This window comes from Spea bombifrons, chromosome 5, assembly GCF_027358695.1.
Source record: "Spea bombifrons isolate aSpeBom1 chromosome 5, aSpeBom1.2.pri, whole genome shotgun sequence".
Classification (NCBI taxonomy): Eukaryota; Metazoa; Chordata; class Amphibia; order Anura; family Pelobatidae; genus Spea; species Spea bombifrons.
In genome coordinates, this window is record NC_071091.1 from 76,434,009 (window position 1) to 76,506,097 (window position 72,089).

At 37.5% G+C, this 72,089-nt stretch overlaps 3 protein-coding genes across 3 annotated transcripts in view; 2 read left to right on the plus strand and 1 right to left on the minus strand.

The window, feature by feature from the left end:
* Positions 1-360: 360 nt before the first annotated feature.
* LOC128497701 (laminin subunit alpha-1-like) lies at positions 361-49,700 on the plus strand. The gene is given in 48 exon segments (XM_053467861.1): positions 361-370; positions 2,155-2,325; positions 3,253-3,365; positions 8,097-8,339; positions 9,016-9,118; positions 10,008-10,114; positions 10,360-10,540; positions 11,682-11,818; positions 11,959-12,195; positions 12,934-13,081; positions 13,462-13,814; positions 14,187-14,308; positions 14,445-14,565; positions 14,656-14,793; positions 16,379-16,500; positions 17,279-17,365; positions 17,809-18,002; positions 18,756-18,898; positions 20,297-20,395; positions 21,098-21,209; positions 22,999-23,158; positions 23,563-23,773; positions 24,005-24,121; positions 24,203-24,366; positions 24,712-24,850; positions 26,112-26,214; positions 26,798-26,914; positions 28,717-28,899; positions 29,967-30,121; positions 30,696-30,839; positions 31,442-31,575; positions 32,030-32,180; positions 33,568-33,692; positions 35,501-35,651; positions 35,978-36,122; positions 36,287-36,428; positions 36,775-36,889; positions 37,270-37,440; positions 40,546-40,697; positions 41,004-41,192; positions 41,550-41,730; positions 42,322-42,437; positions 43,410-43,599; positions 44,245-44,403; positions 44,681-44,834; positions 45,430-45,563; positions 48,245-48,467; positions 49,540-49,700. Coding segments are annotated over 48 exon segments (7,227 nt in total).
* A 5,615-nt stretch (positions 49,701-55,315) lies between these two features.
* LOC128497986 (rho GTPase-activating protein 28-like) lies at positions 55,316-56,773 on the minus strand. Its single transcript, XM_053468248.1, has 3 exons — positions 56,577-56,773; positions 56,059-56,123; positions 55,316-55,531 (listed from the first exon to the last, which is right to left on the minus strand). The coding sequence occupies exons 1-3, from the start codon at positions 56,642-56,644 to the stop codon at positions 55,440-55,442; spliced, it is 225 nt and encodes a 74-aa protein (XP_053324223.1). The 5' UTR covers positions 56,645-56,773; the 3' UTR covers positions 55,316-55,439.
* A 12,788-nt stretch (positions 56,774-69,561) lies between these two features.
* Positions 69,562-72,089, plus strand: part of LOC128497702 (laminin subunit alpha-1-like) — a 59,635-nt gene continuing 57,107 nt past the window's right edge. Inside the window, 2 exon segments of the mRNA XM_053467862.1 lie at positions 69,562-69,760; positions 70,687-70,799. Coding sequence (XP_053323837.1) covers positions 69,562-69,760; positions 70,687-70,799 — 312 coding nt within the window.

Sequence of the window (72,089 nt, forward strand, 5' to 3'; positions counted from 1 at the left end):
AAAGCCAGACGCCTGAAGACATGCTTGGAATTCTACATCTAAAGCTATATAAATATTCAAATAAATTAAAATATATACATAGCGATATCAAGATAATAAACCACAGGAGGAAGACTCCAAAAAAAAATAAAACACACAATACTACAGTGTTTCTAACAACTGGTGAGGCCATTCATTCCATGTTAAGAAAATCATGTCTGAGAATAATCGTTGTTAACTCTTGCTTAAAGTATCAAACATTCTAAATGTTTAAAATGTACTATTTCTCAAGGCCCTTAGTGTATTGGAAGGAGGTGATTCTCTATGACCTACAAAGTTCTACGGGTTTCTATTTTTATTATAGCTGGGTTTCAACGCTCAATGGCTGCATGTGAGTGGGGTCAAGTCAGGTAGGTAGGGTTGGCTGCATACACGGGTTTGGGCTAGCGTACAGTGGACTATCGAAGGGGTGAGAGTGGAAGGAGCTGAGTCAAAGAAGGGAGAATCTGGAGAATAATGTAGGAAGGGTAGCCCATACAGCCAAGCCCCATAAAGAACACGGACTGCTGAGTAATATGATGTGACTTCTGTTCTGAACCCACATATTACTGTTGCTTACCTCACCTCAAACTACGCATCACCTTCGTTCTCTTTAAAGGATGTTTATTGTACTCAACAATCAAAGAACAAAAGGCTGTGGGGGGAAAGCAAGTGGTAACATCCACACAGCGGGTTATCTTCAATTTTTCTTTTGCTTTTCTTACTACCTATGGTTTTAATTGCTTAGAAGAAGGACACAAACTGAAAAGTATCTTTGAATATTCCATATAGGTCCTAACTTTGTTAAAAATATGGATAACTAAAATGTAGCTGTTATTTATTGATTTATGTCGTATCATCATATTCTGTAAAGCTTTACAATGGGTGACAAGTAGTGTCGCACATAACAAGTAGGACATACAGAACAATGCTTAGGTAATTGTTCATAAAGATCCTTTGCTTTTATCATTCTTTCAAATGATAAAAGGTTAAAACTTGACATATATTAAAAGAAAATATGTATTGATGAATGAGCAAAGCTCCCAATAAAAGGAATGTGGTATGAAGATAAGTTATCAGAACTTAAAAGGTCAGAGGCATACATAAGCTAAAGCCAGTCAAAATAATGGAAGGAATGTGCAGATTTGCAGTTTCATGGCTCTAGGAACATGAACACAGATAACAAAACCCTACAGTTTTTTTGGCAATTGAACTGCATGATTGCTTCATAAAGTAGAGCACTAACCAGACAGGCAAGCATGAGGGTAGCAAGAAAGTAAACCGGAAAACACTGTGATCCCCGGTCAGGAAGAATGCCCGAGCGAGCCCTTTGTTTGCCTTAATGTATTATATCTTTATCTAGAGCATCGAAATTGAATTTTAAACATAATTGTATTCAAAGGCACTGTGTCACTTAGACAAAATGTTAATTACAAGCTCTTGCATGTTAAGTAAATTAACCTTTTACAGATCTGTCATTTTATTATTTCATTTGAAGGTTTAATTGCGTAAAAAGGAATGTCTTATCAGTTCATGTTTTTTTTGTGTCACTTGACAAGTGTTTCCCCCAAAAATGAAAATTAGGCAACTTGCATGAATATATAATTATTTCTGAGAAGAGTTTGCACTTTTGACAGCGCTAGAAATGATGTTTCCATGTTTCATTAAATTACAAAAGTGTGACATTTAGCAGTGTATGGAGAACAAGACATTTAAGTTATATTATTAACATGTTCTTTTTAAGATTGGTCCATCAGGCATGGCAGATTATCTTTATCTTGTTTGGATATATATATAACTTTAAAACATGACATTTTATCAACATTTCTTGGGAGGTTTTTAGGACAATTCTTCTCTAATAAACGTACTATAATACATTGCTTCATAATATTGTTCTAAAGCAAGAACTGTTCACGGACGATACCAAAAATCACTAACATTGTGCTAATATATAGTGGTTACAGCAAAGTAACCAGGGAAAAAGAGTTAATGCTTGATTAAATACACATACATATTGTGTTTTAAATCATCAACTGGAATACTTTAAAACTGAAAACACATTATTCCCCTAACACATAAATGAATTTGTGTTCTGAATGTTATTCTACATGGTAAATCTTGTTGTGTTCTGTTTAGGTTTGTTTCCCGCTATACTGAATCTTGCCAGTAATGCCGTTATTACCACTAATGCCACATGTGGTGAAATGGGACCAGAAATGTTTTGTAAACTTGTAGAACATGTGCCAGGAAGGCCAATACGCAACCCTCAATGTAGCATCTGTGATGAGAACAGTTCCAATCCCAAAGGTAAGTTACCCATCTTCTGATATACTGTTGAGTCTATTCACCAACAAATAGTTAAATGGTTTAGTCACATGTCATTACATGCAAGCAATTCATATAGTCACTCAAATACAAAATGTAAAAGTTAAAAAGGCTGAACCCTGTAGGTGCAAAGGGGTGGACAGTGAAGTACCTCATTCACTCCTAGTTCACCGACTTGGATTTTTTGGGGGGAGGGGGGTAAATAGGGTGTTTAATATAAGGTTTATTTTTTTGTACTCAATAACCTTTCCCCCCAGTATATTTTAAACTTCATCCCAGTAAACACTAAATTATGTAGAGCATGGTGGGCTTTATACCCCAATATAGTCTATTATTACCCCCTACCCCACCACATACAGGGTAGGGGATAAAGGTGGATGGGTTGTTGACCCCCTTGCTTAATGTGGGGATCCCTGTTTCATTTCTATTATTATTTTTGTAATTAATCTTTTTTTGGTGTCTGTGTGTGTGGGAGGTTACATGTCACCCCCCTGAGGCTACAAAGAGAAATTTGCAAGCTTCAGCTTATATTTACAAATCACAAGCAATCTGGGGGTTGAATTATTCTGCATATTGCTTGCTTTTTTCAAGCAATCAATGTGCAGAATAAGTTGTGTGTGTTTGAGTATGTGAGTTAGTAATAGTGCATATATGAATGAGCTGCTACAAATTAAGATTTTTTTGCCAACTTTCATGTACTCACGTTGTAGTTAAAAGACCTCATTATGTGTTGTACATCTTGCTGGTTAACTGCAAACAGGCATCGTTATTTCTGTAGTATTTTGTTTACTCACCGGAACCCAATAATCCTCTCACCAAAATATATAGAAATAAAATACTTTCTTACTCCATTTTCTATTCTCTTTCACTTGCAAGCTGGTATATGTTTTTTTATTTGTTTATTTACAGAACGGCACCCGATAACCAATGCAATCGATGGCACTAATGATTGGTGGCAAAGTCCCAGTATTCAGAATGGCAGAATATATCACTGGGTCACCATAACACTGGATTTAAGACAAGTAATTATGACACTTTCTTGTTTTAATGTTTTTTCTAGCTAAAATCTTTTTTTCCTGATTTAAAATAGCACCTTTCTGCATAGTCCTACACATTTGCAGTTCTTTATGGCATCTATGTAGTATTTGTGGGAGAATAGTCAACTAAGGGTATGGTGTGACACCAGGGTTATTTTATCTTTTAGTTAGCACAGTTAGAACCAGATTGCCTATACCTTCACATTTTAAAATGTATGGATCAAGTACTGCACAACCCCTACTGTATTAGAAAGACCTTCATTACTCTTTAATTACAAGCATCCTGAATTGGAAATACCACACATATACCAAATGTGTAAGATATCACATTTCCAGTTCCTTTGAACAATCTAAATTACAAGCTAACCAAATAACGTCTGGATCCTTATAAATCTCACATGTACAGTCTTTGTTCCACTTGGAAGTACTCATTATACGGTCCTCTGTTTCTCTATAAATAACCTGTAAACTGCATAATATATGGACTGCTTATCTGTAGTGTTTATGTCTTTTATCTGTGAACTTTCTAAATAGTGCATGTAATACTGTGTAGAAAAAATAGCGGCACACAATGCTTTACATTTAGTTGATAAAGTCAAAATCTCATGGGAAAAAAATATGTTTCTCTTTGAGGATTAAATATAATGATTTATGCATTTCATTAATCAGAGTGTCCTGCTGGGTGATTAAGACTGAGCCATTCAATTATTTGAAAGGAGTAAGGGTGTTTGCCTAGTAGGTTGGGCTCAGATAACAGAGCTACCTCACAGATATGAACGTCTGCCTGAAAATATTATATTTTGCTAAAACTACAACTATTAAATAAGGAAACCATATTTGTAACCTGGTACTAAGTAAAATAAATAGTCACAATTCCCTTTTAATAGTGTGGTTGATCACAATCCAAGAATTTGAAAGGTAACAAAGTAAATGACATTCAAAATAATAAGTATTATTATTATTATTGTATTAGTAATACTAAATTGTTCTGTTACGTGCATGAAATGGACATAGCAGGTCAAAGATATCACTAGGATCAATACTAGAATCAATTCTCGCCAATTCTTTCCCCACCACTGTATCATAAATGCCCCAAATCCTCTTGTGTGTAAAAAATTTACTTTATTTAGGGCATAAGGACAGCTTTAGCATTTGCGACTAGGAATAATTAATTAAACCCTGTATTAGTGCTTCTCATTTTCAGTGTTGGTTAATGCATGATAAGGGGTTTACATTTTAATTCAGTTTACTTTAACCGGGGGATCCATTTGTCTGCTTATTAACCATGCCTAACCACCTTAATGAGAAAGCTAGGGTCACATCTCTACATTATCTCATTATATTAAAAAATAGATTAAATTAAGCTATATGAAAATGTATTGTTTTTTTCAAATTTGGTACGTTTTTGAAACCTCTGAGATTCCAAAGATTTATGTTATTCTACGGCTTTAGCCCAATTAAATATATCAACTTTAATGTAGGACCTCTTGAACAAACATGGCTATAGCCATTTTCCTTATTTAAGGGACACTCCAGCCATCATATGCACTTCAATTCATGTGGTTCCTTTAAATGTTCCTGTTGTCTGCTTTGTGAATACATGAGGCTAGGGTTTAGGGTTCTGTAGAATCCCCCACCCCATATGTGTTTGCCCCTTTTCCAAGTCGGGTTTTTTCTTTCCAACCCTGAACTCAGTCCCTACTCAGAAAGGCTAATGTGCCACTATATTTGCTACATTTATGCAGAAAAAAATGACATGTTATTTGTTTCAAAACAGTTGTGGTTTTCATATAATACAATGTTTTGACATTAGATACAATACAGTTCAGAAGTTTGGGGTCATGGAAATTTGTAACTGTGCTAATATAGTTGCAAAACGGGTTTTCTAATGATCAATTAGCCTTTTAAATGTAAACTTGGATTAGCAAACATAACGTGCCATTGGAACACAGGAGTGATGGGAGTGATAGTACGCCAATGAAGATATTCCATACAAAATCAGCTCTTTCCATCTGCAATAGTCATTTAACAACATTAACGACGTCTGCACGGTATTTCTCATCCATTCCATGTTATTCTAATAGACAAAAATGTATTTTCTTTCGAAAACAAGCAAGTTGGTAAGTGACCCCAAACTTTTGAACGGTTGCGTGTATCCATATTAGATATATGTTTTATCTCTGTTATCTCAGTCCAATCATCTAGACGACAAACTAGGTCCTCATCATGCTACCTTGCTGTTAAACGCAGAATGTCTAGTCTAATTAATGGCGTGGACACTCTGACTACTGACTCGAGGAGATTATTTCATTAGATAAACAATACTTTATATCATCGCAATGTCCCATTTAAAATAATGCATCCTAAATTTGCATACGTGTTTGCATGTTATCCCTACAAGCTTTAAGGTATTCATGCATAAATCTACTTATTTGCTCTTTGTGTCAAATATTGTGCAGCAAAAAGAGACATCACTGATCTGGTAAATTTATCCTGAGAGAATCATCAGTCACGTTGCTCATCCATTATGTTGTAAAGAGACAGTTTTACAGCATGTTGCTTGACTGCCTATTATTTTCCATGGGTTTTTTCCCAGGCCACTGTCATACAGCCATTTATTTGGTGTCAAGGGTTACTTTCATGCCTTATATTCTTAGCAGTTTTATTATATATTTTTCAGCACACTGGGTGAACTTTTTTTTTCTTTAAATACTCTTAAACACTTCCACTGTATTTTCTGGGGACACATTGCATACAATATAAATATATAAGTTTGTGAAAGAAACAAAACACTCTAATAGAATTTGGATTTTAGAAGCCATTTTCCTCCTAGTGGTTGTTGCAATAAATGGGATTATAGTAAGTGGGTGGTGATGTCATTATTTAGATCCTAAAATACATGCAGAATGAGCTGTTCTCTCTTAAGTTCAGAAAGTGTTTTTTATGATGTTAAGCTATTTGTCAACACACTGCTTGTTAGCAGTTTACACTAATCCTCCTAAATGCCTAAGAATTTTATGTGCCTTTTTACTCTGCCACCTAGTTTATTCTATGGTGTCCTGCAAGGTACAGACCAGTGAAATGTCCCATCTGTGCAACCTCTATATACATCTCTAAGGGTACCAACTGTTAAACTAAGGAAAATAATTAAGTCTGCAACCCAAAATATGTATGCCTCAGTCTGAAGACAAATATAAATCTGATCTTTGTGCTTACAGAATTTCACTCCGCTTACCTCTTCCCGTCGCACACTGTCCCACCCTATCTCGCAACGTTCACACCAGATTAATATCAGTTAGCACACATCAAGCTATGAAAGACAAAAAGTCAATCTTTTATGATAAAATAATGTACACAGAATATTTTAAATAACTTATAAGTTATTAAGCAGGTTTAAAAATAATCACCTAAAATATCTCTTATCATGTAAGTACATAAGGTACATGTTATTAGCAGCAACGGAGGGTATTAATATGCATCCCAGGATTGGTTGGAGAACTTGCGTAAATATAATTACCTTGATAGCTTGCCAATTAATTCATTGCTGTTCCATTGTGTTGTTATGGTATGCACAATTGTATGGATTTCAGGTGTAGAAAGACAACTTTCAGACCAAGGTCATGTTTGACCAATTATACCATTTAGATAACAACATGGTGCCACATCTAGAACATCTAAAATCCTTTTCAGGTCGGGAACTGTTGGTCACGCAGCACTGGGCTTAAAACGAAGGTCCCATCATAGTGCAGATGGGATGTTAGCCCACGGACAACTGGAGGAAATCGGTCCATCAGCCTTAAGTGGCTCCTGTAATCACACTGGACACTCCTTTTCTTGCCCATATGTTACAGAGAGCGATAGTGGGATGTTGTTTGGATGGCAAATTAAAATGTATAATTCATATTGGCTCGTAAGCGGTATAGCTTTAAATTGGTGCTTCTGCATGTTCTCTAAATTGAAGAATGAAACAGGCTACAGGAGAAACATATATTGTTGCAAATACTTGTCCAGTGTGGGCTTACAATGAGCTACATCAGCTGTAGCTTTGTTAAGACTCATGACTCTGGAGCCATTCAGAAAAAATCTCAGTACAATATGAACCGGCTCATTTGTCGTTCACTCAACCATATAACAAACAGGGAGGCAAGTTAGCAGAATACACAGTGTGGGGGAGAAAATACTGTGATGGTAATATAAGCGCAGTTTCATGGATAAATAGTAATGCACATTACAAACCCCTGAAAAATATATATTAAGGTTTTCACTTAAGAATGGGAAACACACATATCTAGATTGTAAGCTCAGTTAGCAGGGCTCTCCTTATCTTTTCTTCTTGTAAATCCAAATTATTTTGTACTGCTTACCTGAAGTACAGTTCTGCAAAATATGAGAAATGGATAAATAATAATTAGTTAAGAGCTATAATATGTATTCTCTTTTTGCAAATATCCATATTTGTGCAGTATGTGTATTATGGAAAGAAAAAAAAATAATACTGGCATATTTTAATCCTTTTGGTGCAAATTGTTAGGAAAATATATCTTTACAAGCGTTTTGCCTGGTACAATTAGGAGGTAACTTATAACCCTGGAAATACAGTTAAGAAAAGACAAATTGAGGGGCAGTGTCTTATAGCAATTGTGTAGCAATAGGAATGAAAAAAAAAATGTTTTTGTGTGAAATATGTATTTAATGAAACATTCTTTTTGTGTGCAGATCTTCCAAGTTGCATACATAATAATTAAAGCAGCAAATTCCCCACGGCCAGGTAACTGGATATTAGAACGTTCTCAGGATGGTGTTGAGTTCACGCCTTGGCAGTATTATGCAATCAGTGACTACGAGTGCTTGAGTCGATACAACGTGACACCAAGACTTGGGCCACCAACGTACAGAAGGGATGATGAAGTGATTTGCACGTCATTTTATTCAAGACTTGTGCCACTGGAACATGGAGAGGCATAATTATTTCAAATTTTACTTTTCCACTGATTAAATAGTTGCAGACTGGTGTAGTATGTATTTATACCCATCACTTTCACCATGATTCATGGAACCTTGCTTTTTTGGTTACATCCCAATGTACGTAAACAACAGCCTGTTTTTTAGATGCCTTCTCCAGAATCCTGGAGCAGAAATCTGTGCTTCCATTGTCACGCAGATAGACCATGTACAACCGTTTGCCCTCTGCTTGTATTAGTAAATGAGATTGCTGTTGTGTTTCCTCATCTAATCTACAGACCAATGACATGACCAGCAAGGACAATTTGTTGGAAATTCTTGTCTTTGATGATCTCTTCAGCCTTGCGGTCATTGTCTGCAGGGAGCAAAGATAAGAGGAGCAGTAATCTTTGCAGTCTGTAGTTTCTCCCATAGGGAAAATATATATCAGTATGTATTTAGTTATAATTGGCTGATTTACATCAAAACCAAAAAAGATTTGCAGTGTTAAATTCCTTTGATTATCTTTGGAATTTTGTCTCTATCAAGATAAAAACTGTTGCTTTCAGGAAAAAAAACAAAACAGCTGGAATATCGCTCGAGCAGTCATAGTGTTTCCATAGACAGAATTTAAAGAAACATATAGCTGTTTCATATTTTGTTACAAGGTCTTTTAAGCATATTCTGTATAAAGCAGCCATTCATCACCTACTGTCTGATAGTGAAGAGAGTTTGCGCGGTGTTTGGAGGTTTAGTAAAATTTGAAGAAGGTAGCAGACAAAGGCTTTTCGATAAATGTTAGTTTATTACTCTAAAATCCCATAAAATAAACGATGGAAACTATAGTGGCAATTTATGAGCAGAAATAACTACATACATTTATCCATTAATAAAAAACATACAAAAAGGTACAAAGGTACAAATCCATCCAAGAAATCCATCGTTGGTGCCTTTGTTATTGCGTCAGCCAGATAACCCCGCCCACTCGATTGTGAATGGCTGATTCCATGCATATATTAACTCCCGTTTGACTTGACTGTGCAGCCGAGCAAATACTTTAGAAGTATAGCTAAGATAAACATAATAATGCAAAGTAATCATACTAATAAATTAAGTACCCATAGGAGATTTTAATATGACAAAACAAAAAAAGTTTAAGCACTCGCCATAACTTAAGTACGGCAGCATTTCGCGTGACATAAATACCGCTGCGGTTGACTGTACATATTGTGTTGGTGGGTATGAGCCCCTGTGATTCAGGACGGAGTCACCTTCTTTGTAGTAAGGAGGCAGTATTCTCCCGTGGGCCCACCAACACCGATCTAGTTAAGAAAACGGCGCACTCTCCGTTGGTGTCACAAATGTGGCATTTACTTGACTAGGATTGTCTTTTTTGTGCCTTTTATTTCTTGTTGTGCCTCAACATTTCCCGTTGATTAATCCCTATAGCTGTATGCACGTTATGTCTTCGGATAGTTGAATGAAGGCATCTAGTTTATTGTGGAATTTCCCTTCTTTTTTCCCTTAAACATCTGCTGGTTTTTTTTTCTGGCAGACTAAGCTTTTGAATGCAAACAAATGCATTATTCACTATGTATCATATTTATTTTTTTAAATGTGTATATTTGCTAATTTAAAAAAGTTGACCATTATTTACGTCTATTTTTTTCCTTTTCTTTTTTTAAGCTTGCCAATGCCATCCTGAAAGCTCTGTTTCAGGCATTTGTCGCCACGAGACTGGCATATGTGAATGTAAACCAAATGTGTTTGGAAAAAGATGCGATCAGTGCGTGGTAAGAAACAATAAAACCGGTTATTCTTAAAGTGAATGTATAGTGTAAAAAGAATAAGATCAGGGCAATTAAATATAGTTGATTTTATAACAGATACAAAGATAGATAACATAACAGTATTCTCCTGTGGACTCACCAACACGGATCCGGTTAAGCAAACGGCACTTCTATAGGGCCATTAACGCACTCTAGGAATTAAATACATTTTCATGGAAAGTGAGTGACTTTATGGTTTATTCCCACAGCATGGATTCTACGGTTTGACGTCTGGCATTGGATGTCTCCCCTGTGATTGTAACGAGTCAGGCTCCGTTTCAGATGCTTGTAATGATGCCGGGCAGTGCACCTGCGTACCTGGAGTAGCTGGACTCAAGTGTGATGTTTGTGCCCATGGATTTTATGCATACCAGGATGGCGGCTGCACTCGTAGGTTTTGCACAGTGTTGATTAGTTATGTTTTGGAGCTGATGCATAGCTATATTCAATTCTATGATCGCATGCCCCCCAGCTGTCCCGATTCAGGCGGGACAGTCCCGATTTGGGGTCTCTGTCCCGGGATGCCAGCGGCCGGAAGGGGCTTTCAATCCTGTTCGCAGCCGCTCAGAGGCTGTTTTCAATGTTGGCCGGCAGATCAACATTGAAAACAGCCGCTGAGCGGCTGCAAACGGGATTGAAAGCCTTTTCCGGCCGCCGGCGTCTAATGAAAATAAAGGGGCTGGCGTGCACCCACCGCGCCGCCCAATGGCCGTGCCTCAGCTCTTCGTCCCACCCCTTTTAAACTCTGCCTCCAGAGTGGCTTATAGGGGTATAAGGCATTTCTGGAGGCAGTGTGGCATATAGGGGGTATAAGGCATTTCTGGAGGCAGAGTGCCATATAGGGGGGTATAAGGCATATAGGGGGTTAAAAGGCATATCATGGGGCAGAGCGGCATATAGGAGGGTATAAGGCATATCAGGAAGGCAGAGTGTCATATAGGGGGTATAATGCATTTCTGGGGGCAGCTGTGCATAACTGGGGGGGTTGGCAAATAAAAGGAAATTTCTTAATAAATATGAAACAATTGTTTACATGAATTAACAAAGAAATAAAAGTTTCTTACAAGAATATCGTGAAGAATAATGTCATCAATTTTTGCAGTATCAAACGTTTTGATTCCAAAAATCAATGGAGGGAGGATAACATTAGCCTTTTTTAATTTAAAAAAAAAATTCTGCTGCTGTGGACTACTCTTCCAATGGTGCTCAGCCAGCATTATGGTGGACACCTGGCTGGATGGCTGAGAATCATAGGAATTGTAGTTCACAGCTAGCATCTGCAGCTTTACTGTTGCTGCACTTCCCATGACGCTCAGCCAGCATCATGGAAGTAGTATGTCTGGCTGAGCCTTATGGGAATTCAATTCAATGTGTTGGTTATTTTTAATATGCATGACTGTGCTGACAAAAATAAAGTGTGTTTTAAGTGGTGATGCAATTGCTTGTATCGGAGAGTTTTTTTTAAAAAAAAGTGTCCCCCTTTCACATTTTGCAATTTTCCAACATTGTTGTGTTACGTTTTCCTTCCCAGCTTGTGACTGTGCACACACCCAGAATAACTGTGATCCTGAGTCTGGAGAGTGCATCTGCCCTCCTCATACGCATGGACCCAAGTGTGAATTCTGTGACACCAACTACTGGGGTCATGATCCAGAACTTGGATGTCTGGTAAGAGACCTCTAGAATTATCAAAGCCTGTGCCAGATAACCATGTGACCAACAACCTAGTTGGTCTGGCGGGGATATCTGCCAACAGGATCATATTAATGCTGCAAATGTCAAGATGTCATGTATTTGTCTGATTTCAGGAATGTAACTGCAGCAAAGATGGGTCCAACAGCCTCCAGTGTGACCTTTCAACTGGCCAGTGCCATTGCAGAAAGGAATTTGGTGGACAGAGCTGCAGCGCCTGCCTGTTTGGATATAGGAAATATCCCGAGTGCGTTTCTTGTGACTGTGATCCCGAAGGCACGCAGTCTGCATGGTGTGATGATGAACGGAAGGTGTGCAGCTGCGTGGAAGAGACCGGCGAATGTGCTTGTAAGGTAAATAAACCCTGTTCTCTGTATTACTCCAACACGTGTTTTATAACATAACTTGATAAAAAAATATATAACATGGTATAATACATTGTATAGCTTCAAACATCCTTGGGAAAACAATGTTCTGTGTAAAACCAATGCATTTTTTCTGCGTGCAGTTTGTCACGTACTGTACATTATTTTGCAGTTTTTAGTAACAAAACCAGACTCCTTCTCCCCTGTCTGCACCGAGAGCACATGTCCTGCAGCCTGCACTGCTCCCATTGAAGCCAATTCAGCTAGAATCCATTGAATTTTTGTATTAAACATTAAAGAGAAAATGTTTAGCCCTTAAAGTAGGCTTTTTTTGGCCTCCACAAGATTTAGCCACTGCTTTTTGGAATAGATTGTGATTCAACCAAATTCAATCAATCACATTGGGAATGTGTATTTTAAGGTACAATGGGCCATTTTTGTCACATAACTCTCTGGTTGCATTAGCAAACTTTTATTTTGACCAAGATACCGTAGAATCCACAGTGCAAAGGCGCACAGATGATTTATGATTAATTATCTATTATGCTATTCATGAATGCAACTCCACCGACAGTATGATAAGGAATCTAGGTGATTGTCTAGTATTTTGGGCTTAAGTAACAGAGCTAGAACACATTATACAAATGGCTAATCTGCAAAATGTGTAAAATGATGTGTACTTTTGTCCTTTTAAAAACGTGATTTTATACACCTGTTTTGTTACAGGACAATGTGGTTGGAAGTTATTGCAACGAGTGTAAGGCTGGCACTTTTGCTCTTCATGCTGAGAATCCACTGGGCTGTTCCCTCTGTTTCTGTTCTGGAGTATCCCAGCTTTGTGCCGAAATGGAAGGCTATGTCCGCATACCTGTAAGTCACTGATATTTGTATTTATTGTCCTGTATCCCATTACCAAGTATACATTCTATTCTAATTTAAAGTTTTAAAATTAGCATTGCTAATTACCACAACAGTTTTTAGATAATAAGGTAAGAACAGTAGTTAATATTTAACTTGATACATGTAAAATGGTCATATTAATGTGATATCTGTGGCCTTGCCTTGATGGCGGGTGGGGCTAGTCACATATAGAGGCGGGGTTGGTCTTGTATAGGGGCCTGCTAGAAGGGAAGTCAAAGCAAAGTGGGTAGGAGAAAACAGGAAGTGGGTGGAGATTGGATATAGCCAAGTCCCGCCCCCTGCCAAGCAAAAATAAAGACTGGAAGACCCGAGGAAGCGGGGCTTTACCCGGAGAATCCTGGTCAAACCCAGAGAATTCCAAGATATGAATATAACATAAAAATTTATTGTTGAGCCGTAAAGGTCTAATGTTTGCGGTTGCATTAACAGTCATTCTTTTTATTTTGTCTGGCAATGTAAACCATGTTTTACACTTTTATCTTCTATTTATCTGGCCACAGATTTTGGCCTACGGTGGAATGCTGTCATATGTCATTACTTATTATGCTCTGGGAGATTCTGGTTCCTCTGATTTTGAGCCGAAGATTTTAATGAAAGGTGGGAGCGCCAGCAAACTGATTATATCTATGTACACCCCTGCTCCTGGAAACGCGGTGAGAACGGAGATTCAAGCCAGCATGACAGAGGTAAGTACTGTATATAAGTAATAGCCTGGCTTCTCAGCAGCTGCTCAAGTTCTCCACAGTTAAAACCAACTGGGCAAAATAAAACTGAGCCACATCAAACCAACATATGTATTACTTAGTAACCAACTCATAATGCTGCTAAGGATTAAGGATCTTAGTTGAATGTTCAGTGCCAAGGTACAGACTTTTGGAACATTGTCTCTGATGCTTTAGACATTATTATTCTAAAGAGTAGGACAGCAAAATGTGAGCAATCCAATGGTCTATGCTGTGATCACAAAACTTCTCTGGAACTGTGTTTTTGTTTAATCCAATGTAATGGTTACCATTTAACTTCACTGAATGTTTCCTTTATTTGCTTGTCATTTGCAGAATAACTGGAGGTATTTTGATTCTGAACAGACTGTAACAAGATCAGATTTCATGTATGTTTTAAACAACATTGATTACATTCTAATCAAAGCATCTTATGGATATGGATTACAACAAAGCAGGTAAAGATTTAGTAAATTATGTACATAAATCACAGTCACGTTATACTTATGTGCTTGTAAAACATCAGGTCATCAGTTAATGTGTTCATTCTGTGTTAAATTCCTATTATTTTCCTCTTTTTTTGAACATTCCTAGGATCTCTAATATATCAATGGAGATTGCGGTGGAGGCATCAGACATGCATTCTGGCCGAGAAGCTGCTCATCTCATTGAGGTCTGCGAGTGCCCCCCTGGTTATAGAGGACTTTCATGTCAGGTAGGTTGCATTTCCAAAAAGTAGAATTTTATTCTGCCGTTTCAAAAACAATGGATTTACCCTTTTCACCCCATTTTTTTCTTTCTTTAGGAGTGTGCACCTGGATACTATAGAGAGAAGCTCTCAGAAATCAGTATCTTAGGGTTACGTTTCCAAAACCCTCCCTGTGTCCCCTGTCAGTGCAGCAACCACAGCGAGATCTGTGATCCAGATACTGGCAGATGCATGGTATGTAACATTATACAGGATCTCAAAGCAGCCAGATATATTACATTTCAGTCTCATTTATGATAATGCATTCTACATTGTAATTACATTAATAACTAACATTAAAATAATGTTAGAATAAAATTAGGGTGAAAACTTGTCAATTTTAGGGTCCTTGAGAGATAATATATTTTCAGTATTTACATCGTATTTATATATTATTTCATATCTTAATATTGCCTCACATTGAAGGGGTCAGTCAACATTTACAATTGAAACAATATTTTCATTTATTCAAGTCTACCTATGTTATATATAAGTAAAATCAGGGGTATTTTGTATGATTCTGAATGTATGTGCAAAACTGTAACTCTAGACCATCTAGATAAATATTTTTCCATTTGTGGTTATGTCTGTTTGAGCATTTAAATATTAGTTTAAATGATAGTAGATCAAGCCAGATGACTAAGGTGAATGTTATTGCATGTAATACCCACTGGCGTTGTACAATTTTATCCTACGACTCCCCCACCAGAGAGTTGGTTAATATTTTAATAATTTGCAATAATTTACTGTATAATCCCAATTTCCCATTCAATAAAAATAGTGTGACAAACCCTATAGCATGAGGGCCATACATGTCACTTTTAGGGGTCCTAAGCACAGTCCTCTGGGGCAATCAGAGTCAGGAACAGTAGCTTTGAACAAAACAGCGCTTTATTTTAACCGCTTAAACCCCAAAAACCAAATCATAAAAAGAAAACCTAGCTCCCAATTGGAGCCCTCTCTAACTTAACTATGCTGGTCCAGACTGACCAGCCTAATCACCCACTAACTCAACCTGCCAGCCAGACCCAGCTACGCCAGGCTCTGGAAAACCTCCCCCAGACAACACACAAAACGTCCAGGCAGGTATTGCCTCACTTGGCTCAGGGATTGTCTTCTTCAGGGTCTCTCCTTGCCCTGGGAGCACAGGGAACTTCCTCTCCCCCCAACAGTCTCTCTGAGTATCAGGCTCCAGGGGTTTTTAATGTCCAGCACCTGTGCCTTATGCCGGCCCCATAGGAATCCCGGACCGGATCCTGTGGACTTCTTGCCTCCTGGAAAACCTGGCATGGAATTTCCACAAAATGGGGGAAATGGAGCATTGGCCCACCCTGCTCTCCAATTGCTCCACCCCAGGGACCCATATGTATAATCTGCATAGCAGCTGTACCCAGATGCCATGCCAATCAACTCCCTGGGGCTCACAGTCTCACAATAGATACAGCCATTAGCGGGCCAACATGTTAATAAAATACCATAAAAATACCATAACTATTTAGCTATGCTCACATGTCTAACACCGCATAGTGAACAAAAAAATCAATCTCCGAGTGCAAAAAAGTGTCTTTCATAAAAACATATGCCTTATAGCAATAGATAACATGCATCGACCAGTCTAAAAACCATACTGTCAGATTTCACCAATTTCCCTGATCATTACCTGAAAGTGGGTACATTGTTATAGAACCTCCTTGCTGCAGTATTAAGTGAAGGATTAGTGTATTACCAGCGACAACCAGTTATAGGCAATGCTGATTGTTGGTTTGCTGTCATGTTGCAGGACTGCCAAGATAATACAGCTGGTGACCACTGCCATCTATGTGCTCCTGGCTACTATGGGAAAGTAACTGGGTCAATTGCAGATTGCTCATTGTGTGCTTGTCCCAAGGGCAACAGCCAGAGGTAATTTTACATCTAAACACCTATTTTATGTTGAAATGTGTGTACAGTCTTCTCCCTTGTCTGCCATTACTCCACAAATCAGATATTTATGTTTTAATATTGCTTTTTTTAGAATCTTTTTTGATGGTGTCAGTTTCTAGTCCTCTTAGCATTAATGCTGGAATCAACATGATATGGTATCATAAACCGCAATTATATTGTTGAGAAATAACCATAAGAAGGCATCTTGAAGCATCTGCAAATGAGCCAAAAATATATGCTTAACATCAATGTCCTACTTAGAAGCTTTTGTGAAAATGGGGTACTAAGTTGTACAGTGGAATACAGAGTTCAAGTGTCTGAATGACTACCTTTACGGTGGTATAGATCTGTCTGACCACTCCACCTCTGCATATAGATAGATGATGTCTGCGCATGACACCATATTCTGGCACTAAATATTCAGTTGCACGCGGAAGCATGACGGAGAAGTTCAGACCTCTTCCTTCTCCCAAAACAATGTGCTGTGTTGAGTAGATTGATCTCTTAAACCTCCTAGCTGGGGCTCAATAGGCCGTTTGAAGCTGGCATTCTTCTGAGGTCTCCTGTCCTTGGAAGCTGACTAGGGTAATATAGCTCTGATTACATGCTGTATTAGCAAATTAGAGAAATTAAGTATAAAAATATAAACATAGAGAAATAAAATCTGCTCTAATATGACAGTATGCAGTTCTGCGCTATAAATTGTGAGAAGAATTGTTAAACATTTTAAACTCCCTTTTACTGTTTATGTTCCTAGTTTTAGCCCCACATGCGTCCTAGAAGGTATTAATGATTTCCGTTGTGATGCCTGTCTACCTGGATATGAAGGGCGATACTGTGAAAGGTAAGGACCATATGTGCTATTGAAAAGAGAGTATTACAGTCAGTTTTTACTCTTTTTTTGGGGGGCGAACATTGAAAACAACAAAGAAGACATACTTTTCTGTGTTTTCCCAATAGCTTATGCCATCTTCAGCAAAAGACCCTGTCATCTTTTGGACCAAAACCCTATCAATTTTCCTAAAGCTTGAGGCGAGCACTAAACTCAATGGCTCCTGTAAATGCTATTATCACTGAAGCCTATGAAACAAGCCAGGTTGTCGGTGTTGGCCAAGCTGTTGGGCTTCACAGAAACACTAGAAAAGTTGGACCGGTTCAGTTATTTAAAAGACGCTAAAATAAGAACTTGACATTTTCTTTAACAATAGCTACTTATGATGCAAGGGAGTTATGGTGCAAACATAAAGTATTTAATAATGTATTCTGTATATGTTTTGTAACATGTAGGTGTTCTCTTGGCTACTACGGAAATCCAAATGAGCCTGATGGCTTCTGCCAGAAATGTGACTGCAACCCAAGCGGCTCATTGAATAATGAATGTGATCGGCTAACCGGCCAGTGCATTTGCAAAACAGGAGTAACTGGCCGTCTTTGTGATACTTGTGAATTAAGACACATTCTTTTGGAAGAAGAATGTATATGTAAGTAACACACATCAGTACACTCTATACTGTGCCGATAACCTAGCTATTTTGTTAGTGGAAGAAAGGGACCTTTGACATAGGTATATAGAGTTGGGTGGACGGGGAATGACGCTGTGATAAGAGCAACTTATAAGTCAAAAGAACCAGTTCACACACATAGTCGAAAAAGTTTAATAATGCAAGGAAAGTGATGGATCAGAGGCACGAACAAGTACATTTCGGTACAATGGCCAATCTAAGCCAAAAATTAGGCGGTCACCCTTGCCACTAGTGGTGCACCTAATAAATCGCACTTCATGTGACCCAAACATAATAAGATATGAAACCGTTGAATATGTTTTATTTCATATTATAATTAGATACGGGTAAAGAGTGTCCTCGTTATTTAATGCTGTTTAACGATTCCTTCACCAACTCTTACTAGATGCTTCGTGCTCATTGTGTGGGATAACGTTATTAATGTGAGACGTTCAGGGAAACTTACCCAAGCCTGTTTCAGTGGTGTCCTGCGTGTGATAATACATAGTGACGGGCCAAGCTGCTACATAGTAGTGCTGCCCTTTGATTGGAAGTAAAGGGTTTTTTAGAACCTGTTGAGTCTATTATTGTAGGATCCATGCAACACTTCTTAATAGATATATCTTAACACCACTTCTAATAAAATGATCTAATACTACTGGGGTATAAAGTACTCAAGCTGTTTCCTGCCTGTCCATGGCTTTGACCATTTATTTGTTCTTTTATTTCCAGCTTGTGATGATGATTGCACTGGAACCTTACTTGATGATTTGGATAGTTTGCACCAGGCCATCTTCTCTTTTAATATGACCGGTATTGGTAGACCACCTCATCAAACTCTATTCAACTTGGAAAATGTGACAAAGCACTTTAAGGTATCTTACTCAAAACGTATAACACATATTTCAACCAGATATGGCGGTATTTGATTAGGTATTTATCTATCTATCATCTATCTATCTATCTATCTATCTATCTATCTATCTATCTATCTATCTATCTATCTATCGCTTGCTTTCATCATGTTTCATCCATCCATCTGTAATATAGACTTATAAGAAAGTTATACTTTACTGTAAGAGTGGCAGATAAGTGGAACAGCCTCCCAGAAGAAATGGTAGATATATGTAGAATGTGGGTCTAGTTTAATTTTAATCAACAACATTAGATTGCAAATGAAATATTATAACATAGGCAGCTTTGTGAATAAGAACGTGTTTTAATAAATATTAATTATGTTACTTTAAGTTTCCCTCCATCCCTCCGTACAAATAATGTAGTTGCTCTCTGTAGACAAGTTGTGGCTGATACTGTCCAGATCGGGGAAAACTGGATAAAATCTAATAAAGGGTCTTTATGATGTTCTTGAAACTGTTCAAATTGGATCTGTAGATGAAGTTGCTGCTCTCTCCGTAATGTAATCAGGTCCCGGCTTAGAGCATGATGTTCGCCAATTACCAGAGGCAATTATATGCAAATATAATTTTAATACATATTTAAATATGCCTTAAAAGCCAAAAACGATGGTTGATAGGAGATTAAGATACAACAAACATTGAGGTTCATGGAAAGGGCTCACAGGATTTATTGAAAGGTTACGAGCACATAGCTGAAACGCAACAGCTCTTAAAGTCTAAATCAACAGCAATCACTTTATTTGGAGGTCTGCCCGGAAAAAAAAAATAATACAAAGTGTTGAAAGTCACACATTAAATAAACTGAAAGTAAATAGCATCTATCTATCTATAAAATACCCTGTTCTTTGGCCATTTATACATTTCTGCATGTTTTAGGCTTGTATCTCTAGATTGTAAATTTGTTTGATCAGTGCCTTCCTCACCTGTTGTCTCTGTAAGTCAATTTGTTATGTTATATACTACTTGTTATGTCCTGTCCACCCATTGTACAGCGCTACGGAATTTGATGGTGCTATATAAAACAATAAATAATAATAATCCATGTATGTTCAGGCTGGAGAAGTACAGATTTGATTTGTATTCCTGTCCAAGGTCCATGAGCATTTATTATGGCATCTCTGGAATCTCTTATATTTCTCAGTCAGGTTAATGTCATCATTACATTTTTTAAATGTATTTGACTAAAAACACATATTCATTTATTTCATATGTACATACGGTATATTCCATCTGTTAGGTATATTCCCAAGTAAAGTTTACATTATTTTTATCTAGGTTTATGCAAGTAAAATGTGTAGTTTTAAGTCACGTTTCTCAATATTCTCAATAACTAGACAAATTTGGATTGTTTTTCAGGAGTCTGTGCCAATAAGAGTCAGCCCAATAATATCCCTGGACAAGACAATGGAGCAGCTCAGTTCTTTGTCTAAAGACACCCTCCAACTTGAGCAGCACGTGAGTACACGCCATAATCTGCAGATTGATTTTCCTACAGTGCCTCTTTTATTAAGATCGCCATAATATGAAGTTTGCTTTGTTATACCTTGGACAGCTTTAATTCTATTTACGTCTATTTCTTAATGTAAAATCTAGTAAGGCAAATATTAAAAAGTAGACCTCATATGTGTCCAATAAGGTCAATACATATAGTGCTACAAAAACGCAATTGCCCCCAATTTCTATTTTTGCATATTTGTCACCATTTTTTTTTTTTTTTTTTTTTGATCATCCAAATAATTTTAATATTAGGCAAAGATAACGTGCAGTTCTTAAATGATCTTTTCATTTGTAGAAGGAAAAAAAATCTGACCCTTGCCCCCTTAGATACTAAACCAATTAACCAAATATAATAGATAATTGGGTTTAATTTCACTAGACACACACAGACATAATTACAATAAATACCTTTTCAGGGCACTGTAGTATTTCTTTTTTTTTGCTTTATGAAATTCGTATATCTATCCTGCGAGATCAATTAAAATTAGGTTAATTATGTAAAATATTTTATTACATACAGGTGCTTTGGAGCGTTTAAGATTCAGTGATATTATTAAATGGTTCAAAATGATCTATACATTGCTCATTGTTCTACAACTTAAATGTAATTTGTTTTGCATTTTAAAAAATCTAAATCATACATGTTTACTTTTCCCTAAGATGGAGCAGGTGATAGGTGATGGAGAAGCACTGAACAATGCCACCATCAGAACTCTGAATAAGACTCAAGAGTTAATCGGCTTTATTGACAAAATGCAAACGACTATTCAAGGTACATTTATTGCCATTTAAATGGGGTTATCCCCAACAGTTGTTGAACTACAGATACCTATCCAGCAATTATCTGGTTGTCAAAGATAGAAGTTGTTTGGCGATATAAGGGCAGTTCTTCCTTTTTGCGCGTACTTTATTAACTTTAAATAGTTATTTAAATCAACGCAGACTTTCTTCTAGTACTGAGGTTGATAGCATACATGGACAACTATAGGACTTCTAGCACCCATGGTAAATTAAGTGCTACATGTATACTTTCTTTGTAAAAAAAAACATACTGTATATACCGGCGTATAAGACGACTTTTTAACCCCAGAAAATCTTCTTAAAAGTGGGGGGTCGTCTTATACGCCGGGTACTAACTTAGAAACCCCTAAGAAATGCAACCACCGGGTACTTACCAAGCCGGAGGTTCCCACGAAGCCACCAATCTCTAGGGGAGGGGCGAGTGAAGAAGCCGCCTCCCCTGGGCCGGTCTTCAGGGCCGCGCCGAGGTAGGTGCAAGATCGTGATCTCCCCAACTAGCCCTGATCAGCAGGGCTGGTTGGGGAGATCACGACCTCCCTCTAACTAGCCCGACATTAGGGAGCTCGAGGTCTGGCACTTCAGACCTCGGCTTCCCTGCTCTCTAATCACTACGTGTCGGCTATTGATGCCGAGCCTGGGGATGACGTCATGTCCCGGCGCTCGGCATCAATTGCCGGCGCGTAGTGATGAGGGAGCAGGGAAGCCGAGGTCTGAAGTGCCAGACCTCGCGCTCCCACAACTGGATGGAAGAAAGAAGACAGAAGATAAGGTAAGAGATGGGGAGAAAGGGGTGTGAGTGCAGTGTATGTATGTTGGTGTGATATGGTCAGTGTATTTGTAAGCTGGTGTGTGTATATATATACACACACACACACACACACACACGTGTCCTGATGAAAGTCTAATAAACAGACTGAAACGTTGATTAGAAAACTGCTGTTTCTGGAGTGATTATTTAAAGAAGTCCCTGGAGTGCCGGTAACGATTTTTTTGATATTATAAGATTTGCTGTTGCAGCTACTTGGCACCGGGCTAAAAAAGTGGTGATTGGTGTGCAATTGTTGATTTTGGACTTTGTATATATATATATATATATATATATATATATATATATATATATATATTTATATATAATATATATACACACACACTGATGTATGTATGTATGTATATATATATATATATATATATATATATACATACGTGTGTGTGTATATATACATATACATATACATGTGTGTAAAGGCAGGGGTGTGTGGTGAGGGCAGTGTATAAATGTGTATGTATGGACAGGCATATGTGTAGATATATATATACACACACATATATATATATACACACACATATATATACACACACATATATATATATATATACACATATATATATATATTATATATATGTGTGTGTGTGTGTGTGTGTGTGTAAGGGCAGTGCATGTATGTATATGTCAGCAAATCAACCAGCAAATCACCGGTAAGGTACATTGCTTGCCGTGATTGGCTGGTTGTTGTATGCTGGGTAGAGGGGTAGTCTTATACGGCGAGTATAGTCCAAACTCTATATTTGAACTGTAAAAGTTGGGGGTCGTCTTATACGCCCGGTCGTCTTATACGCCGGAATATACGGTATATATAGAGAGTGGCACCCCTACCAACTCAGCATACTAGACAGCTGCCTAATTTGACTATGTGGCCAGATCTGTCGTTTCTAGTGTTTGGGAGCTTTCTAAATGAGCTATTAACCTATCTTTCTTGCAGTATTGGTGGAAGTGGTCGAAAGCCTAAATGAGACGAGCATTGATACACAGCTCTCTGACAATTTGCAATTAAATTATGAGGATGATGTCTCCTTAATGCTCAGTTCTATGAGGTCGAAATATTTTAATGATCAAAGTCAAGATGCTACCAAAACCCTCAAGTAAGCGCTTTTATTTTCTTGTTTTTGCGAAATATATATATGTATGTGTGTATGTATATGTATGTGTGTATGTATATATATATATATATATATATATATATATATATATATATATTAGTATACATGTTAGTACGTATACATTTTATATTATTATTATACGTACATATATTTGTTTTGTTTATTAGATGTTCACAGGGAAAAAAGGAATTGCTAAATCAAATATATCTATATAAATTAAAACACACTTTTAAAATGAGTTGCCCTTTTCCTTATTTTTTTATACCGCCTGTCACAAGAACACAAGAAGTTAGACTAAAGGTGAATTCTGCAGAGAGTACCAGACCCGAACCAATAGCGGTATTTACTTTTATCTGAGTAGTTTTTTTCCTTTTATGATTTATCAGAGTATCAGAAGGCTATCTACACAGAGTTGAGAAAGAATATGAGAAGCCACACCAAGATTTAACAAAGTTAAAAAATAGTCTTGAAAATGCCCTCGCACAACGTAACAACAAACTACTGGCAGCGGAGGATTTGCTGTATGTGGCATCTGCAAACACCAACAACACCAACGATCTGCTGGTCATTATACAAAGAAATCTGGCTGATTTGAGGGTAAGTGAGTTTCAGAATTTATGTTTGTAATTACCTATTAATGTGGTAAAACAATTGATCAAGGTTAAAAAAATACTTTTACGTTTGAAACATCTTTGCATCCCGGGGGAACTCTGCATTAGTCCTAGGGGCTGCAAGTATGAAAGTTGACCCATGGATAACTAAAAAAAATCATAAGGAACAATCAAAATAATTTTAGCGGAATGTATTTTTATTTATTTTCCCTTACAGACAAAAAAACACGACCTTCAGGAAAATAAGAACCGTTCTGTGTTGTTGATTGAGGAAGGTCTTGGGCTGGTGGATGATGCAGTTTTGCTTGCAGAGGACACCATTAATGCTACATCTGTATGTATCCAGGTGTCACTGAATCAATTGGACCATAGAGAGTCATTTAATGTGGATTTAATGTTGTAATGTTGTCCATAGGTTTTGGAGACCCACCAAGAGGAGCTTCTTCTTTGGAATTCTAAACTGAGACACCATGTAGATCGTCTGGTAATGCAGATGGCCAAAAGAGACGCACTTGACATGGTCTATAAGGCAGAAGATTATGCAGCTGAACTACACAAACTTTCTGCTTCTCTAAATAGGTAAACATAGCAGTGTTAATACCAAAATGTAGTTATTAATTCATCCAGTTCAGTCATATTCATATAAGTCAGCATTGCCATCTACCTTGGTTTTGTCACGGTATTAAGTTAAATGGAAGTCAAATCTAAATTGCTACAAGCTGGGTAGTAGAAGAAGATGTGATTATTTTATTAAAACAAATGCATAAGCAGAACAACACATCTGCTATTTAAAGCTGTAAACCTTAGTTGTAGCATTTGATGATGTGATTTTTTTTAACTCATTTTGCTACAAAATCTTTTCAGCAAAAACATCATATTTTAAAGGGACAATATAATAATATATCTTTTTTTGTGTGTTCCCAGTTCTCTTTTAGATGTAAGGAATGCCTCTTTGAATGCCACCAGTGCGATCCATTCTCACACAGATATCAAAAATATGATTGAGCAATCAGAGGTTCTTGCAGAACAGTGTAACCACACAGTTACAGGAGTCCTGGCAATGGTAAGGTCTTCAAAGAGCGGCAGGTGCATAGGTCTAAAGAACATGGAATGGTAAAAAGATTACTGTTAGTGTTATCAATCCACAATGACATTTTAATAGACAATTGTATTAACACTCTTAATAGACTTGTATCCTAATGACATCCATATGCTAAAAAATATACAAAATTTAGGTTACGGTACACCTTCTATAGCCAAAACTCTCCAGTACAGTATCAAAGATTAAGCACATTTTATTAGAACGTGGGTTTTTATTTTTCAGATTATTATATTAACTAGATTGATTAATGTTTATTGGAAATAATGTCACTAGTAATGTCCACTCACTGTTACTTAAGATCAGTAAGAATTGCTAGTTCATTTTTAGGTTGTATAATTTTCATCAGTTAACCCTATGAACTATATGATATGGCGCCTAAGGTTTTAGACCTAAAAAGTAAGCACTAATGTATAGTTTAGTTAACTGGCAAAAAAACCCAACTAATCCATAGTGTCTGATAAGTAGTGGCTTCCCTGGCCAGGTACCCCTGTAATAAATTAGCCCAGAAAATGTGTCTTACAATGACAGAAATCATACACGAAACCTAGAGAAGAACTATAGAATGCATCTGGTCACAAACAAAATTCTCCTTAAAGTAAAATAATAACTTAGATCTCCAGTGTTATGTGAAAGCATCAACATCCCATCACTTTCCAGACCTCTATTTGCTTAGTGTTAGAATATATTTTGTCCTTCACATCACAACAATGCAAAAAGCTTATTGGATCTCAGGTTTATGGACCCCCAAACATGTAGATAACTTTTTGAAAAAGGACCATATCCTAGAACTCATTTTGTTCTAAATGCAACATTTTATATTGGGACTGTTTCTGCTGTGCTTAGTTTTAAGTAGTTATCCAATGCCTACATCATAGTGTTGCCTATAACCAGTTTTTTTTAATTGTCCATTTGATTTGTCCTTATAGCGTTCATATTAAAATATGTATGGTGCCAACAAATGGCATCCTTGACCAAATATTAAGATATAATGCAGTTATTTTCTTTAATAGCACTTGATAAATGTGTAAATGACAGACAACATATACCACCTGACTTGAGCTTAATTCCCCAACCTACCTTACTGACCATGGTTAACATTTTATCACTGCAGGTATAGCACTGAAACTACAACTTTTACTCTAAGAACACAAACAAACACAAATCATTTTTGACTTATTACATCATTTAAAAAATCTGATAACGATATGTTTTCTTTTAAAAGGTTTCAGGGGCAAATGGATCTTTACAAGTTGCACCAAAAAATTCTATGAAGTTCAGCACACAACTTCTGAATGAGGCCAAAAATTTAAGTCTTAGCACGGAAGGTAAGGGTCTGGGAACTTTGATAGTTTCGTACCATATTATACTATATTTTTGTCAGTACCATAGCTTTACATGACTTTAGGAGTATTAGCTACTTTTATAGACCCCAATGATAGACATTCTTATTTGATCCAATAAAAGAATGGTTATATGAGGACGCATGCCACACTCCTATACCTCTGCAGTGTCCAGCTTCGTGTGTCCAGCTGGCAGCCAGATCTACGACAGTAAAGGTAAGTGACCAGCGCCATCTGGCACTGGCCCACAAGGCATTTACCCGGTTTGCCAGTTGGCCAGTCCAGGCCTGCATACAAATAGATTACTGTTTATTTCAGTGATTCTGTGTCATTTTGGATGTTTTAAACAAAAAAATGGAAGCTGAAAGGTTACGTGGCATCCGCACTGTAATCAAATGACACTTCAGTATGACAACGTGAAGTTACCATCATCAGACAGAGCAGAAACACCTACTGAGAAAAATAAAAATCCAATTTCTTATGCCCGACACTTGTTTGTCATTGACAGTTCTTCCTTTCAGATATTTAAATTGGTAATCTTCTCAAACTCTTTTGTTCGTTCCCATAGGTCTTGTGTCTGATTTGAACGATCTGAAAACAAAAGCAGATACAATACAAAAACGCACTCATGCATTTACACGTCAAATAAGTGAACAGCTTCTGGCTCTGAGAAATTTACCAAATGGTAAGTAGCATTAAGGCGTATTCATTTACTTCTAGCTGTACCTACAAATTGTACTTCCACTAATAAAAATGTGCATCTTTGATGGAAATGCAGACAAAAGAGTCTTTGTACAGGTGCACAATAGAAACACATAAATGATTTGCTTCGGTTTAATTCCTGACCATCTCAGCATAATCCTCTGTTCATTCCAAATGGGCATTAACAAAACAAAGCTGAATTTTATCCTAGTGTAAAAGGTATCTTCTTTACCTATAAAACAAAACTTTTTTTCAGTTTTTATAGCAAGAATCTATTAGTGTCTGCTTTTTGGTTGCCTATGTTCCTGGAAAAAACATATACAGTATTAAATAATTATTTCTTGGGCATATTCATTAGAGTAGGTGGAACACTGCATTTAAAAGGGAGGTTCCGCAAGTTCTCAGACATTATATATATTTGAAAAGACTCTAAAAGAAGAAATGTATGGTTTTGTGATGACAACGTAATGAATACAGTAATGATGACATCACGCTTATGTCATTAATGAGACATTGCTATGCTTCAGAAACTGAAAATGTGATGAGACTGCCAAAAAAAAAAAAGAAAGGTCTCCTAAGATTTATTTGCTAAACATATTGCTGGAACAGAAGCTTTAATTATTGATTCAGTTCAGACATACAATGCCTAGACTTCCTCCTGAGAGCGAGGCCTGCTTACCTGTTAATGGCTGTTCAGTGTGATTTTCTGACAAAATAAGTCATTAAATGCTGTGAATATGTTTCGATACACACTAAAAGGCTGTAACCGTGCTCCTAACAAAAATGTGTCCTTCTTTTGCCTTTTGAAATGTTGAGAAGCATAATTTCTGAAATAACCTCTGAGCTTCCAAGCCCATGCTTTTATTTCTTGCAAAACAATAACTGCGTATCCACATCCCCAACAGGGCAGGAGCCCAGGGGCGGGCTGGGCCGGGGGGCAATTGCCCCCCAGGCCGCCCGAAATCTAATCTAAACGGCCGCTGGGTGCTGATGCCGCCGGCCGGCGCTACTTTAATACTTTTTTTTTTTTAAATTTAATATGGCAAGCCGGATCGGCTATTAAATGAAAAAAAAAGTATTAAAGCAGCGCCGGCCGGCGGCATCAGCACCCAGCGGCCGTATGCAACGGCCGCCAAGTGATGGGAGCAGCGTGAGGGGTGAAAGCTCCGCCCCCTCGCACTCACCTTTCACCCCTCACGCTGCTCCCATCACTATGCGGCCATCAGATTGTTGGAAATCGAATTTAAATGGCCGCTGGGTGCTGATGCTGCCAGCCGGCGCTACTTTAATACTTTATTTATTTATTTTTAATATGGCAAGCCGATCCGGTGTATTAAATAAATAAAAAAAAAAAGGATTAAAGTAGCTCTGGCCGGTGGCATCAGCACCCAGCGGCTGTTTAGATCAGTTTTCCAGCAGTCTGATGGCCGCATAGTGATGGGAGCAGCGTGAGGGGTGAAAGGTGAGTGCGAGGGGGCGGAGCCACTTCACTTGACTTGCCCCCCAGGCCTTAGGCTGCCGGCCCTCCCCTGCAGGAGCCACATTAATGTCTGTGAGTAATTTAGTGTGGGGTTAGTATTAAAATCTAGTCTGCATTCATTCCTCATAAGAATAATCCTCATTGGGATTTTGTGTCCTAAATTGAGAACCACCCCTTAATTCAGGTTTCAATAACAGCCTCTTTATATGTACTTTTTCTTAGAAATGTTTTCCCTTTTCTCAATTTTTCAACTTCACTTTTCAAAGCGAAAAAGTTCATAATTTGCTTTATCTACCCTGGAACAGATACCAGTGAGAAACTACAAGATGCTAAAGAGCTTGCCTTGTCTGCCAATGTCAGTGCAGCTGGCACTTTAAACCATATCACGAACTTCAACCAAAAGGTGTTAACTGCGTCCTCTGCGCTGTCCAAAGTCAATGACACGCTGCGGAAAATCAACGAGCTTCTAGCGGACTCATCCAAGACGGGTATGTTTCCTGCATTAATGCACTCGCCGATACTTTTCTGCAAAAATATAGGGTGCACGGAATACTTTGGCATAGAATGTACAATCGTTGTGGAAGAGGTTTAATATGCTGTTCATTTTTTTTATCTGCTCTGTAAAGCCCGAGCAAGAGCCAAAGCAGAGCTTGGCCAGGCTTATTGAGTCATCTCAAACTCTGGAGACTAAACTGACCAAATATCTCTTATCTACTGTCAAATTCTAAATTTCCTGAAATAAGGGACCCCATTTTCAGCTTGACTACCAGCTCATGGTCTCCCCCCCCCCCGAAGAGCTGTCACAACTGCTGTGAACCAGAAGCGTACACACCACAGTTCTTCAGCCTGATAGAGCCTTCAGCCTTCAGCCTCAAGAGGTTGAGCCCCAAAATAAGAAGACAGGGACTTTGGTGATCAAAATAGTGTGGAGGTGTATAATATATAATATATATAGGAAGAGTCATATGTAGCACTTGCTGGAGGTACAGAATACCTGTCTACTTAATGCCTCAGGTAGGTACTCAGGACAGGTACCACAGAATGCCAGGTCAGATAGTAGCCAGCGCTGGGTATGTTATAATAAACAAGTAGTCAGAAAAAGCCAAGGTTGGTACACAGCGCAGGTAGTCGGGATAGCTGGGTTTGGGACGCAGATAATGTCAGCAAGGTACAAAATCGCAAGCCAGAGAGTCAACAGAACTTTCTGGAGCAGATTCTCCTGATACGTGTAACAGGAACACAATAGGGTGCTTCTTAATAGCAGTTCCGGGTTTTTAAATCCATCGCAGGGATGCCTCTTGTTGCGCGGCACAGGTTGGCCCTCTAGTGCGCATCACAAATTTGCCTGCAGCCCGATGGGACTGCACTGCAGACGGCTGTCGGGTAGGCACTGGCAGAACTGGCTAGCTGCCGCTTGGTTGCCGGTAGTAGGACTTTTCTTCGTGACAAAGGCCATGCTAAGAACACACAACGCGCCCGAGTATTAGGTTCACCTATGTTAATGTTTTTATGTATACTGTATGTGCAAGCTCCTAAATATGTTGTGTTTCACCAGCGGTAACAGCGGAAAGCAGAATTAAAGAAGTGGAAACACAGGCCAACATTTTATTGGATAGACTGAAACCCTTGAAATTGCTTGAGGAAAACCTAAGCAGAAATCTATCTGAAATTAAAGAGCTTATTAGTCAGGCCCGTAAACAGGCCGCATCGGTAAGTGTGATAAAAGTGTTACGGAAAAAAGAGAGTTTCAACTATTACCTTTTACTGATGACTTCTTAGTCAGCCATAGATAGTATAAGGCATATTTAGAATAATGATCTCAGTACCATAAAAACAACCCCTTTCGATGGTTAAAAGAGGCGCTATTTTTAATAGAATCAGTTACCATACAAGTGGAAGCGGATTTCCAAGAAAAACACATATCTAAAAACATATCATATTTTTTAAACCCAAACATTTCTTTGCAACAAAAATTGGATTTATAGATGAATTATTTCAATATTGGTTCTGGTCCACTTTCCATTTCACTGATTGAGGATACTGTTCCCTTGCGTACCATAGACAGCTCACTACAGATAACTGCCTTTTAGTTTATCTAAGAGAGACAGCAGTACCACTTTAAGGAGAGAGACCCTGACATAAAATAAGTTTGATAAGTAGCTGTGGTGTTGGCATGGCCTGTTAATAGTCTATATAATTTAGCTATAAAGCACTCTACAGCACATAGCACTGAACGAGCAATTGTTTTTCGATATTAATAATAAATTGTTTTCTATTTTTTCAGATTAAAGTGGCTGTTTCAGCCGACAGAGATTGTGTACGCTCTTACCACCCAGAGCTCTATTCTACACATTTCAGCACTCTAACTCTTAATGTTAAGACCGGCGAGCCGGACAACCTGCTTTTCTACCTGGGCAGCAGCACGAAAGTGAGTGACTTTAATGTTTCATGCATTTGTTGACAAAAAGCCATTTCAATGCCAGATGTATCATGCAGTAAAGAGAAATTTGAAGAACATTTACTAAGAAAAGATCGTGTCCCTCTACAGTCATTCGCTTAGAGGTTTAAAGTGCAAATTTGCCCTTGTGGAGAAACTTGCAATGTCTGGCCCTTCTTGCATTGGGATACTTCTAAGCTTCAGACTCCATTATGTGCCATAGATACTCAAATCAACGTTTCCAAGAAATGTTCGACTATCAATAACTTGGGGGCTAAAAGTTTCCTACGAGTTGTTCTCCCATTGAGTTGAGTCTTTATTCAGTTCTGTATGAGTTGTGCATTCACCTGGCGTTTACCTGGACACTGAACATGAAAGCGGCTACAAAAGTTTTGAAGTCATTTTGATCTACAGTATGCAACTAAAGTAATCGTATATATGAACATACAGAAGACAGATATTCCAGGGAATTATTACACAGTGAAAAGGATTTTATTATTAATAAAACTTCTAGTCATAATGTTAATGAAATTACAGCATTTGAAAAATGGGGCTTTATTAGCACATTGATCATTTATTTTGTTTTTTTGCAGGCTGACTTCATGGCGGTAGAAATGCTGAAAGGCAAGGTTTCCTTCCTTTGGGACCTGGGCGCAGGATCTGTAAGGCTCGAAGAACCTGATATCCAGATAAACAATAACAAGTGGCATAAAATACACGCAACAAGGTAAAGCTTATTTAGATGTGACCAGTAAAACATATGGCAATTGTACAGGATTTTAATGATTTGTTCTTTAGTGTGACGATTTCTACAAGAGTTCATTTACTGTACTTACTGACCACCAAAAAATATCTTCAAACTTGAACCCCACATTTTCCACTCTATACTTTGATGTAATTCCTTTGTGTTCTGGTACTTTATCTTTTATCAAAAAGTAATTTCGCTGAGACGTAAATTAATATAGTTGACCTTCTCTGATAAATAAATTCAGTACCAATTACTGAGATGTTCCTTCCAGGTTGAAAAAAACACTTTATAACATTTTATACAGGATCAGTGTATGTATGCGTTTAGTTAGATAGACACAAAGACAACAAAAACTAATTAGTTGAGAGAGTTGGTTATACAAATATGATATTGTAGTATCATTAGCTATAACATCCATGGTTCATCTTCACAGGTTTGGTAAATCAGGTTCATTGACTGTGGAAGAAATTGGCACTTCTCAGAAGCCCACAGCCAAAATGTCATCTTCACCTGGTACATCATCCATACTCCACATCGATAACTCAACATTGATGTTTGTTGGGGGAATAGGAGGACAATTACAGGTATATTTCCCAGATGAAATGCATTTTTTGAGCATGAACTTATTTGTTACCTATAATAATTGTAGACATGGTTAAACCTACAATATAGAAAAAAAAAATGATTAATCATATTATAGACTCAAGCTCCATAATTTGGTCTTCTTGCACCGTTGTTGCTGTATCATTGTGAAACAGAAGTGTTTATATATATATATATATATATATATATATATATACCGTATTGGCTCGAATATAGGCCGCACCGGCACCGGCACCGGAAGTTGCATACGCGTATTGCGTAGATGTCCCCCGCCGGCCCCGCAAGACACCCGGGAGTCTGCTCCGGTAAGTCGAGGAGGGGGGGGCAGAGGAGGACAGTGGCAGCATATCTCGGGGGGGGGGGGCAGTGGTAGCGTATCTCGGGGGGGGGAGGACAGTGGTAGCATATCTCTGTGGGGGGGGACAGTGGTAGCGTATCTCGGGGGGGGGGGGGGACAGTGGTAGCATATCTCGGGGAGGGAGGACAGTGGTAGCGTATCTCGGGGGGGGAGGGAGGACAGTGGTAGCATATCTCGGGGGGGAGGACAGTGGTAGCGTATCTCGGGGGGGGGGGACAGTGGTAGCGTATCTCGGGGGGGGGCAGTGGTAGCGTATCTCGGGGGGGAGGAGGAGGACAGTGGTAGCATATCTCGGGGAGGGAGGACAGTGGTAGCGTATCTCGGGGGGGGAGGACAGTGGTAGCATATCTCGGGGAGGGGGGACAGAGTGGCAGCATTTTTTTTTTTTTTTTTGGTGCTTTTTTAAAGAAAAAAACTTTTTCTTTAAAAAAGCACCAGACTTTTAGGGTGCGGCCTATATACGGGGGCGGCCTATATCCGAGCCAATACGGTATATATATATATATATATATATATATATATATTTTTATATTTAGGAAAACCATCTTATAGGTGTACAGAAACCTGGAGCAACCCAAACCCTCCTCTGGTTCACACTCCTTCTCCCTTCCTCATGGATATTAAGCATATCAGTAGATATAGCTTGGCATGTAGACACTGGCTTAAGCCAAAATCAGTATCTTTGTGACATTGTAACCTAGGATGCATTCAAGATGTCTGAGCAGAGTCAAAAAGAAGTGTGCTAGAACATAGTCCAAAAACATGTTTGTTCAACAGGCATTTGACAGACCTTTGATGTCCTCTACCTAAAATATGTATGCATTATTCCATAGGTAGTATGTAGGGCTTGCCTGATGTTGTCACACTTAGATACAGACCTGTAGGCTGCCTAAAGACATCAGGAGAGGTTCTGCTTTCCCATATAGTTAGGAAAATATATTTTTAAAATAACATTAAAACGTGTATAAACAAATCCCATGGCTAATTATCCGTGTATTTTTCTTTCCTAGAAATCAACAGCAGTCAAGACCACAGATTTTAAAGGTTGCATGGGCGAGGCGTTCCTTAATGGGCACTCCATTGGTTTATGGAACTATGTTGAGAGAGAGGGCAAATGTGGTGGATGCTATGGAAGGTATTATTTAGCTTCCTAAAAGTATTAATGCTATTTCTATATTGTTGCCATGCTACCTTTTACTAATGTATGTTTTGTAAGCTCACTTATCTTCTTTAGAGAAGCTCTTCTGCCCCCCCCCTAATTAATAAAATAAAATATATTTGGTTTATTTAATATTTTGTCAACAAAATAAATATGTAAAATGCAAAAATTGACATCTAAACCTATAATGGGTATTCAGATAGAAGCCAGACATACTATTATTAAACCAAAAGTGGCTGCAGGAGGATATTCTGTTTCTTTTCATGTTCAGCCCATCATTACTGTTAGAGGCACAGTTTCACACCAAAATAGAAAACATTTAAATATATGGAAAATTATAAGAAAAGTGTTTTCTACCTGTTTTTACACGTCTGGAAATTTAAATGATGCTGGAATTCCTGCAGGAAGCAGAGAGCGTGATTTTATAGATTTTTTTTTTTTTTTTTTTTGGTTTTATCTTTTTATGGAAAATTGTACTCGCCTCTAACACAGATACCAGCTTTAATCACTAAAAATGGACACATTGATTCTATTTTTATTTTTTCCTACAGAGCATGGCTAAAACATATTTTATTACTTTCTCATAAAAAGTGGGTACGCTTTAGGAATGTGTTAAAATATGCAAATGTGTAAATTGTTTTAGTTTACAAGGAATATTTTTCCTAGCTATGTATTTTAATGCTAAGTCCTAAATAACTATTAGTAATCACTTCTTATTTATTTTCAAAGATTTTTTTTAAACACGTGCTGATTTTTCCCTTTGTGCAGTTCTTGGAGAAGCAATAACCAATTCCAATGTAGAATCACACATCTGCCATTAGCCATGACATATGTATATAACGGATAATCTTCCTAAAATGGGGGTCCAGCATGCGTTACAATGTAGAATTATGTAGATTTTCACATGCTACCCACAATTGAAAATCAGATACATGAAATCGGTTATTGAACTGTTCTATGAGTACATACTGCAAGGTAGCAGTACTCAGCCACAAGTAAAATGTATATATATATGTCCTGCAAATTAATGGGTGATGGGACACCCCTAAATATTACAAATGTCAATTATATGAATGTAGGATTCATCCCTTCGTAACACCACTGTTTGTGAGTGAGTAGTTATGACACGTTCATACCAGCAGGTGGCAATATTACAATTTATATTGACCAGCAAGAGCGTTATAAGGCGTAAAACTTCTGCAGGGATCTAAGTTCTTAGTGTATTCCAAATGTTAGTTATGTAGTTGTTTGCATTAATAATTTCTACATAATGCCAGATAGTTACATAGTTACTCCTATAAAAGCATAAACCGTGGACACGCTCCATGCTTGTCATAGTCGTTTGCAATGAGTATAGCTATAGTAAGTCAACAGGTATACAGCTGGCCGGTGCCAGCTGTCGCCAGTCACTTACCTTAACTGCCACTTGCATGCCAGATCTGGCCTTTTAATGTGCAGCTGCACCATGAGAGAGTGTAAGAGTGTAGCCTGCATCTGCATACATACGTCACTTATGGGCTGCTGGCCTTAAAGTGCCTGTGTCTGGCCCAATTCAACTCCCCGGTAGAGCCCTGCTAATAATTACACTTGATTTTATCATGGAGATGAGTAAATGTTGTTACCCCTTGTTAAATCATATACCGGTATTAAACTTGCCTAATTGTGATATATCCACCTGCAATGCTATTCTTAATCATATACTAGTTATCTCAATGGCACTTGTAGTGCCAGCATTTGTCCACCACGATATGGCTTGACTGAAATTTTCCCTTTTGTATTTGTAGCCCACGAGAAGAAGAAACTGCTTTCCATTTTGACGGCAGTGGATATTCTATTGTAGAGAAGACGCTTCGTTCCACTTCATCTCAGATAGTTATCCATTTCCGAACATTCGCTCCAAATGGCCTTCTTTTGTATCTTGCTTCCAATGGAACAGTAAGACCTTGCCCTTTAGTTATTTTCATTTCTTTCCAGCTATTGTTTTCTACGTTCTAAAAGTTAATCATTTAAAAATGAAAACACATGTTTTTTTGCTAATCCCTTGCTTTTTGGTGCTTGGCTTTTGGTCCAGCTGTTTACTTGTTGATGAACCCAAGCCTTAAAGCAATACCCAGATGATGTTTAGAATAAGTCAAGGTTCGCTTTTTTAAACTAATTTATTTAACTGGTAGACACATAGGTGAAATAAGTTTAACATCCTAGTGTTTAGCTGCTCAGTATGGTTCAACAAAGTTGATCAAACTTCGTTCTTGTTTTATCAGCGAGATTATTTATCTATGGAAATGGTGGACGGTAAACTGAGAGTATCTGTCGAATTGGGATCAGGACCTCTGATACTGATGACAGATGGACGCTATAATGATGGAGCATGGCATAAAGTAGCCTTCCAGCGCAACAGGAAGCAAGGTACGGCTGAAGCTCACACACACAAACCAGTCAAGTGTCTGTCGTGGCCATCCTTGACACTTTTTTAAAAGTTTTTGGGCCTCTAAGAACTTGTTGTAGATCATTTCAACTAGTGAAGTATTTGAAGTTTCGTTTTAAGACCGATGTGTTCTCTTGTGACAAAGGTATACTGGCTGTGATGGATTCCTACAACTCAACCCAGAGAGAAACCAAGCAAGGAGAAGCTCCAGGCGTTGCTTCAGACCTTAACCGGTCAGATAAGGATCCTATTTATATTGGTGGACTTCCCAGATCCAGGAGTGTTAGGTATTACGTCTAGTTATAATTTTCTTTGTAGATTTTTGGACGAACATAAACTGCATTAGTAAATAAAACATCTGTTTGAAAACAAGAAGAAATGATTTGATCCCAGGCTGATCTTCCAAAGGATGAATCTTGCAGTAAAGCTAAATTAAATGTTTTAATGATGGCTCCCCTTAGAAGAGATGTGTGTTTTATGGAACTCAACCACACAATTTTTATGAAAATTTTTACTTCAAGCCAACGAAGATTATTCAAACTTAGTATAAAGAAAGTATCCTTTATCTAAAACATTTTCAAACATGTTCATTATGTTTTTATCACATCAATTGCAAATCTTTCTTGATTTTAGAAAACAGCTTAGCAGCAGGTCCTATGTGGGCTGTATAAAGAACTTGGAGATTTCCCGCTCAAATTTTGACTTGCTAAGAAATGCCTATGGTGTAAGAAAAGGCTGTAAACTGGAGGTAAGAAACCTTCCTATCCAAATTGTATGAGGCAATGCCAATTATAATCAGTGAAATGTCTCAGAAGTCACCTCATATATTATTTACCGCAGCTCTCCTACAAACTCCTGCTTTTCTTCACTTACTAAATTCAATACAGTTTAGGTTATCATAGATGCATTAACTGAAGTTTATACATTTACCTTACCGCATCTACAATCAGGTACATTTAATCTGATTATCGGTTGCATATCTATCAACCAATAAGCATATTATTATTTATGTTATTATTCATTTGATAGCATCTGTGAGACTCCACAATTTTTAATCCACTGTAATCTGAGTGAATGATTTTGAATCCAACCACTAAAGTATTTTTGTGTCTTTTTCTCCTGCCGTAGCCAACTCGTAGCATTACCGTTTTAAAAGATGGCTACGTGGAAATGCAGCCAGTATCATTGGCAGCAGAATCAGAGCTAATGGTATCGTTCTCCACACTCAATGAATCTGGAATTATCGTGGCTGGATTTGGCAAGGGAGCGGAAAAACTCAGTCACAGGCAAGCTCTCTTGGTGAGTAATCAAATGATTATTATTATTATTATTATAATTTTATGAAACATATTTACACAAATAATTCAGATTTATGACGGTTTTATAAAATTACAGAGCTTGGTGATTGGTCCCTGTTGCAGGACAAAGAGAGCTCCAAAGAAGGGCAGATATTTTATTATAACAGCTAACCTGTAGTTTGCTTGAAAAGCAAGATGAGTCCTATAAATGTAAATGTACTTTTTATATCATGTGTATCAAAATGTTACTAGCACTAGACCGTATATAATGATGTATATAACCATTACATAAGTTATGGTGGGTAAAAGGTGATGGAAACCCCTAAGGGTTTAACCCCTTCAGGACCGGGATTTTTAAGCTAGGGTGTCGCTAAAGGACCAGAGCCGTTTTTGTGTTTTTGCCATGTCTTTCTTCAACTGTAATTTCTCTCTTATCAATTGGTGCACCCACACAAATCATATATTGTTTTTTTCAGCACAAGTAGGGCTTTCATTTGAAACCATATTAAGCTGGGTAGTACATTGTTTTATTTGAAATAAACTGGAAAAAGTGGGGAAAAAATAAAAAAAACGCATTTTTTTACAGTTTTGTATACATACAAATTGTACACACATTGAACCAATGGGAAAAAATTATCCCAAATATATTCATTAAGTTGTCCTGATTTGGAAACCACCCAACACGGCCAGGATTTTTATCTATTTTGACCAGTATAGGGGAAAATATTGCAAGGCATGCATTACGTTTTTGAAATGTAATTTTTTTCAAATTTGGCATGGTAGTCTAATAACTGCAATAGTTGTCACAGATACTGATTATCCCCCCAAAATTATATGTTTATGAACAGTAGATAAGTCAAGGTGTACAACTAGGGTCATTTTGACACTTTTCAAACAGGGATTTTATCGCCAATTGCTGCCAAATTTTGAGGTATTTTTATATTTTTTTGTTTTTTTTGCATATGTTGCAATGTTGCTTTAGATTTTATATTATATTTTGTATAGAATATGTGCAACTGCAGAAAAAAACACCAAATTGTGTTCACCAACATCCCCCGGTTCCAACAAGGCCTCACATGCATGGTTCATGCAATTTTTGAGGAAGCTATGAGGGCAAAACTGGAACATGCGCATTTTCTTTTTCACATTTGGAATTTTCAGAAATTGGTTTCCTGGGCCCATATCCCATTTGGGACATTTTGGAAGCCCCCCAATGTAAATTACCCCATAAAAGTATATATTTATGAACAGTAGACAAGTCAAGGTGTTCAACCAGGGTAGTTTTGACAGTTTTCAGTTAGCCATTTCTTCACTGATGTCTGCCAAACTTCACAGGGAAATTATTTTATTGCGTTTTTAACGCATACATTTCAATGTTGCACTGAATTTCTTGCACACCATAAGTGCAACAGTGGAAGAAAGCACCACATTTTGTTCACCAACATCCCATGAGTCCAACAAGGCCTCACATGCATGGTTCATGCCTTTTTTGAGGAAGCTATGAGGGCAAAACTGGAACATGTGCATTTACATTTTTTTAAATATTTTTTTTTATCGGATTACTTGTAAGTGACAGGTTTAGGCCGCTGACATCAATCAGGGAGACCGATCAATAATCAGCGACTTAAAATGTCACCGACAAGTGATCAGGTAATAATTATAATTTTTCAATTTATGTTTTTTCATAATTACCCTAGATGACCCCTCTCTCTTTGTAGAGCAGGGTCATCCGTGGGCTGCCATAATGATCCGATCACTCCTATTGGCCAGGAGCGATCTGATCAGCCCAGCATTTGACCTGGAAGCACCCTGGACTTTCAGGCCAGTGCTGTTATTTTTTTATTATTATTATTTTATTAATTTTTTTAAATTAATTTTTTTTTTAATTTTTTTTTTATTATTATTATTTTTTACATTTTTTTTACTCTTTCAATGCTGATGCTCCATTGAAGCACAGCATTGACTGGTATTTAGTCCCCACAAGCTTGTGGGGACTAATATTAACCCTTGCAATGCTGCGATGGGGGTCATACACAATCGCAGCATTGAAGGGGTTAATTGAGGAAGAGGGGGGTAGGGGTTAACTGAGGAAGGGTGAGGGTTGGGGGGCTGGTCTCCACACTCATGTGGAGACCAAAGAACCCTATCTCCCTGTCCCTGAAGCTGCCTCTGGCAGCTGGGACACAATCTCCAACAGACTGGAGATTGTAGGGGAGGAGTCTCTCTGATCAGTCCTACAAGACTGATCAGAGGACTTCTGGGGGCTCGTTTTTGCTGTTGCTGGTCTGCCTGGGTTCCCAGGCAGACCACCAGCAGCAGAGCCCCCTACAAAACGGGAATTAACCCCTTCAATGCCGCGATCGCGGCATTCAATGCCGCGATCGCGGCATTGAAGGGGTTAACACTGCACTGACGCTCTCATGGAGCGATCAGGCAGCAGGGGGGTGTTGGATCAGGCCCCCACACTTGTGTGGGGACCCATTCAACACCCCCCCCTTCCCTGAAGCTGCCTGTGGCAGCTGAAACCGCGATTGCAGATTTTTCTGCAATCGCTGTTTCTGCCTACAAAATCACTCCGTGGGAGTGATCGTAGGCTTGGGGGCGGGTTTAGAGAGGCTGTGCTGTCTGCCCAGGACTCCTGGGCAGACAGCAGCAGCAGCGCCTCCACGATCACCGCGATCGTGGTGATGTGGGGGCGTTTTTTGGAGGAGACGTACCTGGTACGTCCCGGTCTACCGGTGACCAGTAACCAGGAAGTACCAGGTACGTCCCGGTGCTGAAGGGGTTAAGGGGTAGTAGAAGTATTATTAAACTCTCATCTACAGACACCAGACAAGCCAGGAGGCTTGTTTTTCCCTCAGAAATCTCATGGTGCTGCCACAACCACACGGGATTCTGGGTAGGCGCATGCAAAATAAGGTTAACAATTAGAGGCAAAGGTGATAATTGTTAACCTTATTTGCATGCACATTCTTCCGTGACAAGGGCCTCATGTGGTCCTTGAATGTATATAAATCAGTACTATCCATGTGCTTGTATCTCTTTGATGGGAATCTCAGCCCTCAGAACTAACATATAGATTTTAAAACCATATATTTTCATTTAGCCATTCTTTGCTATAATGCTGGTGAATGGACATATTGAATTCCATATCAACCCTGTGGATGGTGCCAGCACAAGAAAGGTCATCATCAAATCTCCTACTGGAACCTTTAGTGATGGACAAGAACACTCTATTATTGTCATCCGGAACAAGAGGTAATTGCAAAACATATAGGTTTATATTATAAACTCTAGAAAGTGTAGAAAGATGCATCAGGGAATGTTTCATATTCTTCATATATGACAAATGATACATTTTAAGGGAAAGATATAATAGAAACCTCTTAAAATTTTAGGAATTTAATAAAGTTCCATAAATAAAGTTAATTATTATAATTAATATGTTAATTATAATATGTTAAGATATTGTAATCTTTGCTAGAGAAAAATATACATTCTATGACTTCAGTTATCAAGTGGGTCAAGTGGGCAGAATTGACAATTTGGACATTATTTTTTTAGACTTGTGAATGTACAAGTGGATGAAGGAAAACCTTCCGAGGTGAAGATGAACGGACCATCTGTCGATTCCATCTCTATAAATGCTTCCAATTTTTATGTCGGTGGCGTCCCTGGTAAAATGGGTACAGCCCCCCTCAAAACAAGCCAGTCTTTCTACGGATGTATACGCAATCTGGTTGTAAATATGGAGTAAGTTTCATCAAACTGTCTAATATGCATTAATCCAAAAAAAGCACAAAACTTTAGATAACTTATTTTTAAACTGATAACAGCAATAACAATGGCGGAGTTCTGTTTTAATGCTTATGTTAACCAATATTTTTAATTAAATAAAATAACTCAACACTTATTTATACAAATATATTTTAGCTTATAAAATATTTAAACAACTTTTATTTTAGTTTATAAAATATTTAAATAATCTCAACTTTTATTTTTGTTTAGTTTATGTACTCTGTTTTATGTAAGTGTTAATTCTCTTTTTAAGGAAAAAATAAACTGCTAATAAACTGTACAAAATAATACATTTTCCCTTTTGCAATAAAGGCAGATGGATTTCACCAATGTCCTGAAATATGAGGGGGTTCATATGGATAGCTGCATGCTGTCAGAGAAGCCTAAATCCATTGCCCAGCTGGAAGTGGAAGTTCTGCCGACTGCAACGCCTGCTCAGCCTGTCACAGAGAGAAAATTAACTACCCCCATACAGAAATCATTTGTAACTAAGGTAAAACAGTCTATTCTAGAAATTCCCATTCAATAAGGTTTTCTAAAAACCATGATTTCCGTGCAAATTAAGAATGAACAACTCCAGTAAATTTTGAATCAAACAGGGGCAGTGGTTTATCATTCGGGGGTGGCAAAAAGGGTCAGAAGCTAAGCCCAGAATTCCTAGGGGTCAGCTAGCTCTGCAACAACTGATCTATTAGTAGACGGTGTCCCATCGGAAAGAACAGTAGGGTTTGTGTTATACCATGGTGCTGATACGTAGGTTCCATAAAAAATGGCAGTCTAAGTTGTGGGGTAAAAATGTTTCCAGGGGTCCCTAGAAGGTCATGTGTGTCTACATCTTGTTACATGAGTATGCTGCTCCTCTAGGACCAATGCCGTAAAATCTATTTTAAGAAAATGTAGCTTTAATAAAACCGTTATTTTTCATACAGATATTAGGTCCTTTACCAGTTTATCCTCACCACTGGTTAGTTCACAACTCCTGTCCTTTAAAAAGCTAAGGCATTTTAAGTGTTTGAAAATGTAGTTAATATTATATTTATTTGTCAAATCAATATATCTATAAAAGTGACATTTTTGCCTGCAGCCATTGCAGTGTGCACTGGAGATGAAGCCGGACCATGTGCCAGATGCTCACCAGTTTGGCCTCACTCAGGGAAGCCACATTGTACTGCCTTTTGACCAATCAGCTGTCAGAAGAAAGTAAGTACATTGTAAAGCTGATTATAAATATATAATATTTAAGAACATATGTACTTTCCAAGACAAGTAAACATGTTATAATAACTTTCAAAGAGATGTCGACAAACCTTTATGGTGATATGCTCAGGTTACAGTTTCACGTCAACTGATGGATTTGTTATTTTGTCATGTTTTTTAATCAATTGATTTTGCTCTATTTGGTAGGGGTATCCGGCTTGTACAGTTCCTTTTGTTGAGAAACCACAACTACCATGATACTAAGCTAGGAATAAATGAGATTATTTTCTTTGACTAAGCACTCCAGCCCTATTTCCATGTTAAATGCATCTTGCATGGACTCCATATCATTTTACTGCATGCAGAACTGTGCAAACATTCTTTAGTTATTCAAGTTTTTATTTTTCATTTAACTCCTCCTCCAGCACCTTTACTGAGAGCAAGGTTCATACTGCAGTATGCTTCTTGCACATGTGCAGTAGAACTCCCATGCTTGTCAGTGACAATCAGACTGCTTCTGAGTATGATGATGTTTGCATTCTAATGCGTCCAGTTGTCAGTAGAGGCCTTAAATGAGATAGATATGTTAACTCCTATCACTAAAGGTTGTATGCCCTAATTTTCAGTAAAATACATTGGAGTCAATGCAAAATGAAATAATAAAACTATTTTGGAAACTAGACTTTTCATTTAAGGATGCTGCGTGAGCATCGTGGGAGATATAGTTCCTGCCGGTGACCTACATGTCACTACCTGATGTATAATACATCATAGTAATTACAAAATGTTCTAAAATCAAACTGATTACAATACACTTTTAAATCTGCTTTTATATTATTTAATATGTTTTGCTTATTAATGGAAATAATTGATAAAATTCCAAGTATATACTCCTTCATGGATTAGTGGAAAACTGGTAATTTATAGTCATTTCTGAAAAAGAAATATGAAATTAAATAAAATTCTTTTTCCCAGACTCTCTGTACAGATAACTCTCAGGACATATGCCACCAGTGGTCTTATTTACTATATGGCTCACCAGAACCAGATGGATTATGCTGCACTTCAACTTCATGAAGGGAAACTTTATTTCTTATTTGATATGGGAAAAGGACGGACTCAGGCTTTCCATACGGCTGTTATTAATGATGGAAAGTGGCACACAGTAAGTGACTGCTGCTTATATTTTCAGTTACTTAAGATGTGAACAATTATCATTATCAACCCCCAAAAATCTCAACTAGCTGGTATTTGAGTTATAACCATGCCTGGGAACTTATAGTAAAACTCTGTTTAAGTAAGTCTCTAGGTAAGGCTCTGCTTTCTCACGTGTGCATTCAATATGCGGGCCGGAGACCAGCGTTTGATCACATTTACTCCCTGGGAAATTACCAAGAGTTCCCAGGTTTGGTTATATCCTACAAAAGAAGAAAACCTCTGCCTCATCATTAGTTTATTTCACCTTTTTAATCTATTGCACAATGGCCAATCATTTCGTTATTAGAATCCGTCTCTATGCCTATCTTTCATCGACACCATACAGCAAAGATAATACTGAAAATCATCATTTCAACAAACAAAAATGAATTAGTGCTCGTCGATGCACTGGTGGTGATATTTGTAAGTGTACAGACTGAAGTGGCCCTTTAATGAAGTCACACAACACTGTTATAATACATTCATTAATATGAAATGCATATTAAGAAGCAAGAATATGAACGTATATTAGAGTATTTAGGAAATATAATTTTTTGCTCAATCTGGTATCCTGTCTTTATTATTATATGTCACAGCCATCTGTTTTTTTCAGGTAATAACAGAATATTATAAAAGAAAAGGTACGATTACTATTGATGGTCAGGAATCAGCATCAGTTAGTGCTCCAGGGGACAGCAATACTTTGGATGTGGAAGGGAAGCTTTATCTTGGTGGGCTTCCACTAGACTATACAGCGAAGAGCATTGGGAATGTAAGTAAACTGCTTGTATTGAAACAAAACTTTGGAGACAAAAATATATTATATATATTATATTGCACATGCTATCAGGCTATTGATGGCCAAGTACAGTTTGAGGACTGACTGTAGGTAGAAAAAGATGGACAGGCAGATAAGCCAAATTCCCTCAAATTCTATTTCTGTGCACTTGGTTGCTTGTTTTGTCTCGGAATGAAAACAGTTGTGGCCAAATGGCTGCTAACAAGAGGTGGCAATGTACTAATTAGCCGTCATTCTCTCTTTCATTTAGATCACACACAGTGTCCCAGCATGCATTGGCAAAGTTGCCATTAATAACAAACAACTGGATAAGGAGAGCGCTATCTCCATACACGCAGTAAATAAGTGCTACGCATCCGTCCAAGAGGGAACTTACTTTGATGGAACTGGATTTGCTGCCCTTGGTAAATATGACTTGAATAGCACTTACTGTGCATACTAAGCACCTTTTCACACTTAATAGGTTTGTATGTTCCTATCGGGTTTAATTATGGTTAAATCATGGTTTTAAGAAATAATAATTATTGTGAACACTTACTGTTTCTAGATCAAACTCTATAACTTTAATACTATAATAAAGCTGATATTAACATAATTTCCAATAAACCAAATTAGACTCCCAATTGGTGCTTTTACTACCAGTATGTTTTGATTGATATCCCTGCTTGAATGCAGGTGACTTAATTAGATATATGTTTAAATAATGACAGGTCAAGGTTTCCACAAGGACTGGTATTAGTCATTTGGTGAACACATCTGGTGTGTCACTACATAAAATCTGCACTATGGTCTATTAAAGAATTAACATATCAGGTATGGTCATCACATATGATGCATCCTTTCTCTTAGAAAATATCTGATTCTTTACAATGATCTGTTACAGTAAGCATTACAATAAATGTAGAGTTCTTTTGTTTTAAAAATTCAATAAAAGTATTGCTTGCTGAGGAACCTACAAGTATATAATTAATATACACGTTATAAATCTTTGGTTTGTAGTTAAAGAGGGGTACAAAGTCCGCTCAGACGTAAACGTGTCTCTCGAGTTCCGCACTACACAGATGAACGGTGTTCTTCTTGGAATTAGCAGCGCAAAAGTTGATGCCATTGGCCTGGAAATCATACATGGCAAGGTAAGCATCTTTTGGCTGTCCTTTGTGTATGCTTTTGACATCAGAAATGTAATTATAACTGTATAGTGACAGAATTCTAGGAATCAAATATGCATAAGAAAACACTGAGGTTATAAACCTTGAAATGTCCTATAATGTGTTTCATTTTAATTAAACGCTAAACAGTTTTTGTAAAACATAGACAAATGAGATGAGTTTGTTGATTCTCAAATGTTTCCTGCCAAGGACGTAGCACATCCTTGACATCTTCCAGCTCATTTCTACATTTTTTAATGCTTTGTAGGAAATACATTCTGCCTGTGATTTTGCTGATGGATGCAAGTGTGTAATGCACACAGATCCACCCTCCGAGAGGAGGATGTTTACCTCATCTTACAAATGGGTTTACTTTTTTCTCAGACCATTTCTTCCTTGCCCCTAAAAGGCATCATCCATGGTGTCTCCAATAGATCCATCTAGTGTGATACTTTAAGGGGGAACTGTCACATACTTTAGCATAAGTAAATTAATTTATTGAAACCTAGGGCTGCAACTAACGATTATTTTAATAATCGATTAGTTGGCCGATTATTTTTTTCGATTAATCGGATAAAAAAATGCAATTTTTTAAATTTAAAATAATGTAATAAAAAACGTACAATTTACACTTTCATCTCTTTATTGCAATGGCCTCTCTCTATTCACCTTCTTATTTTACTGACATAATAATAAAAGCTACAAGAACGGTGTTTCTCAAACTAGGTTTTAATACAAAGTTATTAGTAAATATTAATTCATATGTTAACTATTTTTCATATTTAATAATAACTATGAGAAAAAAAGCCTTGTTTAAATTTTTTTTATTTACCAAACTGCCCCCGGTTATGCACATCAGACCCCCAGCTTGCCACTCTGCCCCCATAAATGCCTCTTATATGCCAGATTCCACTGTGCCCCCTGATATGCCACTGTGCCCCTGATATGCCTTATACTCCTTATATGCCAGTGATATGCAACTGAGCCCCCGATATACCTTTTACCAGATGTTTTATGACCCCCTGATATGCTAATATCGATATGCCTTATATCCCCTATATGCCCTGAAATTCATAATACCCCCCATACACCACTATAACTCACCCATACACAACTTTGGCTCCTCCCCCTCCCATACACCACTCTGGCTCCTCTCCCTCCCATACACCACTCTGGCTCTTCCCCCTCCTGTACACCACTCTGGCTCCTCCCCCTCCCATACACCACTCTGCCTCCTCCCCCTCCCATACATCACTTTGCCTCCTCCCCCTCCCATACACCACTTTGCCTCCTCCCCCCTCCCATACTTCACTCTGCCTCCTCCCCCCTCCCATACACCACTCTGGCCCCTCCCCCTCCCATACTCCACTCTGGCTCCTCCCCCTCCTATACTCCACTCTGCCTCCTCCCCCTCCCATACTCCACTCTGCCTCCTCTCCCTCCCATACTCCATTCTGCCTCCTCCCCCTCCCATACTCCACTCTGCCTCCTGTCAGCAACGGATCTTCACTAGACAAGGACTTTCACTGCAGCTTCATAGAAGCCACAGTGTAAGTGAAGTGCAGTAACGGAGGCTGTCTGTGCGATGCAGACACTCACAGGCTGACAGAGAATCATCCTCTCTGTCAGCTGGTGGGGGTCTGCATCGCACAGACAGCCTCCGTTACTGTCAGTAACGGAGCTGGGAGAGAGGCAGAGTGACGTATGGGAGGGGGAGGAGTCAGAGGGGTGTATGGGAGGGGGGAGAGAGACGGAAGTGAGAGACCGGCCGACAGTGAGGGGAATCCAGGTCTCCTGCAGCGTTGCGGGGGATCTGGATTCCGGTGTTATAATCCGATCTCTGTTTGAGATCGGATTATTATAAGGAGATAAAAATCGATTTGATTAATCGATGATGAAATTCGTTGCCAACGATTTTCATAATCGATTATTATTGATTTTATCGATTAGTTGTTTCAGCCCTATTGAAACCACCTACAGCCACTGCTCTTTGCCAGAGTCATGGATGTTGGGGTTGGAAATGTTGCTAAATATTGTCACCTAAAAATAACAATAACAAAGCCAGGAGTCTTGGGGACAATGCTCTTCCTGTCAGGTTATGTAAACATTTTGATGGTGACAGTCCGTTGGGCTTTATACCATATTGTCCTAATTCCAGCCAGAGACTCACACCTTGTCTTGACACGGTATCTCAGTTCCACAAGAGACCCATGGTATATCTGCATACACATAACGTTTAGCCCTATGTTGAATGAATAGCGGACAACAACAAGTATGTGATGACGTATTCTAATGGGCTGATTAAGCACACTGCCCTGTTGTCTACTTCATGAGCACACACAACTGCAACAGATGAGTAGTGTCACAAAAGCGAAACCAGAGACATTATAATGGGATCCAAAGACTCATGTACATAATTTATATTGTGGAGTAGGAGGATCTGTGAATTCAGTGGCAAGTATCTCTTTTCTCCTCCTTCAGTGGAGGTCTACACAGAGACCAAGGGAGCCTGGTTATGATGACCCAGTGCCTCTTGTCTCTGCTAGAGTGCAGACCATCAAGGCATCAGGAGAAGAGTGGTCTGTACCATCAAAAGGATGATCTTGAAATGATAATATTAACTATATGACCAGAACTGATTTAATCATTGCGTTCTATTTTGACAGGTTTTGTTCCATGTTAATAATGGTGCCGGCAGAATAACAGCAGTCTACAAGCCAGAGAGCCCCAGCTCTTTATGTGATGGCAAGTGGCATAAGCTTCAGGCCAGTAAAATTAAACATCGCATTGTCCTTACGGTGGATGGAAATGTTGTGAATGCAGAGAGCCCACATGTCCAGTCAACCTCTGCAGACACTAACAATCCGATTTATGTTGGAGGCTATCCGGGTAAGAGCAATTTAATGTAATCTTCAAAGAATTATTTCTGGTTAGAGTATCCCCTGACTCATTGACTAATGTGTCTGTGGTCTTGTCTTAGATTTAGGATAGCTTATCTTAGACTTATCTAACACCTTCTCGGTAAGGTCAATTGAGACCTCAGTTTTTACACCTTTAAACTTTCGTATTTGTATATCATTACTTAAAGCCCGCTTTTGCCACAGCCGACACAACTAGAATGTATTTTATTTATTACTTTGTTATCAAAGCCAACATCCTTATACATATATTTACATATACAGGCGTACGATACCTCAAAATGATCTCCGTTTGTAAGCTAAATATAAAACGATATGTCTCCAAACATTTAAAATGCAATGTAAAATAGTGTTGGCTCCATCACGTCACCAGTGTTGTGTCTACTTAATTAAATAAGGCGAGGCGCTGTGAAAACATAAAGCCATGGGGAAGGAAGTTTGAGTCACTAATAGTAGGAATGTAAGTAAGATGTATAAACAACTTCCAGGATCACAGGTTAATGTAATAATTGCAAGCTCCATTTGTTTTAACTCTTCCAGTCCTCATTTTAAAGTTATATCAAGTTATTAAGGGAAAACATTCACCATGAAATTCTGTGTGCCGGCACTTTGTTAAAGTGAATGCTGTGCTTCACTGTATCCGGCTCCTTGTTCTATCCCTTTTACTGCTTACAGAAAGCTATTAAATCTGCTATTACATTGATACATTGATGAATATCCATATCACAGCCAAAGCCATATTCGAAAGGACCTACTTTTAATTTATGATTTGTTTGATAAATTGGAAAACATATTATATATAATATATAAATAAATACAAAATTATAAAAATTAATTGTGAGCATGGCCCTCCTGATTTATCAGTTTTTTTTGTTACAGATAATATACAGTGAAATATATGTACACAAAAGCTGACATAGTTGTCAAAGGAACACCTTTGACAACTATGTCAGCTTCCCCACAACTGTCCCCAAAGGTGCACAGAATGGAATGAAAACAAACATTGACACTCTTTTTCTTTGTTTTTTTCCCCTCGTATGTAGCTGATGTGAAGCAAAACTGCTTGACCAGCCAGACCTCATTCCACGGATGCATACGCAACATGAAACTGGTGAAGGGCACGCAGACCGAAGCCAGTGATTTCAGCAAAGCCTTTGAAATGCGCGGAGTCTTTCCTCATTCCTGTCCTGGAACAGAACAATAAACAGGACAGAGACATATCTCCTACATATACATTCATCGAACAAGATGTTATCAAGTAGAGGAGGTCTATACTTCCATGCTGTTATTCTCAAAGTAGGTTTGGAACCAGCTCTTTAAGTAACAGCATGAAGTAATATTAGCTCACAAAGTGCTGCCAACGACACCATCTGAAATATAAACACGTATTGGGTGATACAGGGACACAGAGCCTATTTAATCTGTTATTCAGTACACAAAACCCCTGAATTTCCCAGGTCTTCTAAGAACACGGTAAAGCATTTGGGGCCTGTCTCCTTGCCATAGGACCTTGGGTGGCAGTTTTGATCTAATGTGAAAATATATCTTTTTTATTAACTGTTACCCCATTTTCTCAATGGTGCTCCAAAACTTTTTAATTCATATTTCCAACTCAGGAACTTTTTCTTAAAGTTTTAGCAATTTAATTTTTTTTTGAGGAAAAATACAACAAATACCTCCAGTAGGATAGCAGTAAATTGAAATATTTTTGTCTTTATACGTTTGCTGCTGAGAATCTGACAGTATTTTGTTTTTGCTCAGTGCTAATTGTTTTAAGAGCTGTTAAAATGCAAACATTTCTCAAAATGATTTACAATAAAATACGCATGACTTCTTTAAAAATAATGACTGATAGCTTTGATTTTTATTACCCTCTCTGCATAAACAACAAAGCTGTATCTGCTATTTATTCATAACTAACTTAGACTGTGCATCCGATTTACAATGAATTCCAAAACATAAATACTTAATATCCAAGTTTTGCAGCTATAACACTAAAAAGTATTGCAGATTCCATATTAATAGATATTCTTAATACATATTTTTGAGAACTGCAACAATGGTGTCCCATTGGACAATGTTATTTTTTAGTTTAATTTACTAATTTTCAGATTATATCATGGGTCACAGCCAGTGAGAAGCGGCCTTAGCCCAGCCATTGTGTGGGGGCATTATACTGACTGTGCTATATAGAAACAGCGAGCTGTGCTATACCTCAGCCCACAGAATAAGAGCATTGCCCCGCATCAGACTTCCCCATCACTGTACTGGAGCATTACCACCCCCTGCCTTGTATCGGGGCTTTACTACCCCCTCTTCTGCCCCATACCTGAGCTCTGCAACCCTTACCAATCCACCAATCCTTATCTCTCTCCTGCCCCGTACTGGAACCTTACCCCTCTCCTTATTCAAACACCCGCTCCTCTGTATCGGAATGATGCCTACCTCTCCCACATAGTAACTACGCTGCCTTATATCCGATCATTACCTCTGCTCCATACCTCCTATAATTCTATATACAGGCACATGTGCCCTTATACAGAGGAATGCTACAACTATATACTGACACATGAGCCCTTTTTACAGGAGCACTTTATACACACATGCCCCCTATATATATATATATATATATATATATATATATACACACACTGTATAATTGATTTATAACCAGTGTCATGCAATTTTACTAGCATTTTGCTCTTACTGCCTTGAGCCAATTTTAATGGCGTTATACAGCAATAAAACCTTTGGTTGTAAGTGCATACTGTGCATTGTTGCAATTTTCAGGTAATCTGAATGATACAGAACCTGTGGCCGGCGACACTGGTGTTTACGGTAGCATGGATATATCAATTTAGTACCCTCCGATTGGTGATTTTCCTTTCATTTTAAAATAAAGGCAATTTCCAGTATGTTTAATTTTGAAAATTAGCAACAAAAATCAGGGTCAGACTTTGCAAGGTTGGTATGTGTTTGTCCCAACCCGGATGTAGTCATGGAGAATTATATGTCGGTTTTTGTAGAGCTACAGCTGAAAGACACATGCTTTCTTCCCTTTGTAATGGGAAGATGTTCAGTAGTGCCGCCAAGCGACTGAAAAACTGTAGCAGGAGGCAGTTTGTTCACCAAAGGACTGGAGAGAGGTACAAGTATGCGTGTTTGTAGGCTACAGCGACGCATGGTGGAAGTTCCTTGCAGCTTTGTGGCTGCACTTCTGAAGTGAAATTGGTGATTTGGTCAGAATTAATGGTCTCCTCAATGCTGAAAAGTGCAGGCAGACATGAATCAACCATGCAATACCATCAGGGAGGCCCCAAATTCATTGTGCAGCATAACAATGACCCCAAACATACAGCCAAGACATATGCTGAATGACTATCTTCAGTGTAAAGAAGAAGAAAGGAGTCCTGGAAGTGATGGCATGCCCCCCCAAGAGCCCTCATTGCGACATCAACAAGTCTGTTTTGGATTACATATATAGAGAGAGAAGCAACGGAGGCTGCCTGAATCTGCCGAAGTCTGTGCCTGAAGAGGGGTTAGTTCTTCAAGATTTTTGGAAGAATTGATGATGTTTTGAAGGCAGGGGAGGTTACACCGAATATTGATTTGATTTATATTTACATAATAATTCTCTTATGCTAAGGGTGCTGAGGAGCAGTTGAGAAGATCCTCTGATCTCCTTTGACCAGCCCAGGGAGCTGTAAAATCAATATGACCACCTTGCAATGCTCCGAAGCTGAGCACCACAAGGTGGCTCTTGGGCTGTGGTGACCAGGTGGTCATAACAACTTCTGTGGCTGAAGCAGAAGCATGAATGTAAAACAACATGCATGCCAGAATATATAATAACAAGAGTAATAGCCATCTGCCATCTAGACCACCAGATGATGGCTTGGCAGGGGTACAGAGCTTAGTCCTTAGCCCTCACAAACACATTTACAACCTGTGTAACTGAAATTGTCACAACAGATGCATCGATTTAGTTAGTATACAGAGACATTAGAGAACATTAGAGGATTAGTGAATATTAGAGGAACAGCCCAGTCTATGTCTTACATAAAATAAAATGGAACCCCATCTTGTGTGGATATCTGTACATTTTACATGGCTATACGGCCATATATTGCTTACCCCAAGTTTGACAAGTCCTATCTAATTTTTCATGGCTATATTGCTTACCAAATAACTAAATCAATGAGACTGCACTGCATTTTCACCCAAATGAGACTCCCAAACAATTGAAAGCCTTCTCTGATCAAATGATATACTACTTGTGTAGTTAAATTAAATGAGAGAGGATTATGTTTGAAAACCAGGTAGCTAAAGTGCAAAAAATCCTTTAGTCCTTAAGGCAGCAACTGTGTTACACGTCTGATGTGAGCCTTAATAAAAGGGAATTCAGTAACAGAATGTCTGCGTGGTCTATACATGGACGTGGACTATACATGGTAGCTTCAGGACACTTAACCTTACCAGAAGTATGTACTACTGTTTTCTAAATGACTTTTCCTTGGTACTAACTTGATAACGTTGAAGCCACAGGCTAAATAAATGTTTGTTGCATGTTTTGTTTCATGTTGTTGATCCAAATCCATTTTCTCTACTGTTGTTTCCCTTATGGGCTCAGAATGTTTCCTGGGTACTGGTACTTCATAGAACTTAGAAGCAATAAAACCACAGCGACGCGTACCAACATGGCAGAATGTTATTGTTAGTACATAACCCACATGGAAACTCATATATTGGAAATTTATTTTAACACAGAAGACAAACATTATGTGACAACAGTAAGTTATAAAAATGCACCAACTCCTACCCTTCCTTGTTTCCGTAGAAAGTCAGAGTTTATTGTTAATAGCTAACATATTATTTCATAACATTAACTTTGTTGTATACATTGATTATACACAATACCTAACACATGCAATGAGTTCATTCATCACTGGCAGTGAAAAAAAACTAAAGATCAATCAAGTTAATTCTTATGTCAACAGTTGGCTCCAGAGAGAGGGGGTTATGATCGGGGAGAAAAGGGAATAAAAGGGTTAAGCGGGGAGAAAAAAATGGTGAATGGTAAGAAAGAAGTAATAACTTGTGTATTGACAAACCTTATGGCATTTATTTTATGTTCAATCACCTGAACATATAAAAATATTCCAGACCTCAGGGGTGTTACTTTCATAGAAAGCCATAAAAATGATGTCGCATTCCAGACATCGTTGGAAAGTTCTTTAAGAATCGTTGCCTCGGTCTCATCTCTAAAGGAACATAATCCTTTAACAAATGGAACATCAGCTGTTTTGAGCTAAGTTGTTGGAACCTTTAAGAATGTCTACATCCCAAAATAGAAATAAACAGAGACACTTATTTTAGGAAGATACCCAGGTCATTTTTCCTGCTTCATGTCATTCAAGGACAGCGACATATACTCTTCTTTCATAAAGTGAATTCCTTCTATCGTAGTGAAATGTGCATGATATCCAATGTTTTAAAGGGATAGTATAGGCTGTATATATGGTCTAACACATTTTTTTAAATAGGGGCTCAAATTCTATTTCACCGAAAGAGAAAATATACCATCATCATAGATATACGGATACTCATTAGGTCCCAACCAGCTTATGTTATAGAAGATCTAAATATATAGTTTGCGTGGCAGTTTCTGGGACGTAACAGTTTTCTTTCAAACACCCCCAGATAACACATTTATAGATGATAACCACGCTGAATAGCCAGAATATCATTATAAAAAAAACAGGACCACCACACCGTATAAAATGTACAAATTGCAACACAAATCGACAGAAACAAAAGAGTAATTTATTCACGGATTGTTCTTTTATGCCAAGTATGTTGACTTTATTCTATTTCATGTTTTGGTGGGTTTTAATCATGGCTACTAACACTGACGCAGCTTTTAACAAGGAGAAGCATAGCAAACACTGATACGTGGCCAGGGTCGTGGTTGAGCTAAAAATGTGTGATCGGACAATATATTTTGATAATATGAATCTTTTGTCGCAAACATAGACACAAATATTTGCTTTTCTTTAGTAACCTGGAGAAGCCATTAGGTTCATCTGTAAAAAGCCAGATGGGCTGGTGGAATGTTAACTTGGATTGCGTTAGTTTGGTATAATAGGTTTGCATCTATATGCATCTAATGTAGTATATAACTAGCAATATACCAGAAATGTCCTTTTTTTAAGTTAAGGTTGTTTTTTCAATAAATTATTTGAGATGCTTAGAACATTCTGCCGTAAGAACTAGTGATACGGGTTAACCTCTCGCTACAATACTGAAATAATGTAAGACTGGTTACACATACACACATACATGCACAATATTATGATACATTACAATACAAATTGAAACATCGGTGCCTGTACAAAATGATATAAACATAACTGTACATAGTGGTTTATACATAAGAATGTACAAAATTGAGATACCATCAGGCTGTGAAATACATAAGTGAGGCACTTATATCACATAAAACATTTAACGTTAATAATAAAAATGTTACTAGAAAAGAAATATTGTTACTATCAAAGGATTATGGGGTCCTAGTTTGTCCAGGAGTGCATTTTAACAGATACACAAGCCAAATCTGTACGTCAAAAATAATACTTTTATGTGATCAGACTGATGACCTCATGGATATCTTGACCGTCTGTCCCTTATGTAGGTAGGTTTTTGTTGATGTGTCATTTCACTATATATTTTTAGTATATATTCCCTAGAAACATTTTTCCATGGTCTGCTCTTTTCCTGAAAGGGTTACGGTTTCATTCTCCTTGTGGTTTAGTACCTCTATTTCTTTTCAAAGTCTTGAGCCGAGTCTCCATCATTATTGTTCCTATTGCTCAGAGTCTTCTGCATTCCATTGGCGCAGTCTACTGCATTTGTAAAGCATGTCCTTCAAATCACCTTCACATTTTCAGCTGTTTTTTGGCTTTAAAATCCATTCTGCGCGAGGGTTCACATTGTACACATCCAACATATAGGTATCTGGATCCAGGCAATGCTCTCCTAAAATAAACATAGTCAAAGGTCATTAGTGAAACATAAACCATTGCTATAAGACACTGGTGAACCATCTCCACCCAAAAAATACATATATAATATATATATATATATATATATATATATATATATATACATACCGGTATATTAGTCACTAAGTAATTCTAGTATGAGGTCTTTTATACTATTTATGGAATCTAAATAGAAAAACAATGATAGTTGAGCTATTAGGCATTTACTAGTTTTTAATGAACCTGTATAAAGGGAGATAAATAATATTTTCTTAAAACTTCCAAAAAAGGACCTCATTGTTTAAGTTTTATAAGCAATTGCCAAGAAAAATCAATAAAATAATTCAGTACCTAAATAGTGCTGACACTAGTGCTGGTCCAATATGAACTATCGACCAGTAGAGTACTAGCAATCAGTCAGTTGACTTTATAAAATCTAATTTGCTGATATTCTCTCATATTTATCCCATGCCAGTACACATGATGTAAGTTCTATGGAACCATTTGGTTTACCATGCTTACCTATATTTCCTCCTATTTCATATAAACTTTGGTTGTTTATTCTGTCACTGTCTGGTGTTCCGTTACTACAAAGAAGAAGACAAATTATAAAACGTTATAATAATGTGGACAAAAATGGGCAGATGATTAACACCTTTTTTTATCAAGCTGCTGGAATACCTCTCTCATCTGCCATCAAATTGTATGTTAATCTAATATAAAACAAATTTAACATAATTATTTCTCAAGTTACAGGACAAGAAGGAAACTCGCACAAATAGTTTCTAGGCACACGGAAGAAACACACTCTGGCGAAATGATGCTAAATTAACACAGAGCGTATCAAAGTAACATATCTAGTAGAACTTATCTTTTTTTTTAAATCGAAATTGAAAAAGACATACACCGAACACTGTGATACCAGATTTATATTACACATAATAAAGGTCACTCTGTAGGTTATCCAAAATAATTGAAATGACTACTGTTATTAAACCTGTCATTTTGAAGGAAATGTAAAAATGTGGTCCTCTTCACACCTGTTTTCGCACTGAAACCTTGCCAAGATGTCTTTGGCTTTCGTCCGACTGTTCAGCTGGATCGCCATGGAAACCTTTGAGTGCAATGGAGCGTAAACTCTTATCACTCCTTCAGGTACATCACAGTGCTGTAATACAATAGCAAAGCACAACTGTGATAACTAGCACGGGGACTGGTATAACTTAATCAGGTCTTCTCAATCATCGCGGATGCCATGTATTACATCACTTTACATTTTATTTACAGAACGCCAGAAGAACAATAATCTTATTTACATTTGGAAAAAAAATGAGTAGCTTTTATGATCCATTTTGTTATTTTTTTGTTGGATATGTTAGATGCCTAGCCCACTATAAAGCAGCTTCTCATATGTTTAGCGAGAACTTGACATGTGTGCATGTGATGCTGGTCAACAAGCTACATCTGGGCATAAGTACTTACATTGTATACTTAAACTCATAGTATTTCATTTCCTCCTATTTGTTCAGGTTACATATACAACTGACGTGCAAAATCCTGTTTATATTAGTTACTCAAATATTCTTTGGAATTTATTTAAGCCAGCTTTGGAAAAGTACTAGAAAAACTATTTTTTAGAAAAAGTATTTTTTTTTTTTTTACTATGCCTTTAAATTACTTTTCACATTTGATTATTCTTTCTTGTCCTTTTGTTGGTCAATGAAATAATCTCATTAATTAAGTTATCCACAGCAGGGAATAGCTACATTATAAATGAGATCAAAGTAGGTTTAAATGTATTGTGTAAAGTACCTATGAATGAAAGGGGAGATTATCAGGTTGTAGGTTAAATGAGGCTGCCATCGTTCTACTTTGTAAAAAGTCTGTCTATCGGTGCTAAGAGAACAATAATAAAAAAAAGTTCATTGAAGTAACATGGCCTTTTCTGAATATCAGCCAACAGTACCTCACGTCTTTCAGGTCTCTCTCTTTCCATTGTCTTCCTCCGTAACAGCTTCCTTACACTTTTATCGAAAATTAGCTGCTTTTTGTTATTACTCAAAGCTGCGTCATTCATTTTACGAACTTGAGAAATTAAAAAGGATGGAACCTAGGTCAACACAGGGGAAAAAAACAAATAAAACACATTAGTGGAGGTCCTTCTACAACGTGTCTGTCTTCTTCTGTATATTTGCCACCCAGCAATTTTAGCATAACATACATTTTCAGTTGGTTACTACATGGGATGCTAAAAGTAACTTATTAACAAAATAATCAGCCAAGTGATTATAGATAAAGACGTATAGCGGATGTATGCAGAGATAAGCAGCCAAAACCCAGACACATGGATTACTTTATTGTAAGGGGACAACAGTTGGGAGCTGTTCGTTTGTACGAATTGGCAGCTTTTTAAAGCAAAAGGCTCTATTATTTTACATCTGGCTATGTTTAAAAGTAAATATTATTATGAAAAGCTTAAGTTTGATGTACCAACAGGAATTAAGAGATTCCACTCAATGGACTATTTACAGTATTTAGTACAGTTTCCTTTAGGGTTATCCCACATACATATCCTGTAGGCTTTAATATGAAAAAAATATGTGGATATGGAGCGGTACAACTGGATAACCATAGACAAATATGTACAGCTACATAAGCTTTTAAGACCTCAGATGTCTCTTCTTCTGATGGAATGCATGTGTGGCATATAGGGGTATAAGGCATTTCTGGAGGCAGAGTGGGCATGATATGCCTTTTAACCCCCTTTATGCCACTCTGCCTCCAGGAATGCCTTATACCTACTATATGCCACTCTGTCCCATGATATGCCTTTTAACCCCCTATATGGCAGAGTGGCATATTTGGGGTTAGAAGGCATATCATGGGGCAGACTGGCATATAGGGGCCATAAGACATTTCTGGAGGCAGAGTGGCATATAGGGGGTTTGAAGGCATATCAGTGGGGCAGAGTGGCAAGCCTGGGGGCAGAGGTGCATAACTCGGGAGTAGGTTGTCAAATGAAAGGAAATAAAAACCAAACATGTCTCAATCATAGCTTTTATTAAATATGGAAAAAAATAGTCTACATGAATTAATAAAGAAATAAAAGTTTCTTACCAGAATATCGTGAAGAATAATGTGATCAGTGTTTTGTTCCACTGAATAAAATGGAACTTTTTCATCTAAAAATGTTCGCAGTAGTAAATGTTTTGATCCCATTATGTGTAATGTATTTCATTTATTAGGGCCTTTTAACACTTTTGCTTTCTGGCATTTTAATACAAATAATGAGATAAAAAGAATGGCACATATATATAGGTATGTATAAGGGGTGCGTGTGGGTATAAGAGCTTCACCGTGAGATAAACTATATGGGGCTGGTCTCCAAATTTTTCCAGGGCTGCTTTTCAGTCCCAGTCCGGCCCTGCTTGTGAGGTCTCAAAAGCCTATGTTACTTTACAGCATTTTCTGGGTTGGCCCAATAAAAGGTATTACCTTTGATGAAAGACTCCATCCGAAGGGTTTACATGACTGTTAGTATGTGTTCATGCAGTGAGTAGCACAGCGCATCAACATAAAACAGACAAAGCCACAAAGCACTGTCAAGGATTTGCAGCTGTTTGCCTCTAGAAATGCCCTTTTTCTTTGAAGTTGTCTAGACAATACATGAATAATACTACTGTTATCCATAACGTAAAAATAAAAAGACCCATAAAGCCAACGCTGCCTTTGGCATTCAGTTCAGCTGGTCTGAGTCAATATTTAATTATATTAATATTTTGGGGATTTACAGGTTTCTGAAAAAAAAAATGCTCAAAGTTTTACCACAACCCTATGTAGAATTCAAGGTAAATTGCCTTAAAGGGATAGTCCAATGCACAGAATGCACTTAAACTGTACATGCTAATATATGTGTATATATATATATATATAAGGGGTAGTAGAAGTATTGTTAAACTCTCATCTACACACACCAGACAAGCCAGAAGGCTTGCTTTTCCCTCAGAAATCTCATGGTGCTTTCACAACCACAAGAGAATCCCGTGTGGTTGTGGCAGCACCATGATATTTCTGAGGGAAAAACAAGCCTTCTGGCTTGTCTGGTGTGTGTAGATGAGTGTTTAACAATACTTCTACTACCCCTTAAATTTAAGTGGAAGGGTTTCCATCACCTTTTACCCACCATAACTTATGTAATGATATTTCTTAGTTACCCCAAGCCTCATACTATTAAGCCAGTATCCCAACCTCATGCTGACGAGTCCCATGAAGGACGAAACAGCTGTCCATGAGTGGTGATCTGGCTATTGTACCTCTTCCTGAGTTTTGTCTATAGGCTGTCTTGTACAGCGGGCAATTACTTTCAAGGAATCCATGTATAAAGTGGATATAGAGGCAAAGGTGATAATTGTTAACCTTGTTTGCATGCGCCTACCCAGAATCCCTTGTGGTTGTGAAAGCACCATGAGATTTCTGAGGGAAAAGCAAGCCTCCTGGCTTGTCTGGTGTGTGTAGATGAGTGTTTAATAATACTTCTACTACCCCTTAAATTTAAGTGGAAGGGTTTCCATCACCTTTTACCCACCATAACTTATGTAATGATATATATATATATATATATGTCATCAAGGTGTTTTAGATATATGCTTACCCCAAGAAAATGTGTAGATACAAGTTGCGTACCTACTGAAATTAGTGAGGACACTGATCAGTTGTCCTAAGAAGATGACATGATCATCATAAATAAGAGGTTATATTCTAAAACTAGAGAGATTCTTAGATGTAATGCAATTCAATTTCACTTTACTGAGAAGGTGGTAGGTAAGTGGAACGGTCTCCAAGCAGAAGGGGTAGAGGTTAATACAGTAACAGAATTTATATGCATGGGACAGAACAGCAGGGAAATATGGGCAGACTGGATGGGCCAAATGGTTCTTCTCTGTGTCAAATTCAATGTTTCTTATGGTTTTATTGCTAGTGTCTTCAAACAGGAGATAAAAGGGGGAAGGTTATGTGAGCGACCAAAGTGCATCAAACAACACTTAACCAGTTTTAGTAAATGATATAGCGCACTAAAACAGTATGACATACAAGACACGATTCATGTTATACTCAGAGTTATGTTTCTGTCATTTGATACAGACCCTTAAAAATGTGATATTATAAAGCTAAACAAATATAACCATGAACTTCAAATGTTTATACACTTGGAAGCTTGTTACTGTTTTACTAAATGAAAACATACATCCCAACAGTCTTGGTTTTCATAGGACAGATTTTTTTTTTTTCATAGGACAGACCAGATTTTGGGGCACTGTCCCAATGTCACGCTTTTACAGTGATGATCATGGACTAGTTGGGGAGATCCTCTGTTGAGCATACTGTTGAGCTCCCACGTGGCTTCCTCGCTTCTTCTGGATTGCTCAGCCAAGCCAACCCAAATAATAATTAATGGATATGACTTTGGACTCCTCAATTACCTTTTTCCTTAAAGTTCCTTCAAAGCAAGATGTTAAACTACAGTTGGTGAAGAAGACACTTAGGGAGCCGCAAAAGAGTTACATTTCAATGGCAAATCATCCACTGTAAAATGACCTTTAACATTGTATATGATGTAATCATTTTACATTCATTATTAACATTATTTAATTGAATACCATATTTGGCGAAAACATTATAAAATACGTTGTAACTTTAGATAAAGAATTTTGAGTGAAAGTTGCACAAATAGAATTGTGTGAATCAGACCATTTATGAAACTGTGTACTTTACTTCGTTTTTGTAAATCCCACTTAATCCCGCGTCGTGCCATTGTTCAGGTCTATCAAAGTGTTTAAAAGTAAGGCTCAGTTGTATAATTCAGAAATATAAACCAACACTGGATTAAAGGGGATTTTCTCATGTGATATACAATTACAACCACTTATCCTTAGCGCCAAAGTGGCTCCGGGGACCTCTCTGGACAGCGTCATACTGATATACCGATCAGACCTTCGTGGTTCATATCAAGAGTTTTTGTATATAGATTTACACCCCGTTTATTGTATATTTCACTGACCTTGTGTGCAAATCATATCATATATTAGGTAGGGGCAAAATTAGACCTTATGGTCACAATGACCCATTCGGAACATCTTGAAACTTTAGTTTTTCTCCCTGCGCTTAAAATATGGGTTCCAGTAGAAATGTGCTGATTCTTGGATATTACCAAAAAAACATCTTAAATTCCTCAAGTAAACTCATGTCATAGTGTTTACAGATTAAGCAAACTTTGTAATAAAACTCCTTAACCTCATGTTTTTATAATCTACAGAAATGATTATCCCTATTAATATGTTGCTCAACGTAGATTTGCCACTTTTCCCAAATCCTACATTTTGTAATTTTAGTGATTTTACAGATTAAAATAAGCAAAGTATATGTAGAAAACACTTTATGTATAAAGGTATCTTTCTTTTTCCCACGTTCTATATGGTTATTCTTCCTGTAATCTCTGGGTTATGGTGTTGATTGGTTCAAGCAGTCTTTATAAGGGTTGGTGAGTCAGAAGGAGAATATTTCAGGGCAGGAATTTGATAAGATAATGTTGGCTTTGCCACTTTTGAGACACAGATCTCAGCTTTAATGTGTTGCATTTTTTAAAAAGAATATCTCCAAAAAACAATTACAGCAAAGATACAAAGTGTTTCAGGTAATTAGTGACTTCTTTAAATAGGAAATGTATTTCAATTAAGAATATAAAGTAATTATATATCATTGTCACGATTTTATATATTCACAAAAGGTTAATTTCCCTTTTTGCAATTACATTTCGTGTACAGAAGGATCATACTGCTGTATGATAAAGGTCCTCTGAGTAAAAAAATAAATCTTGGAATTTGAGGTCATCCACAATTACATTACAAAAACTGCTTGGCCACCCTTGTCGTGTATCACTTATGTTAAAGTCTTTATTTGTACATTTGGATACATTTTGTTTAATCAGTAGTGCACACAACATTTACACCATAGTTGCATTTTATAAGAAGTAGTCCAAAAAGATGTTTTACAGAAATGGAACTGAAAGGGTTAATGAATCGTCATAAAATTAAATTAGTTAATGTTAAAGTGAGATTTAAGATTAAAATAAAGATTTACTAGATTTAGATAAGCATTTTTCTTACAATTTTAAGATTGGGACAGAAACTTGGTTTCCAAACTCATTTCAAGCAGGAGTCAGTCTGTGAAGGACCCCAGACATAAAGGTGCCAAGCGCAAGTTGGATTAAGATAAGGAGATGTGGAAGCTTGTTTTAGGACTAACTTGTAATTAGTTCTTAATTGTTAGATGAGGACAAGCTATTTACTAAATGACACAGAGGTGATCCTTCCCAACAGCACAGTTTTTGGGTCTTTTTAAGCGCTGGATATTAGAATGCCTCCCAAATAATCCTCTACATGAAACCCATCAAACCGTATTGAGCAAAACCTCAAAAAAGCCTTTCCTTGTGGTAATAGGCCATATTCCCATAATTAATGTAAGGAATTAGAAACATTTAACCTACAGAAGTGACAAAGGCCTTTTAGTACAATGCTAACTCACTATTGCACTTTGAAGGAGGAACACTCTACTCATAGACCAAAAATAAGGGGATCACTCCCAGCCATAAAACCAACATGCTGGGTTATACCTTGGGTTATGTGTTAAAATAATAATTGCTGTTGAAATATGGCCTTGTCACCTAAACAAGTAATGGAATGGTCATGATCATTGATAAGACCACTTTTTGAACTTTACACCAGAATCACTTTTTATATAAATACGCTTTTATGCCATCCAATTGGTTTTCTTTATGCTTAAATACTTCTCACTCAATGTAAACTTAATCTGAAGCATGATTGTCTATTCATCTTAAAATGTCAAATGGCCGTTAATATTCAAGGAGTCACAAAGAGCTAAACATAATAAAAGTGTATGAACAACCAAATTAGCATATGCAATTCTATATGGACAACTGCAGTACGTATCTGAGATATCTTGGCGTCTTATTCTGCCCATAATAGATGTTTTGTTTCTGAATAACTTGCACTTACATAACCTTAGATCTTAGTTTCTCTGTTGCTCATTGTATTACAAGCAAGATTGCTGGAGGAACCCACATGGACTATTAGAGTCTTGCCTACTGCATACTAATGATTAACCCCTGGAATCCCAAATAAGTCTACCACATTGGGTCTGCATTCATAGTAAATTATCTGACATACAAACGGTTAATCTCTATGGCATTCTGTACATTCTAGTGAAGACCAACGTTTTATTGTCGATTGTCCATTAACTTCTAATGCATAAGGTTAATATACATTGCACTGTTTTTCTTCTGAGTCTCAAATGTACTCCTTACACTATTTCCTCTTCAGAATGATTTACTTTTGCGTTAGTAAATAATCCTTCACACACGTCTGGCTTTGTGAGCATATAACCCCCCCTGACTTGCGTTATATATATGATACCACTGTAACTTTGTAACTTAAAATGACATACATTGATTATGAATCTCAATCTTTGTCACGAACAGATTTAGCTGTTCTATGGTTCATTAGTCAGTAACTGCCTGAACGACTGTGGGAAGAAGACTACGTTTCTGCAACTTGTGATGTTAGCCAAGAGGAAAAAATGCAGCGCAAGGGCTTTTAAGCGATCTGTGTGATGATCTGTGGTGATGTCGTTGCTTTACATTTCCTTTATTTATGGTACATCACTTATCTAATCAGCCTAGAATGCTTAGTCTGTATTTTAACTCTTTGTAATGTTTTGGCATGGACAATGCCTTGTCCTGATGAAGGTTTAGATCGTATCAGAGACCTTAACACTGCAAACTATTCTTTCACCAAAATAATTATGTCCTTTGAAAGGTCCTCGGGTTTCAAGTATTTTCCCAAACAAGTTGAGGTGCTTTGAACTGGTCTGCAGACAGATGGGGAAAATTAGCTCTAAAAACAAGGAGTTAGAGCGTAGGAAGTATTCAGTAACGTAGCCTCAATTGATCATTCCACTCACATAGTCACATTCAGTTTAGTTTGTTATATTATATCCTTGATTTATCTAAATAAGTCTGTTTGACATTACAGGGTCTAATTGTATAAGTGCTTTGAAAAATATATCATTTAGATTAATGAAAAAAAGGATTCCGTAGTATCCATAGCTTTTTGCACATTATAACATTTTGTGTTTATAGTTCTAAGCCTTACATTTGTAAAGGCCCAAACATGTGGCAGTAAGCCCATATGTCTTACACACACCGCCACAACAATATCAGCCCTTAAAATAAGTATAACCCACTACACCTAATTCACCAAATTAAAGTCAATTACGCTACCGCCACATAGACGTCAGCAAGCTTATGTCATGGAGGCTGAAGCTTTGATTGATCAATTGAGGTACCAAGTTGTACCATTTTCTGACATTGGCACCCAAATTTCATACATGCTTCTGGGTCACTGATGTGAATAGGAAGCTGCTTGGTGCAAAGCAAGAACTTGTATTTATGTTTATGCATGGAATGACGGTGTCCATAGCAGATGACTTGTCTGCCGACTTTATGACATCATTATTGTGTTCTGCACAGTACTGGAAACACCCAAAAGTTATAGCTGGCATTGAAAAACCACAGGTCAGCAGGGCTGATTTCCTAAAATAAAAGTTAACAGGGCATAAGTTTTTGGGTCCTTCTGTAGGCCCAGGTCCCACTTGCTTGTCGGGTTCTCATGCTATAAACTGTTATCACTCAAATGCAAACTTTGCTAGGATGGTCCTTAAAGGAACTGGGTAGTCAACCTGACATAACCCTGCTAAAACTCAGCTTTGGGAACCAGAAAGAATATTTATGGCGCCAGCTTGGAAATGATTTTGAAGCCAAGGATTGATGCTTCCATAGATAAAAGCTAGTAGGATTTTGGAAGCCATAGAATCTTGGCTCCTGGAATCCTTCCAGTCCTGACCGGACCATTGAAAAAAAGAAAAGATAATTTTCTGATTAAAAAAAAAAGTATACCTCCTTACACTCATAGTAATTAACCATTTTCTCTTGGCCAGAGGGAATTATTTAAGATTCAGCACAGACACTAGAATTCTTTATTTCTTTTTGTTTGGGAGTTAGTCATGCAGGTCTAGTCAATTACCCTGTAATTAAGACTGAACACTTCTAGCCAGGGGCTGATATTTTGTGGCCTGTTAGCTCAACCAACAAGAGATAACACGGAAGGCAATATAAATGTGGCATTCTAGACCCAGTTGTTTTAAGTATATTTGTGCATTGCGTTATAACGGCGCAGTCACCACAGTAACCAGGGCAATGGTGAAGATAAATAGAAATTGTGTTATTCTGTAACACTCCTAATATAAATCTGAGGGCTACCACCTAACGCTTTCCAGGCATGCAGGATGTTTAGCTCTACATCTGCAGGGCTACAACCATTTGCTGAACAAAATTATGTTTATTGAATGTCCGTATTAACCCCAGTCCAAACATTCTTCAGAAAGTGTGCTACCAAGAATGATTTGATTTGTAAAGAACACTAAAACCACCGACACAAAACATAAATACAGGAGCTAGAAAGTAAACATCCTCTGCTATTTTCTTAAGTAACCTAGCCGTGAAAGCCAGGCTTCCACAGGCGCTTCCAGCTGTCTTGCATCTGCAAGTTAATATTCCTAATTTCCTGATCACTGCTAGAAGCATCATGTTCCAGGCCAGGTGCTACATTTCTGGGGCAAGGGTTTTCACACTGCCCCCCATCTCATTGAACTTCTTTTTTTTTTACAATATGTCAACACAGTCATTAAAGCATTTTAAACGTCAGCTCCTTTGTAGTGTGATCTGCAAACATACAATCATGACATATGTTCCGTTGTTCTTTCTCAGTGCAGTTGTAGTAAAGTAGGAAAAGTACACAGGTAGTATGCATACCAAGGCTGTTTGATGTTTTCTAGACTGGTGGTTGGAGTTCAGCTGTGAAAATACCGGTACTTAAAATTAGGCATCTGAGACAACCCGGATAAAAGGAATAGCAACCTCAAAATAATGAATTCTGTATAGTATAAAGCAGCCATATAGCTTATCAACCATTCCACCCAACTCCAGGGGTTATTATCAATAATATACACAATAAACCTGAATAACTGTGAATGCAGCACTCCTTTTTACTGTAAAAGCCTTCAGACACTTCAGGAAGAAGGCAAAACCTCCAGTTGAGGAGGCCACCATAGTATTTTACAATGTGAATTTTTTTGCAACCCTTTCAAGGGCTAAATTTGTGGCTAGTTTCATTCAAGATAAAGGTGAACTTGACTTGTAGGAAATTATTAATGCTTGGAAAAATATTATCTTTAGTACTAATTTGTATATCAGAAGACACATATACTTTATTCTTATAAGCAAGATTTCACGTACAATTATTAATTATTCCCCAGTTCAATAGCTTAATGTATGTTTGGGTGATGGTTTTAAACTGGCGAATTTACCCATATTCAACCAAGTATGGTTGTAGCAGTGTGATGCGTTTGGACATCATAGTAAGTGGTCCATTGTGGGGAAAACAGATCACCATAAAAACCAAGGGTGGGTAATAATCAACACCTAAAAGTTCAAAGATTATTTTCTTATTGATCATTTGATGGGCTGGTTATTTATTTTCTTTGTATTGGGGGTAACAATCTATCCCATATATATCAGGATATATATATATTAGAACATTCATAAGGTAATATCATTTTTAACTTTGCCTCGTTGTCATGACCCTCTATGAGAGATTACCTCCAAGGCATTTTACACATATACCTGCTCTCAGAAAAGCAGGTTTTTGCAAACAGAAGTTCAACAAAGCAACACAGGAAATGAAATTTGGTATGAATGGGAAAAGAGCCCTGGAGAGGAACTAAAGCCAGACGCCTGAAGACATGCTTGGAATTCTACATCTAAAGCTATATAAATATTCAAATAAATTAAAATATATACATAGCGATATCAAGATAATAAACCACAGGAGGAAGACTCCAAAAAAAAATAAAACACACAATACTACAGTGTTTCTAACATCTGGTGAGGCCATTCATTCCATGTTAAGAAAATCATGTCTGAGAATAATCGTTGTTAACGCTTGCTTAAAGTATCAAACATTCTAAATGTTTAAAATGTACTATTTCTCAAGGCCCTTAGTGTATTGGAAGGAGGTGATTCTCTATGACCTACAAAGTTCTACGGGTTTCTATTTTTATTATAGCTGGGTCTCAACGCTCAATGGCTGCATGTGAGTGGGGTCAAGTCAGGTAGGTAGGGTTGGCTGCATACACGGGTTTGGGCTAGCGTACAGTGGACTATCGAAGGGGTGAGAGTGGAAGGAGCTGAGTCAAAGAAGGGAGAATCTGGAGAATAATGTAGGAAGGGTAGCCCATACAGCCAAGCCCCATAAAGAACACGGACTGCTGAGTAATATGATGTGACTTCTGTTCTGAACCCACATATTACTGTTGCTTACCTCACCTCAAACTACGCATCACCTTCGTTCTCTTTAAAGGATGTTTATTGTACTCAACAATCAAAGAACAAAAGGCTGTGGGGGGAAAGCAAGTGGTAACATCCACACAGCGGGTTATCTTCAATTTTTCTTTTGCTTTTCTTACTACCTATGGTTTTAATTGCTTAGAAGAAGGACACAAACTGAAAAGTATCTTTGAATATTCCATATAGGTCCTAACTTTGTTAAAAATATGGATAACTAAAATGTAGCTGTCGTATCATCATATTCTGTAAAGCTTTACAATGGGTGACAAGTAGTGTAGCACATAACAAGTAGGACATACAGAACAATGCTTAGGTAATTGTTCATAAAGATCCTTTGCTTTTATCATTCTTTCAAATGATAAAAGGTTAAAACTTGACATATATTAAAAGAAAATATGTATTGATCACTGAGCAAAGCTCCCAATAAAAGGAATGTGGTATGAAGATAAGTTATCAGAACTTAAAAGGTCAGAGGCATACATAAGCTAAAGCCAGTCAAAATAATGGAAGGAATGTGCAGATTTGCAGTTTCATGGCTCTAGAAACATGAACACAGATAACAAAACCCTACAGTTTTTTTTGGCAATTGAACTGCATGATTGCTTCATAAAGTAGAGCACTAACCAGACAGGCAAGCATGAGGGTAGCAAGAAAGTAAACAGGAAAACACTGCGATCCCCGGTCAGGAAGAATGCCCGAGCGAGCCCTTTGTTTGCCTTAATGTATTATATCTTTATCTAGAGCATCAACATTGAATTTTAAACATAATTGTATTCAAAGGCACTGTGTCACTTAGACAAAATGTTAATTACAAGCTCTTGCATGTTAAGTAAATTAACCTTTTACAGATCTGTCATTTTATTATTTCATTTGAAGGTTTAATTGCGTAAAAAGGAATGTCTTATCAGTTCATGTTTTTTTTTGTGTCACTTGACAAGTGTTTCCCCCAAAAATGAAAATTAGGCAACTTGCATGAATATATAATTATTTCTGAGAAGAGTTTGCACTTTTGACAGCGCTAGAAATGATGTTTCCATGTTTCATTAAATTACAAAAGTGTGACATTTAGCAGTGTATGGACAACAAGACATTTAAGTTATATTATTAACATGTTCTTTTTAAGATTGGTCCATCAGGCATGGCAGATTATCTTTATCTTGTTTGGATATATATATAACTTTAAAACATGACATTTTATCAACATTTCTTGGGAGGTTTTTAGGACAATTCTTCTCTAATAAACGTACTATAATACATTGCTTCATAATATTGTTCTAAAGCAAGAACTGTTCACGGACGATACCAAAAATCACTAACATTGTGCTAATATATAGTGATGACAGCAAAGTAACCAGGGAAAAAGAGTTAATGCTTGATTAAATACACATACATATTGTGTTTTAAATCATCAACTGTAATACTTTAAAAATGAAAACACATTATTCCCCTAACACATAAATGAATTTGTGTTCTGAATGTTATTCTACATGGTAAATCTTGTTGTGTTCTGTTTAGGTTTGTTTCCCGCTATACTGAATCTTGCCAGTAATGCCGTTATTACCACTAATGCCACATGTGGTGAAATGGGACCAGAAATGTTTTGTAAACTTGTAGAACATGTGCCAGGGAGGCCAATACGCAACCCTCAATGTAGCATCTGTGATGAGAACAGTTCCAATCCCAAAGGTAAGTAACCCATCTTCTGATATACTGTTGAGTCTATTCACCAACAAATAGTTAAATGGTTTAGTCACATGTCATTACATGCAAGCAATTCATATAGTCACTCAAATACAAAATGTAAAAGTTAAAAAGGCTGAACCCTGTAAGTGCAAAGGGGTGGACAGTGAAGTACCTCATTCACTCCTAGTTCACCGACTTGGATTTTTTGGGGGGAGGGGGGTAAATAGGGTGTTTAATATAAGGTTTATTTTTTTGTACTCAATAACCTTTCCCCCCAGTATATTTTAAACTTCATCCCAGTAAACACTAAATTATGTAGAGCATGGTGGGCTTTATACCCCAATATAGTCTATTATTACCCCCTACCCCACCACATACAGGGTAGGGGATAAAGGTGGATGGGTTGTTGACCCCCTTGCTTAATGTGGGGATCCCTGTTTCATTTCTATTATTATTTTTGTAATTAATCTTTTTTTGGTGTCTGTGTGTGTGGGAGGTTACATGTCACCCCCTGAGGCTACAAAGAGAAATTTGCAAGCTTCAGCTTATATTTACAAATCACAAGCAATCTGGGGGTTGAATTATTCTGCATATTGCTTGCTTTTTTCAAGCAATCAATGTGCAGAATAAGTTGTGTGTGTTTGAGTATGTGAGTTAGTAATAGTGCATATATGAATGAGCTGCTACAAATTAAGATTTTTTTGCCAACTCTCATGCACTCACATTGTAGTTAAAAGACCTCATTATGTGTTGTACATCTTGCTGGTTAACTGCAAACAGGCATCGTTATTTCTGTAGTATTTTGTTTACTGACCGGAACCCAATAATCCTCTCACCAAAATATATAGAAATAAAATGCTTTCTTACTCAATTTTCTATTCTCTTTCACTTGCAAGCTGGTATATGTTTTTTTATTTGTTTATTTACAGAACGGCACCCGATAACCAATGCAATCGATGGCACTAATGATTGGTGGCAAAGTCCCAGTATTCAGAATGGCAGAATATATCACTGGGTCACCATAACACTGGATTTAAGACAAGTAATTATGACACTTTCTTGTTTTAATGTTTTTTCTAGCTAAAATCTTTTTTCCTGATTTAAAATAGCACCTTTCTGCATAGTCCTACACATTTGCAGTTCTTTATGGCATCTATGTAGTATTTGTGGTAGAATAGTCAACTAAGGGTATGGTGTGACACCAGGGTTATTTTATCTTTTAGTTAGCACAGTTAGAACCAGATTGCCTATACCTTCACATTTTAAAATGTATGGATCAAGTACTGCACAACCCCTACTGTATTAGAAAGACCTTCATTACTCTTTAATTACAAGCATCCTGAATTGGAAATACCACACATATACCAAATGTGTAAGATATCACATTTCCAGTTCCTTTGAACAATCTAAATTACAAGCTAACCAAATAACGTCTGGATCCTTATAAATCTCACATGTACAGTCTTTGTTCCACTTGGAAGTACTCATTATACGGTCCTCTGTTTCTCTATAAATAACCTGTAAACTGCATAATATATGGACTGCTTATCTGTAGTGTTTATGTCTTTTATCTGTGAACTTTCTAAATAGTGCATGTAATACTGTGTAGAAAAAATAGCGGCACACAACGCTTTACATTTAGTTGATAAAGTCAAAATCTCATGGGAAAAAAATATGTTTCTCTTTGAGGATTAAATATAATGATTTATGCATTTCATTAATCAGAGTGTCCTGCTGGGTGATTAAGACTGAGCCATTCAATTATTTGAAAGGAGTAAGGGTGTTTGCCTAGTAGGTTGGGCTCAGATAACAGAGCTACATCACAGATATGAACGTCTGCCTGAAAATATTATATTTTGCTAAAACTACAACTATTAAATAAGGAAACCATATTTGTAACCTGGTACTAAGTAAAATAAATAGTCACAATTCCCTTTTAATAGTGTGGTTGATCACAATCCAAGAATTTGAAAGGTAACAAAGTAAATGACATTCAAAATAATAAGTATTATTATTATTATTGTATTAGTAATACTAAATTGTTCTGTTACGTGCATGAAATGGACATAGCAGGTCAAAGATATCACTAGGATCAATACTAGAATCAATTCTCGCCAATTCTTTCCCCACCACTATATCATAAATGCCCCAAATCCTCTTGTGTGTAAAAAATTTACTTTATTTAGGGCATAAGGACAGCTTTAGCATTTGCGACTAGGAATAATTAATTAAACCCTGTATTAGTGCTTCTCATTTTCAGTGTTGGTTAATGCATGATAAGGGGTTTACATTTTAATTCAGTTTACTTTAACCGGGGGATCCATTTGTCTGC

What these genes read in the sequence shown, in the direction of transcription:
- LOC128497986 (XM_053468248.1), bottom strand. Translation starts at nt 56,644, where the DNA reads ATGGCGATCCAGCTGAACAGTCGGACGAAAGCCAAAGACATCTTGGCA. An exon ending in AGGTTTCAGTGCGAAAACAG is followed by an intron (nt 56,124 to 56,576) that starts GTGTGAAGAGGA and finishes TCTTCTTTGTAG; the next exon opens with TAACGGAACACCAGACAGTG. An exon ending in TGAAATAGGAGGAAATATAG is followed by an intron (nt 55,532 to 56,058) that starts GTAAGCATGGTA and finishes TGTTTATTTTAG; the next exon opens with GAGAGCATTGCCTGGATCCA.